The following is a 72089-nucleotide window of genomic DNA, read 5'->3' as shown; positions in this document are numbered from 1 at the left end:
ATAGGTATTCAGAACAATTTCAAATAATCAAGATAGCACTGTCAATGCTCAAGATTCAGTGAATGTATATTTCTTTTCAGAAAATCCACTTTCATGTCGACCAGATTACTGAAAAAATCAATTTTATTACAAAGTATGTCAGCAATGTACAGGGCGGGCAAATAAAAGTGGCCTAGATGAATGGATATGATTGAACATGAATTTGTGAGAGCATTAATGGAGGAAGAAAATTTCTACAAGTACTTTCAGCAGGATAGAGCAACTGCCCATACAGCAGGCCAAACCTTGAAGCACATTTATGCAATCTTCCTGCCTGACAAATCTGGTAGCAGTCTGGTCAAGGCCCTAGTGGCCACCGAGGTCACTGATCTGTCAGTGTGCAATTATTTTGTGTGGGGAACCCTCACAGTGTTCAAGAACTGCAGCAGAAAATTTCGAATGAGACTACAACAATTCCAGCAGTCCAGCTTCCATCTGTCTTCAGCAGCTTGCTGAGCAGGGCCCAAAAGTGCCAAGAGATGATTGGTGGTCACTTTCAACATTTGCTGTAGTCAGGCTAAAACAGTATTTCCTTCCCTCTGGTATGTTTCTTTGTACTCTGGAACTCGTGTTCTCCAGGCCACTTTTATTGCCCCACTCTGTACAAAGACAAGTCTGCTTAAATTTATGAATTTAATTTTCTAACCATTCCAGCAAGCTGAATTCAAGTAACTGATTTCATGGAAATTTATTCATTGACTACTCAACAAAGACTCAGACTGACTGAACTTGACTGTGTCTTACTTACTATTGACTACCACTGACATTGTTCACAGTGTCAAAAAGTTTGTACAAAAAGTTAAAATACAGAACAGTTACATATTCAATAACAACATTAAAGACAAGAACTGTAAGCAATGATTTTACACATCTGATAGTGATATTATTTTGTGGAACTGTTGAGTGTACTTAAAATGGCATTAATATGAGGTTTTATTTTCTGGAGTAGAATTTTAGGCTGACACTTTTCTTCTCATTTTCTAGCAAGCCTACAATACTTTTCTAGAAACATAAATTTTATGTTTGATACGTTTAACTAACATGTGTTTCTAGTAAACATTAATTTTAATACAGAAATATTGTGGCTACAAGTTACAACAAGAATGACACTTCCTGTTCCTGGATGGAACAGTACAAAAAACAAAGGAACGGTAACAACGCATCTTTAACAGACACATGTAATAGAACACAATATTAACTAGTTTTTGAGCCCTGGCTCTTCTTATGAGAGAAAGTACACACATTCAGAAAATTCAGACATGCAACTGCACAGACACCGAAACACACACCAGTGTGGCTGATATGTGGTTGCATGTCTGTGTACTCTGTGTGTGAATGTGTATTCTTTCTGCCAAAAGAAGAGCCAGGGCTTGAAAGCTAGTTAATACTTTGTTATATTATGTGTGTCTTTGCACCCCATATCAGTCTGCTTAAGGCGAGCAGCTGCCTTTCCTTTATTTTATGTATAGTTCTGCAAGTTAGTAATAACGGGTTTTTGAAAGGTTTGCATTCTAAAATTTGAATAATGATGCAACAACATCTTTTTATAGTGATATTCCCTGAATTACAAAATTTAGCATGAAAACAATATGTTCCTTACATAGTAGTGAAAAAGGGCTTTCAAGTGATCTAGGTCAATCTGAAAATCAAGAATTATGGTGGGGTTGGATTTTGGCATGTATTCTTGCATGCACATAAATAAGGATCTGAGAATGTATCTGAGTATTGCAGGTACATTGATACTATATGTTATACTTCAAGAATGCTTCAGTAGTGTAGAATTACACTTAAAATAAGAACTGCGTAAACTTGTTTTTAAGCATGTGCTCATCATCCAATAGACACTTAATTTGTGAAGGGAGAGCATTAAAAAACTTACAGTCACTGAAATGGATCCCCTTCTGTACTATGCTCAGGTTTGTATGCCTATGTGCTACACATTATTGAGTTTAAAAAGGGCCTTTTTTCCTTTTGAAACAAATAAGGGAGAATATTTACCATAATGTAGATGTGAGGATTTCAAGTTCCTTAAAAAGATTTCTGCATGTGGTTCTATGGTGCATTCTGCTCATGATTCTTATGACTTGTTTCTGTGCATATATAGCCAGGGGATGATTTCCTCCAAAGATGTTTCAGTTTGCCACAATGGCATGAATATAACCATAATAAGCTGGTTGTATAGTTGCTATATTTATAGAAGAGCAAATTATATGTAAAGCATAAGTTGCAGAATACAGTCTTTCACAGATGCACAATGTGGCTTGGCTGCTTGAGTTTGGTATCAATCAGGTTTTTGGAAGTATCTGTTGGTCACCCTATATTTCTCCTATTTCTTCATCTTTAGAGGGTCTGTGAAACTGAATAAAGCTTGTTTTACTCTAATTGATAGAAATAACATTTATGTTAAACCAGTTCACAGTACCCGTAAAAAACTGATTAAGTGACACTTCACGTTCCCGGTTTGTATAATGAATTTTAAATAAGTACAATAGTGAAATCACCAGTGATAGTAAATTTACAATATTCTGTACAATGAGATAGATCATAAATAACAATTACAAAAAATAATCGAACCAGAACTGAGCTCTGAGACACTCCACATGAGATGGTACCCCATTCTGATGATGCTGTGACACCTTCTGCACTATCCAGTACAACTTTCTGCTTTCTATCACAAAGGTACATTCCTGCTGCACCACTTATACATAGGTACTTAACTTTTTATAAAAGTATTTGGTGACTGAAACAGTCAAACACTTTTGTTGGTTCACAAAATATTTCAATCATTTTCATTTTTTTATCGATGGGCTCCAAAACATTGGGTGTAAAATGTTTCCATATACAATACTTACGCTATCATCATTAGCCAAGACTCATTTACATTCTGAATAATAAAGATTTAAAAAATACTGCTTTAAAAGAATTTTGATATTTCCCTTGTGTACTATATATGGGCAATGTAAGTAAAAGAAAGAAAAAAAATATTTATGTAAGGAGTGGTATATACTTGCTGCTAATTCCCTTTCCTTGGGGGAGCTCCTTGATGATAAGATTCATGGAATACAGCTTAACAAACAACAGTAATTTTGATTACTTTGTGTTTAAAAATGGAATGTAGAAGAGACAACTATAGAAAAATCAACAAGGACATTTCTCAGAAGCAGTGACTATTTGTAGTAAATAACATGCTGCCCAACAGAGAAGTTACATGTTAGTATTATGATTATACTGTCTGTATTTTGTTAGTCAAAGACTCAATTTTAATATTTCTGTTTTTCCTTTTTAGGGAACTCATGTCCATTCTCTGGAGCTGTGGATGACATCCCAAATGCAAAACCAAACTCTTGAAACAAATTCATTATTTTTCATGATACTTGTATACTTTGTGAATTAAAACTATGTCTGTGAATGAATAATGCTTAAGCTTCTGTAACTTTATCAAAAAAATGTACTATTGGAACTTTTGCTACAGTATTATAATTTTTGAATGAAACATCCTTTGAATCAATTCAATTAAGAACTTAGTTCCTTGGCTGAGATAATGACCTATGAATAATAGAAATTCTCTGGACATCCTGGTATAATTTTGTTAATGTTGTACACCGATCTAAGCCATAGTCATGCTTCTACCCGATTTCTGCTTTAAATGCACATTGTTCAGTGATATTACACATGTTAAATGTATTAAGCAAAATTTATATTATTCTCACATGTATAGGTGATACATTTTCTTTCTGTATATGTTTTGGCTGAGTTCTCAGAAGAGGACATTTTATAAAATTGTTGAGGCTTTCATGGCCATTTGATGATGTGGCTTTTGTCTTGGGATCTTTGCCAATGTTTATTAAATTTTTTCTGATGTTTTGCCAGCACAAGTGGATGGCATTGTCAAAGATTCACCCTTCATTGCTAGTGGAGACCACCCACGGCAATTTAGGGAGAATCTTTGACAGCACTAGCCATTCATACTGGTGATATGTCAGAAAAGGTATTAAAAAATGTCGGACAAAATCAGGAGACAAAAGTTGACAGGCAATACATCAGAGCTATTTTTTTGTTACTGGGCTATATAGACAATTCAAGATAGGTATCTGAATGTGAAAAACATCTAACTGTTCCCAGATGACTGCAGCCGAATGTAAAAGAAGGAAAAAAATCGAATTTGGCATAATTGTGCCATTAATTCATTTGCAGAGTTGGGAAAGTTACTTTTTGAAAGCAACTGGTTTACAGTTAAAGTTACTTCCTAGTAAAAGTAATTTAGTTACAGCTATAGTTACTATACATCAAAAGCAACTGTATCAGTTACTTTTAAAATTATAATTGTAACTCATCTGTGAATTGCCAGCAGCAAGTCATATACTCTTAGCTCACTTATTTGTTACATAGTTTAATTCTTAATTTTTTTGTGTGTTTTTGGGTATTTGCATTGTTTAATTCGCAAATTTCAGGCGTATTATAGTATTTGAGAGTTGTAGCATCACGTTTTAGTAGCTTAATAGTGTAAAATCACGTAGTCTCCTTCTGCCGCCGAGCAGTGTGTCAGTAGTGCGCAAGTAGCAGCATTACTGCATTTATTAGGCAATCTTGTATTTTAATTACCGTTTAAATTTTGTGTCGAATTGTTTGTGCTCTCTGTAGATTAGTTCAGACGTTCTTTGCACAATAGTATTTAGCATGGATAGGGACTGTGACTGCTGTGTTCGGATGCGGGCTGAGTTGGCATTCCTTCACTCCCAGCTTCAGGCAGTGTTGGCTTCGGTCACACAGCTTGAGGCTGTTGCGAATGGGCATCACTGTGGTTTTCTGGACGGGGGTTTGTCGGGGACGGCCAGCTCGTCCCACACATCCCCCGATCGGACTTCGGCTGTGGTTGATCAGGATACTGCCCACATTGAGGCTGACCCCTCACCTGTGGTAGAGTGGGAGGTCGTCTTGAGGTGTGGCAGGGGGTGAAAGACATTCTGGAGGGCTGAACGGAAGGCCTCTCCAGTTTTTCTGACGAACCAGTATCAGGCTCTGTCTCCGGCTGATACTGATCTTCGGCTGGACACGGCTGCTTGTCCTGCTCCAGAGGTTGCCCCTCAATCTGCAAGATCTGGGCGGTCACAGAGGGTGGGCTTACTGATAGTTGGGAGCTCCAATGTCAGGCGCGTAATGGGGTCCCTTAGGGATATGACTGCAAGGGAGGGGAAGAAAACCAATGTGTACTCTGTGTGCATACCACGGGGAGTCATTCCAGATGTAGAAAGGGTCCTTCCAGTTGCCATGAAGGGTACAGGGTGCACCCATCTGCAGGTGGTCGCTCATGTCAGCACCAATGATGTGTGTTGCTATGGATCAGAGGAAATCCTCTCTGGCTTCCGGCACCTATCTGATTTGGTGAAGACTGCCAGTCTCGCTAGCGGGATGAAAGCAGAGCTCACCATCTGCAGCATCGTGGACGGGACTCACTGCGGACCTTTGCTACAGAGCCGAGTGGAGGGTCTGAATCAGAGGCTGAGACGGTTCTGTGACTGTGTGGGCTGCAGATTCCTCGACTTGCGTCGTAGGGTGGTGAGGTTTCAGGTTCCGCTGGATAGGTCAGGAGTCCACTACACCCAACAGCGGCTACATGGGTAGCAGGGGTTGTGTGGCATGGACTGGGCGGCTTTTTAGGTTAGATGACCTCGGGCAAGTACAGAAAGGGCAACAGCCTCAAAGGGTGCGGGGCAAAGTCAGGACATGTGGAGACCAAGCAGCAGTCGGTATGGTAATTGTAAACTGTTGAAGCTGTGTTGGTAAAGTACCGGAACATCAAGCGCTGATAGGAAGCACCGAAGCTGAAATTGTTATAGGTACGGAAAGCTGGCTGAAGCCAGAGATAAAATCTGCCGAAATTTTTACAAAGGCACAGACATTGTTTAGAAAGGACAGATTGCATGCAACCGATGGAGGCATGTTTGTCGCTGTTAGTAGTAGTTTATCCTGTAGTGAAATAGAAGTGGATAGTTCCTGTGAATTATTATGGGTGGAGGTTATACTCAACAACCGAGCTAGGTTAATAATTGGCTCCTTTTGCCGACCTCCCGACTCAGCAGCATTAGTGGCAGAACAACTGAGAGAAAATCTGGAATACATTTCACATAAATTTCCTCAGTGTGTTATAGTCTTAAGTGGAGATTTCAATTTACCAGATATAGACTGGGACACTCAGATGTTTAGGATGGGTTGTAGGGACAGATCATCGAGTGACATTATACTGAGTGCACTATCCGAAAATTACCTCGAGCAATTAAGCAGAGAACCGACTCATGGAGATAACATCTTGGACCTACTGATAACAAACAGACCCAAACTTTTCAACTCTGTAAGTGCAGAATAGGGAATCAGTGATCATAAGGCCGTTGCAGCAGCCCTGAATATGGAAGTAAATAGGATTATAAAAAAAGGGAGGAAGGTTTATCTGTTTAGCAAGAGTAATAGAAGGCAGATTTCAGACTACCTAACAGATCAAAACGAAAATTTCTGTTCCGACACTGACAATGTTGAGTGTTTATGGAAAAAGTTCAAGGCAATCATAAAATGTGTTTTAGACAGGTACGTGCCCAGTAAAACTGTGAGGGATGGGAAAAACCCACCGTGGTTCAACAACAAAGTTAGGAAACTACTGCGAAAGCAAAGAGAGCTTCACTGCAAGTTTAAATGCAGCCAAAACCTCTCAGACAAACAGAAGCTAAACGATGTCAAAGTTAGCGTAAGGAGGGCTATGCATGAAGCGTTCAGTGAATTCGAAAGTAAAATTCTATGTACCGACTTGACAGAAAACCCTAAGAAGTTCTGGTCTTACGTTAAATCAGTAAGTGGATCAAAACAGCATATCCAGACACTCTGGGATGATGATGATGGCATTGAAACAGAGGATGACACGTATAAAGCTGAAATACTAAACACCTTTTTCCAAAGCTGTTTCACAGAGGAAGACCGCACCGCAGTTCCTTCTCTGTCCAAGGAATAGAAAAGCAACTGAAATCACTCAACAGAGGAAAGTCCACTGGACCTGACAGAATAACAATTTGATTCTACACAGAGTACGCGAAAGAACTTGCCTCCCTTTTAACAGCCATGTATCGCAAGTCTCTAGAGGAACGGAAGGTTCCAAATGATTGGAAAAGAGCACAGGTAGTCCCAGTTTTCAAGAAGGGTTGTCGAGCAGATGCGCAAAACTATAGGCCTATATCTCTGACATCAATCTGTTGTAGAATTTTAGAACATGTTTTTTGCTCGCGTATCATGACATTTCTGGAAACCCAGAATCTACTCTATAGGAATCAACATGGATTCCGGAAACAGTGATCATGTGAGACCCAACTCACTTTATTTGTTCATGAGACCCAGAAAATATTAGATACTGGCTCCCAGGTAGATGCCATTTTCCTTGACTTCTGGAAGGCATTTGATACAGTTCCACACTGTCGCCTGATAAACAAAGTAAGAGCCTACAGAATATCAGACCAGCTGTGTGGCTGGATTGAAGAGTATTTAGCAAACAGAACACAGCATGTTGTTCTCAATGGGGAGACGTCTACAGACATTAAAGTAACCTCTGGTGTGCCACAGGGGACTGGTATGGGACCATTGCTTTTTAAAATATACACTCCTGGAAATGGAAAAAAGAACACATTGACACCGGTGTGTCAGACCCACCATACTTGCTCCGGACACTGCGAGAGGGCTGTACAAGCAATGATCACACGCACGGCACAGCGGACACACCAGGAACCGCAGTGTTGGCCGTCGAATGGCGCTAGCTGCGCAGCATTTGTGCACCGCCGCCGTCAGTGTCAGCCAGTTTGCCGTGGCATACGGAGCTCCATCGCAGTCTTTAACACTGGTAGCATGCCGCGACAGCGTGGACGTGAACCGTATGTGCAGTTGACGGACTTTGAGCGAGGGCGTATAGTGGGCATGCGGGAGGCCTGGTGGACGTACCGCCAAATTGCTCAACACGTGGGGCGTGAGGTCTCCACAGTACATCGATGTTGTCGCCAGTGGTCGGCGGAAGGTGCACGTGCCCGTCGACCTGGGACCGGACCGCAGCGACGCACGGATGCACGCCAAGACCGTAGGATCCTACGCAGTGCCGTAGGGGACCGCACCGCCACTTCCCAGCAAATTAGGGACACTGTTGCTCCTGGGGTATCGGCGAGGACCATTCGCAACCGTCTCCATGAAGCTGGGCTACGGTCCCGCACACCGTTAGGCCGTCTTCCGCTCACGCCCCAACATCGTGCAGCCCGCCTCCAGTGGTATCGCGACAGGCGTGAATGGAGGGACGAATGGAGACGTGTCGTCTTCAGCGATGAGAGTCGCTTCTGCCTTGGTGCCAATGATGGTCGTATGCGTGTTTGGCGCCGTGCAGGTGAGCGCCACAATCAGGACTGCATACGACCGAGGCACACAGGGCCAACACCCGGCATCATGGTGTGGGGAGCGATCTCCTACACTGGCCGTACACCACTGGTGATCGTCGAGGGGACACTGAATAGTGCACGGTACATCCAAACTGTCATCGAACCCATCGTTCTACCATTCCTAGACCGGCAAGGGAACTTGCTGTTCCAACAGGACAATGCACGTCCGCATGTATCCCGTGCCACCCAACGTGCTCTAGAAGGTGTAAGTCAACTACCCTGGCCAGCAAGATCTCCGGATCTGTCCCCCATTGAGCATGTTTGGGACTGGATGAAGCGTCGTCTCACGCGGTCTGCACGTCCAGCACGAACGTTGGTCCAACTGAGGCGCCAGGTGGAAATGGCATGGCAAGCCGTTCCACAGGACTACATCCAGCATCTCTACGATCGTCTCCATGGGAGAATAGCAGCCTGCATTGCTGCGAAAGGTGGATATACACTGTACTAGTGCCGACATTGTGCATGCTCTGTTGCCTGTGTCTATGTGCCTGTGGTTCTGTCAGTGTGATCATGTGATGTATCTGACCCCAGGAATGTGTCAATAAAGTTTCCCCTTCCTGGGACAATGAATTCACGGTGTTCTTATTTCAATTTCCAGGAGTGTATATAAATGACATAGTACATAGTGTCGGAAGTTCTATGTGGCTTATCGCGGATGATGCTGTAGTATACACAGAAGTTGCAGCATTAGAAAATTGCCGTGAAATGCAGGAAGACCTGCAGCAGATAGGCACTTGGTGCAGGGAGTGGCAACTGACTCTTAACATAGACAAATATGATGTATTGTGATTACATAGAAAGAAGGATCCTTTATTGTATGATTATATGATAGCGGAACAAACACTGCTAGCAGTTACTTCTGTAAAATATCTGGGAGTATGCGTACGGAATGATTTGAAGTGGAATGATCATATAAAATTAATTGTTGGTAGGGCAGGTGCCAGGTTGAGGGTCATTGGGAGAGTCCTTAGAAAATGTAGTCCATCAACAAAGGAGGTGGCTTACAAAACACTCGTTCGACCTATACTTGAGTATTGCTCATCAGTGTGGGATCTGTACCAGGCCGGGTTGACGGAGGAGATAGAGAAGATCCAAAGAAGAGCAGCGCGTTTCGTCACAGGATTATTTGGTAAGCGTGATAGGGTTACGGAGATGTTTAGCAAACTCAAGTGGCAGACTCTGCAAGAGAGGCGCTCTGCATGCAGTGTAGCTTGCTGTACAGGTTTCGAGAGGGTGCCTTTCTGGATGAGGTATCAAATATATTGCTTCCCCCTACTTATACCTCACAAGGAGATCGCGAATGTAAAATTAGAGAGATTCAAGTGCGCACGGAGGATTTCCGGCAGTCGTTGTTCCCGCGAACCATACGCGACTGGAACAGGAAAGGGAGGTAATGACAGTGGCACGTAAAGTGCCCTCCGCCACACACCATTGGATGGCTTGCAGAGTATAAACGTAGATGTAGATGAAATAATGAACCTCATACTTGTAGAAAGAAAAGAACCATTAATGTCAGTAAATAATTAAATACATTGTCTACTGCCTCTGCATCTAAGTTTAACTGCTTGTTCACTTCCAATAAAAGTCATTTTTCAAATGTCTCATCTCCCAGTTTACCCCACATTGCCCTCAATACAGTACCTTCTACACTGAAACCTCTCTTTACCCATGCGGTAGTTGATATACCTGTATTATATTTAATGAAGAGGTTCTTGATTGTGGAAAACACATTGAGCATCTGTATACCTGTTGCAGAATTTAGTAAAACTTGCTCAAGATCCTGTTGAGCACATTCAATATGTGTATTTTGTCTCTCCTAGCAGCAAAAATCTTGTGGCATGGCTTTCAGCATATGACTCTTGGGTACACGGGCATGTGGTTCATGCATGCAATTGATTTTTAATTTTGGGTGGTAGCATGTAGACAGGATTAGATCACTATTTTCAAAAGGGAGTTCTGACCTCTCCTGCAATCCCAGAAGAACTGCATCAAGCAGAGGTCTGCACAATACCAGCTTAGTGGATAACTTGTTCACCTTTTGTTTCAAAGTGGTCAAAGTAGGGAGAAGGAAACCAATGAAGTGGTGTATTTGCCTTGTAGCAAGTTCAGAACCTGTACCAGTGGATGCATCACTTCACAATATGCTCTCAGGAAAGTAACTTCTTCAGACATTAGTCTTGGCAATGAATAAAAATTCAATAAACATTCAAGCAAGAGTAAAATTTTTCATTGCCACTAACCATCAATTTGCAGATCCATTGGACAGCCTCAGTTACATCTCCTAATTACAAGCATTAACAAATAGACACTACAAATATCTTTGATGTGGTCTACTACTTGTGTTGACCAATTCTGTTTGTTCCAAAGCTTGAAACTTTCTAGAATTTAATATTCTCAAGTGCATGTTCAGATTCTTTCACAGCAACCAAATTTAATGTATTCCTTGCACATCGGTGGTGAGAGGGCAATAGTGTCTCCTCTTCAGCACTTTCAGTTTCACTTACTGATTCTGACATACTGAAGGCATTTATAAATCCTAAATCACCATAATCATCATGTATTATATTATTGACTTGTTATTCATCAGTAATGTTTTGCCTCTGGCACAATATAAAAGCCTTGCAAAAGAATGTGTGGTTGTCTGTTGGGTTGGTACGTACTCTATTTAGTGTGTGATGTTCTAACAATGTGTCACTTATTTCCGTGGCCAGAGAAAAATACATATGCCTTTCTTTCATACATCTACATGGCAACATTGCCATTTTTCTTTTCAGTGTGACTGGATCAAGCCAGTGATCATTTACTCTAAAGAAGCTCCTAAAGGTGCAACAACGTAATGTAGTTAAAAAATCAATGAATAGACCTTGAAAACACAAAGAAGCTAGTGAGAACTGTATTAATCTCCACATTAAGTTATAAATTAGTCTAAGTAAACAAACAAAATAAAAAACTAACACAATCAAAAATATGTGAGATTTATAAGAGTACCTTTCCACCTCTACTACATACATCGATGGTACTTGCCATCATACCTTCCTTCTCAAGTACATCTTGGATATGGTTTTTCACTCTCTCAAATTTATTATTTAATGTTTTGCTTACAGTTCTTCTTGACACAATTGACAGAGACTTGACAAACCTAGACATACAATATCTTTAAATGATGGCTCCTCCACTATTTGGAAAGGGTGAGTGGTATCTGTGATGAAGTTGATTGCTGCTTTGTCAGGTATACTTCAAGTTACATATTGTGAAGCTGATGGGTTGCTTGAAGAGTTATTTGTTGTTTGTTTTGAGGCTGAAACTCTAATGATGCTGGGCGTGGATGGCTGATGGTGTGACTGATCAGAGGGAGAGAGGGAGAAGGTAAAAGATGGTGCCAGTCAGTCAGTCAGTCAGTCCCTCAGCACACCTGATGATGGCAATGTTGTCATTTTCCCAAATATTGTGCCTGTTGGACACAGACATCCAGCAGTTTACTAGGGAACTATTTAGACATGCCTATTGTTTTTGTTGTTGTGACCCTCAGTGTAAAGACTGGTCTGATGTAACTCTCCATGCTAGTCTGTCCTGTTCAAGCCTCGCCATCACTGAATAATTGCCATACTGCAACCTAGAACCCTTTCAAACTCTATGCCTCCCTCTAAAATTTTTACTCACCACACGTCCTTTTATTACCAAATCAGCTGTTCTCTGCTGCCTCAGGACGTGTCTTATCATCTTATCAACTGAGCCCTTCTTTTAGTCAACTTGTGGCATACATTTGTGTTCTCCTCAGTTTGATTCAGTACCTTCTCATTAGTTATTTGACCTAACTACCTAATCTTCAATGTACTTATATAGCAGCAAATTGCCAAAGTTTGTGTATTATTCTTGTCTGAAATGCTTGTCTTTGATTTTCCACTTCTGAACAGGTCTACACTCCAGACAAATACATTCAGAAAAGCCTTACTAACACTTAAATTTGTGCCAGATGTTAACAAATTCCTCTTTTCCAGAAATGCTTTTCTTACTATTGCCATTCTGCATTTTATATCCCCTCTACTTTGGCCAACTTCAGGTATTCTCTTGTCCAAATAGCTGAACTCATATGCTACTTTTAATGTCCCATTTCCTAATCTATTTCCATTGGCATCACCTGATTTAATTGGACTACATTCCATTACATTTTTTATACTATAGTTGATGTTCATCTTATAATCTCTTTTCAAGACACTATCCATTCCATTCTCTTCAACTGTTCTTCCAAGTCCTTTACTGTTTCTGACAGAACTGTAGTGTCATCGGCAAACATAAAATTTTTTATTTCTTTTCCCTGAACTTTAATTACCTTTCCAAGTTCCGCCATATTTTTCTTTTTTACTGTTTTCCTCAATGTACAGATTGAGTTAAACTGTAGAAAATCTACAGTCTGTCTTATTCCTTTCTCAGATACAGCTTCCCTTTCATATCCTTCAACTCTTATAAGTGCAATCCAACATTTATCCAGAACCCAAACTGATTTTCCTCAAGGTCAGTTTATACCAGTTTTTCATTCTTCTGTAAATATTTCATTTCAATAATTTGCAACCATGACATATTAAACTAATGGTTTGATACTATTCACACCTGTCAATGCCTAACCTCTTTGAAACTGGAATTATTACATTCTTCCTAAAGCTGGGGGGTATTTTCTCCAATCTCATATATCTTCCACACCATGTGGTAAAGTTTTGTTATAGCTAGGTCTCCCAAGGATGTCAGTTATTCTGTGGGAATGTCATCTACTCCAGGAGACCTGTTTTCACTTCCATCTTTCAGTTCTCTGTCAAGTTCTTATCACTGTATCATATATTATATCCTATCCTCATCTACCTCCTCTGTTCCATACGTAATATTGACCTCATGTTTGTTTCCCTTATATGTGCCCTCTATACAGGGTGGTCCATTGATTGTGACCGGGCCAAATATCTCATGAAATAAGCGTCAAATGAAAAAACTAAAAGAACGAAACTTGTCTAGCTTGAAGGGGGAAACCAGATGGCGCTATGGTTGGCCTGCTACATGGAGCTGCCATAGGTCAAATGGATATCAACTGCATTTTTTAAAATAGGAACCCCCATTTTTCATTACACATTCGTGTAGTACATAAAGAAATATGAATGTTTTAGTTGGACCACTTTTTTCACTTTGTGATATGTGGCACTGTAATAGTCACAAACATATGGCTCACAATTTTAGACGAATAGTTGGTAACAGGTAGGTTTTTTTAAATTAAAATACAGAATGTAGGTACGTTTGAACATTTTATTTCGGTTGTTCCAATGTGATACATATACCTTTGTTAACTTATCATTTCTGAGAAAGCATGCTGTTACAGCGTGATTACCTGTAAATACCACATTAATGCAATAAATGGTCAAAATGATGTCCGTCAACCTCAATGCATTTGGTAATACGTGTAACGACATCCCTCTCAACAGCAAGTAGTTTGCCTTCTGTAATGTTCGCACATACATTGACAATGCGCTGACGCATGTTGTCAGGCACTGTCAGTGGATCATGATAGCAAATATCCTTCAACTTTCCCCACAGAAAGAAATCTGGGGACGCCAGATCCGGTGAACATGCGGGCCATGGTATGGTGCTTTGATGACCAATCCACTTGTCATGAAATATGTTATTCAATACCGCTTCAACTGCACACAAGCTATGTGCTGGACATCCATCATGTTGGAAGTACATCACCATTCTGTCATGCAGTGAAAAATCTTGTAGTAACATTGGTAGAACATTACGTAGGAAATCAGCATACATTGCATCATTTAGATTGCCATCGATAAAATGGGGGCCAATTATCCTTCCTCCCATAATGCCACACCCTACATAAACCCGATGAGGTCGCTGATGTTCCACTTGTCACAGCCATCGTGGATTTTCCGTTGCCCAATAGTGCATATTATGCTGGTTTGCGTTACCGCTGTTGGTGAATGATGCTTCGTCGCTAAATAGAACGCGTGCAAAAAATCTGTCATCATCCCGTAATTTCTCTTGTGCCCAGTGGCAGAACTGTACACGATGTTCAAAGTTGTCGCCATGCAATTCCTGGTGCATAGAAATATGGTACGGGTGCAATCAATGCTGATGTAGCATGCTCAACACCCACGTTTTTGAGATTCCCCATTCTTGCACAATTTGTCTGCTACTGATGTGCGGATTAGCCGTGACAGCAGCTAAAACACCCTCTTGGGCATCATCTTTTGTTGCAGGTCATGGTTGACGTTTTACATGTGGCTGAACACTTCCTGTTTCCTTAAATAATGTAACTATCCAGCAAATGGTCTGGACACTTGAATGATGTTGTCCAGGATACCGAGCAGCATACATAGCACACACCCATTGGGCATTTTGATCACAATAGCCATTCATCAACACGATATCGACCTTTTCGGCAGTTGGTAGACGGTCCATTTTAACATGGGTAATGTATCACGAAGCAAATACTGTCCGCACTGGCGGAATGTTACGTGATACCACATACTTATATGTTTGTGACTATTACGGTGCCATCTATTACAAAGCGAAAAAAGTGGTCCAACTAAAACATTCATATTTCTTTACATACTACACGAATATGTAATAAAAAATGGGGGTTCCTATTTAAAAAACCACAGTTGATATCCGTTTGGCCCTAGAAGCACCCTCTAGCGGGCCAACCATAGCGCCATCTGGTTTCCCCCTTCAAGCTAGACAAGTTTTGTTGTTTGTAGTTTTTTCGTTTGACGCTTATTTCGTGAGATATTTGGCCCGGTTGCTATCAATGGACCACCCTGTATATTCCTTGCACATTCCACATTTCCCTGCTTTCCTTAGTACTGATCTGCCATTGGAGCCCTTGATATTCATACAGATGCTTCCTATAGGTGGCATCTATTTTTCACCAATTCATGCATGTTTCTACAGTCTCGCATTTTTTCTCTAGCCATACCTGCTTAACTAGTTTGCATTTACTGCCAATCTCATTTTTTTAGGCATCTATGTTCCCTTTTGCCAACTTCATGTGCTGCATTTTTATATTTTCTCTTTTTGTCAGTTAATTTAAATATATCCTGTGTTATCAAAAGATTTCTACTAAGACTTGTCTTTATAGCCGTGTGAACCTGTGCTGCCTTCACTATTTCATCTCTCAAAACCACCAATTCATCTTCTGTTGTATTCAGTCCATTGTTGCTTAGCCCGCCATCGTAGTGCAGTGGTAGTGTTACCACCTACCACACAAGGGGGTCCGAGTTCAATTCCCGGCAGGGGACTGGTGTTGCGTATCCTTCATCATCATTGTCACCAAAGTGGCGTCAACTAAATAGACTTGGAATATGCCGGCTGAACCCCAAAGGGGATATCCCGGCCAATAAATGCCATATGATCATTTCATTTTTCATTGTTGCCTATTGCTCTCAATACCACCAATTCATCTTCTGTTGTATTCAGTCCATTGTTGCTTAGCCCGCCATCGTAGTGCAGTGGTAGTGTTACCACCTACCACACAAGGGGGTCCGAGTTCAATTCCCAGCAGGGGACTGGTGTTGTGTATCCTTCATCATCATTGTCACCAAAGTGGCGTCAACTAAATAGACTTGGAATATGCCGGCTGAACCCCAAAGGGGATATCCCGGCCAATAAATGCCATATGATCATTTCATTTTTCATTGTTGCCTATTGCTCTCCATCAAACTTTCAACAACCTCTGGTTATTTCAGTTTATCCGAGTCACAGCTACATAAGTTCCTACCTTTTTCCAATTGCTTCAGCATTAATCTGCAGTTCATAACCAATAAATTATTGTCAGAGACCACACCTGTTCTTGGAAATATCTTACAGTTTAAAATATGGCTTTGAAATCTCTGTCTTACCAAAATATTATCAATCTGAAACTTTCCAGTGTCTCTTGATCTCTTCCATGTATACAAATTCCTGTCATGTTTCTCAAACCAAGTGTTAGTGGTGATTAAATTATGATCCATACCAGATCTTACCAGGTGGCTTCCTCTTTCATTCTGTTCCCCCAGTCCATACTACTACTGTTTTTCCTTCTCTTCCTTTTCCAGCTATCAAATTCCAGTTGCCCATCATCACCCATCACAATTAAATTTTTGTATCCCTTAACTGTCTGAATAATTACTTTCATCCCATCACTTATTGTTTCAGTCTCTTCATCTGCAGAACTAATTGGCATACAAACTTGAACTACTGTGGAATGTGTATGCTTCATGTCCGTTTTGCTGTGACAATCTGTTCACTTTTCTGTTCATAGTAGCTTACTCAAATTACTATTTTCATATTCATTCTTAGGCCTATTCCTGAATGACTCCTCTTTGATTTTTTATTGGTAACACTGTACTGGTCTGACAAGAAGTCTTGTTCTTCTTGCCACAGCACTTCATTAATTACCACTACATCTAACATCAACCTATCCATTTACCTTTAATTCTCTGACATACCTACCTGATTAATGGGGTTCTGACATGCAGAAGTTCAGTTTTGATTTTCATGATGACTACATTCTCCTGTGTAGTCCCAACCCAGAGACTATTTTACCTCCAAAATATTTTATCGAGGAGGTCACCAAAGAGTAATGTGTGCAGTAGAGCTGCATGCCCTCAGTGGAAAAATAATGGCTGTAGTTTTCCCATCATTTATCCAGTCTGCTGCCTTGCCAACTACTGAAAATGTTTCTGTCCCTCTTCAGAAACTGTGGGTTAGTCTGGCTCCTCCACAGATGCCCCTTCTTTGTGGATGCACCTGTGGAATGGCTTTCTGTACATTTGAGGCATGTAAACAATTCCACCTCGGCAAGGCCTGTTTCATTGGGGGAATGTAGAGTGAAAATTAGAAAACATGTAAGTCTCTTAAATACCTGTTTGTTTTAGTTAGTTATGTTAGTCAGATGTATCTCCAGTCTCCACTTTGGTGTCTGCAGGATATCTGCTATACAAGGAGTATAAACTTCTTGAGTTATATAACATCATCATATTTTGATTTTTTAATCTCATCCACATGTGCATGCATATGTGGCATACCACTCTGAACTACATGATAGAGGGTATAGAGCCCAGGAAGAATGAGGGTATTTAGTCAGAAATATTACATCAAGTAGCAGAGCTCGTTCTCTTTTCCTTTTATCAGATTAATATTTTATTCTGCAACTATTTCACTGAAAGCAAATGCCACATACACCGCCTATTCATGTGTGTAAAACTGTACTACTTAGCTAATACACTCTATAAAACACACACACACACACACACACACACACACACCTTTGTGCACCTACACTATGCTGGCTGGACACACAATGCCATAAAAGCTAGCACAGTAGTCATTATGATAAAGGACCATCACACTGGTTTCCAGGATGTAGTTCAGATGTGACTGAGTCCTGTTCACTTGAAGAAAAGCCAGAATGTGAAACAAATGAGCAGTCATTGGAAGACAGTACTAAAGACATAGTTAATGTAATAGGTTATTGTATAAATTGTAAAACATGCGGAAGTTTACCAGCAATTGTTCTTCCCACAAAACTTTCAAAGACAAATTAAAACAGTATAGTGAACTTGAAGTTCACTGATCATTAAACTTGTAGAATCATTAAATATAGTAAACTCAGACTTATGGCTTATCTACTTATGATCAGAATAGTGCTTGGAATCTGAATCATCCAAAACTTTGCAATCCTACCCATTCACAGAGTAAAACTATGAAAAATACTGTCCTCACAGGTCCAGCAGCAAGAGAAGTTTCTACATTCCCCTTACATTAGTGACCCAACTGATTAACCATTTATTTTAAGTGACTTTTTTCCTTAAACAAGATTTTATTTGCACTAACAATGAACAATACTCAAGGTCAGAGAGAGAGAGGAGAAGAGGAGACGGACAAAGAGGGGTTGGAGAGAAAATGGACAGTGAGAGGGGGGAGGAGTAGAGATGGACAAAGAGAGGAGGAAGAGGAGGAGGTGGACAGAAAGAGGGGAAGGTGGGGAGATGGACAAAGAGAGGTGGGAGAAGAAGATTAGCAAGTATATACAATTCCTATATATAATATTTAGCAAATCATTGCTTGGTTTGCTAGTATAAAAGTAGATGTATGTATGTTCCACATCTCCTAAACCACTGAATCAGTTTAAATCAGACTTGGGACACACATGTCTAACTGTCTAACTGTTTGGAAAGAACCACTAGGGGGGGGGGGGGGGGGGGGAGGAGGAGGGAAAGGTGAAAGAGATGAGTAGCTCACAATGCACAAATAGCTGGACTATATTCATCCTGTATTTGGGAATGAGAGCACATAGTGACTTGGAACCAACTTTACACATTAAGTCAGACATTTATGAAACTTGTTTTCACTGACATCCCCCACTAAATGAAGAAAGAAAAAAAGATTATCACTTTCTACATTTTCACCATTCATTCAGTAAAATTGCCGCATCAGGCATGAGATTTTTAAATTTATTACTCATTTACTACTAAATGTATTTGCAACACATTTTGCAGACAGTATTCACATATACCACTGAATATACTGGCAAAAATATATCATTGTATGACAAATATTTCAGGAGATATGATGTTAGAAACACTGAGATTTGTGAAAAACTTCTGCATCATGCATGAAATTTGAATTTATTACTTCTTTAGTACTTAATCTATTCACAACATTTTTTGCAGGCAGTATCCACTAGATGCACCTGCAAAATAATGTCATTTTACAACACATAGATCAGGATATATCATGTCATGAACATTGGGCTACGTGAAAACTGAACTGCAGGGTGAAAGTCACTAGAGATACAGGTGAAATATGTGTACATATATGTGTCAAATATTTGAAATATATGTGATATGTGTGTATGTGGGCAAAGCCACATGTAAAAGGCTCCACCTGAACCCCTGGATCGATTTTAAGCAAACTTGGTATACATATTACTTACTGTCTGGAAAAAATACTGTGAGAGTAAGAACCAGCAACTTCCTATTGGGGTGGGGGTGATACTATGAGGAGAGAAGGGGAGAGGAGGAGGCGGACAGACATAGAGGAGCAAGGAGGAGATTGGTGTGGATAGGTAGGAGGAGGAGATGGGCAGAGAGAGAGGGATGAAGAGACAATAGAGAGAGGGAAGAGGAGAAGCTTGACAAAGAGAGGGGAGAGTAGAAGATGAACAGAGAAAGGAAAGAGGTGGATATGTGTAGAGAGAAGGCAGTGGAGGAGGAGATGGACAAGAAGAGGGGGAGGAGGAGATGGACAGAGGGAGGTGGAGGAGGCGATGGGCAACGTGAGGGTGGAGGAGGGGATGGAAAGAGACGGATGAAGACAAGATGGACAGAGAGAGGGGGAAGGAGTAGATAGAGTAGGGGAAGATTGCAATAAATTCATACCTGGGAAACACTGGGTACTCATAATACATATTAACAACATTGCACAACCCATTAAGGGGCTCCGGAAAGGCTCAAAATCATGAAAAGTTCAATTTTTACTTTTTTGTGTTTTCTGAATCTGCAGACTATTACCTTTTAATAGATATATAATTCATTCAATTCCGAAGACTGCAACTATTTTTAAATTTTTTTTTTTTGAAATGTGTTCTGCATGGGCGTGACCCACTGTGGCGCTGTTAAACTGCTGTCAAATGGTGTTATTATTAACGTCCGCGTTCATCAGGTACATTTTAGTGATGTGAGATAAAGTATGTGTTGTGGCTAACCTGTGATGGTTCAATATATATCGCTGGTGTGATTGTCGATTGTTTCATGTTTATTTACTCTGTCGTTATCTCGAAAATATTCGTAATTAATTCTGTTTCTTGAGTCTCTGTTTTGTTGAAGAATAATAATGAGTAAAAGTAAAGTTATTAGAAATCCTCTGAAGACTTTTAAGAAAAGGAGAAATGTTGGAAAGCCAAAGGTATGTGTTATTACTGTAAACAATAAAGACGATAACCAAGTGAATGAACCTAACCTCTCAAGTACACCTGCCCATAGCAGTCAAAGTGGGAAAGAAAATACTTCACAGAAGAAGCTTGGTTCAATGAGTGAAAACTATGAATGTTTTATGGGCGAATCGGATGTGAATGAAATATTTGATATGTCGGTTCTCAAAGGAATTTTTTCAAACTGTGTAAGATGTATTCATTGTAGTGAAGTTGGTCTGGAACTCTCCATAATAAAGCACGTAGGACTCGCTAGTGAAATACAACTGAAATGTGATAAGTGTTCATACATGACCACCTTTTGGAACAGTGTTGCAGTAACTGCAACTGAAGAAAATGGTAGCAAAATCTACGAACACAACATTAGATTTGTTTATTCCTTGGCCGGCCGAAGTGGCCGTGCGGTTAAAGGCGCTGCAGTCTGGAACCGCAAGACCGCTACGGTCGCAGGTTCGAATCCTGCCTCGGGCATGGATGTTTGTGATGTCCTTAGGTTAGTTAGGTTTAAGTAGTTCTAAGTTCTAGGGGACTAATAACCTCAGCAGTTGAGTCCCATAGTGCTCAGAGCCATTTGAACCATTTTTTTTTTATTCCTTGCGTTCAGTTGGTAAGGGTGCTACTGCAGGTGCAATTTTCTGTGGCATCATGAATCTTCCAAATCCCCCAACCAAGTTTACGACCTATAATAAATTAATAGGGTCTAAAGTAGAAGATGTCTGTATAGAATCTATGAAGAACGCTGTGGAAGAGGCAGTAATGGAAAATAATGGTAACAGAGATTTGACTGCAGCGTTCGATGGTACCTGGCATAAACGGGGACACACATCTCTTCATGGTGTAGTATCTGCCACCAGTATGTATACAGGGAAAGTTTTAGATGTATCAGTAATATCAAAGTATTGTAGATGTCCACAAAAATATAAAGGTACACATGAAAATAATTGCAAAGCTAACTATAGTGGCAGTAGTGGAGGAATGGAAGTGGCTGGTGTTGCCAGTATATTCCAGCGTTCTGAGGCGTGTGATAAAGTGCGATATGTTAATTACCTTGGTGACGGTGATTCTAAAAGTTTCAAACATGTTCAAGGACTGAAGCCCTATGGTGATGATGTTGTAGTGCAGAAATTTGAGTGTATTGGACACGTACAGAAGCGAATGGGAACAAGACTTCGGCGACTGAAAGCTTCGTACAAAAAACAAAAACTCAGTGATGGTAAAGGGTTGGATGGGAAGGGAAGGTTAACTGACAGTGTAATTGAACTATTATGGAATGGCTATTAGGCAAAATACACAAAGTGTCGACGAAATGAAGAAGGCTGTTTGGGCTCTTTTTTTTCATACTTCATCAACCGATGAAAATCCCCAACATAGCTTGTGTCCCAAAGAAGAAGACAGTTGGTGTAAATATAACAAAGAATTGCTAACTGGTGAAGTGTACACTCATAAGCATAGTCTGCCTCATGCAATAATGGAGGTGATAAAACCTATTTTCAGAGACTTAGCAGCACCTGAAATGTTGAAAAAGTGTATTCATGGAAAAACTCAAAACCCCAATGAAAGTGTAAATAGTGATAAGGTCGAGAATCCCCAAGACTGTATTTGTTGGAATAGAAACACTTCATTTTGGTGTGTATGATGCTGTTGCGACTTTCAATGATGGCAACATTGTAAGGTGCAAGGTATTTAGAAATATGGGAATGAAGATAGGTTCTAACATGGTACGAGCGATGCTTGCTTTAGACAAGGAACGCCTTCGGGCTGCAGACAGGGCTGTAAAGAGTCTAGAAATACAAGCAAGAGTAAACAGGAGGAGGAACAAGAGGAAGCTGGAGGAGGAGTTTGCAGAGGATGAAGATAATCCATCCTATGGACCTGGAATGCACTAAAAAGTTAATCCAATCTTTGTCGCTCGATTCCCAAAACTTTTATTTTCTCATACTAATTACATGTTTTCTAAGGATCTTCCAAACATATTTGTTTCAAACATTCAGTAAATGTTACACAGTACCTTCTGCATAATTTAACACAGCCTTTTTCCAAAAAACTGTATATTTTTGAATATATAAATAAAAAATTGCAAAAAAATGTTGTGAATTTTCATTACAATTGAAAAAAAATCATCTTTAATAACTGAACTAAAATTTTGTAAAATCCCTGTTTTAAGTTGTAGCCCATATTCCAATAAGTAATCTGTAAAAAGTTCAACTTCCTACCTCAAATACTTTGTGAGGAAAGATGTAATTTATAAGCGTTATTTTAACATTGCAAGTATAGGGCGTTCCGGAGCCCCTTAACTCCCATTTTACAAGTTATGCAGGTGACACCACAATCTTATTCCATGGTAGAGACTAGAGGGAGCTAGAATATTATGGTATTAGTGGGGTAACAGAAGTTACAAAATACTTCAAACGATAAGAGTCTAAGTTTACATTACATGTTAGCAAATCTCAATTACTGGCATTTAGAACAGGCAGCTCTCATGACATCAATATAAATAATGTATGCAGTGGCACAAACAGGGGAGTGGAGGGGGGGGGTGAAGGGAGTGAAGGCCGTTGCTCCTAGTGACAGTGACAGTCCATTTAGTTTTTTACCCAAAGCTCGTGTGCTCGTGGTAGCATTCTCGTTTCCTGAGCACGGGGTCCCCATTACGATTCCCAGTGGGGTCAGGGATTTTTACTTGCCCTGAGATGACTGGGTGTTGTTGTGTCATCTTCATCATCATCATTCATCGCCATTACATTCGGAGGAAGGCTACGGCAATGGCAAACCTTGCCTAGCACGGCGATGTGAGTCTCCCGCATTGTTCCCCTATGCTCTGTCAAGAAGCATGGGACTTCATTTCCATTTTCCAATAAATTCATACCTAGGCAACACTGCGATATAAACAAAGATGATGTGACTTACCAAACGAAAGTGCTGGCAGGTCGATAGACACACAAACATACACACAAAATTCAAGCTATCGCAACCAACGGTTGCTTCCTCAGGAAAGAGGGAAGGAGAGGGAAAGATGAAAGGATGTGGGTTTTAAAGGAGTCATTCCAATCCCGGGAGCGGAAAGACTTACCTTGGGGGAAAAAAGGACAGGTATACACTCGCACACACACACTCATCCATCCGCACATACACAGACACAAGCAGACATTTGTAAAGGCAAAGAGTTCGGGCAGAGATGTCAGTCGAGGTGGAAGTACAGAGGCAAAGATGTTGAAATTCATACCTTGGCAACACTGTGAAAGATGGTGTGACTTACCAAATGAAAGTGCTGGCAGGTCGATAGACACACCAACATACACACAAAATTCAAGCTTTCGCAACCAACGGTTGCTTCGTCAGGAAAGAGGGAAGGAGAGGGGGAAAAAAAAATTTCAAGTTGCCGCTGCTCATACCTCACCTGTCTTTCAACATCTTTGCCTCTGTACTTCCGCCTCGACTGACATCTCTGCCCGAACTCTTTGCCTTTACAAATGTCTGCTTGTGTCTGTTTATGTGCGGATGCATGTGTGTGTGTGTGTGCGAGTGTATACCAGTCCTTTTTTCCCCCAAGGTAAGTCTTTCCGCTCCCGGGATTGGAATGACTCCTTACCCTCTCCCTTAAAACCCACATCCTTTCATCTGTCCCTCTCCTTCCCTCTTTCCTGACGAAGCAACCGTTGGTTGCGAAAGCTTGAATTTTGTGTGTATGTTTGTGTTTGTTTGTGTGTCCATTTACCTGCCAGCACTTTCGTTTGGGAAGTCACATCATCTTTGTTTTTAGATATATTTTTCCCACGTGGAATGTTTCCCTCTATTTTTTATATATATATATATATATATATATATATATATATATATATATATATATATATATATATATATATATATATATACCAGCGCTTTCCCGTTTGGTAAGTCATGGAATCTCTGTTTTTAATATATATTTATTAAAAACAGAGATTCCATACTTACCAAACGGGAAAGCGCTGGTAGATAGGCACAATAAAAAACACACACACAAAATTTCGAGCTTTCGCAACCCTCGGTTGCTTCGTGAGGAAAGAGGGAAGGAGAGGGAAAGATGAAAGGATGTGGGTTTTAAGGGAGAGGGTAAGGAGTCATTCCAATCCCGGGAGTGGAAAGACTTACCTTAGGGGGAAAAAAGGACAGGTATACACTCGCACACACACACATATCCATCTATATATATATATATATAAAATCACTAAAATGAGCTGGAAACATTGATAGAATGATGTAATAATCTACATCTACATTATGCAAGCCACTTTACCTTGTATGTTGGAGGGTACTTCAAGTACACTGCCACTTCCCCCATTTCCTGTTCCAGACACAAATGTTTTGCAGGAAGAACAACTGCTGGAAAGCCTCCACATAGGCATGAATCACTCTAATTTTATCCTCATGGTCTTTTTGTGAAATATACAGGAGATTAAGCAATATATTGGTCGAATCTTTTAGCAATTTATGCTCTCAGAAGTTTCACAACAGACTATACTGTGATGCAGAATGCCTCTCTTACAGCGTTTGCCACCCGAGTTGGCTGAGAATCTTTGTGGCGCTTTCACACTTACTAAATGAACCTGTAACAAAATGCGCTGGTGTTATTTTGATCTTCTCTCTTTCATCTATTAATCCAATCTGGTACAGATCCCAGACTGACAATCAATAAGCAAATAGTCAAATGAGCATTTTGTAAGCAACCCCCTTTGCTGATGGACTACCAAGGGCTTACCCAGGATCTGAACTGGGGGGAGACAGGTCATACTAGTCTCAGGAAACAAGGACTTGAGGCAACATACAGCACTTCTTATTAAATAAAACAGTAAACCAGTGAAAAACTGCTTTTAATAAACATTTTAAATACAAGAATGCACTTGTACAAACCGAGAAAACATGCAGCATTTCTTATTAAATAAAACAGTAAACTAGTGAAAAACTGCGAATATCTTCGGGGGGGGGGGGGGGGGGCGGCAGCTGCCGCCACCCCTCCACCCCCTGCCCCTCGCTGGGTATGCCCATGTGGACTACACTTCCAGGGGAGTCTTTCAAACAATTTCTGTCCAAGATCTGGCTTACCTAAAGGTAATTTTATGTGGTTGTTATACTTTAAATCTCTCTGTAACAACACTCCTCAATATTTTATGACAGTAACTGCTTTCAGTGATTGTTCTGGAATCATGTAATCATACAATAATGGGTCTTTCTGTCTATGTATATGCAATACATTACATCTTTTTATGTTATGATATAAAACATACATAAAGTGAGTTATAAAATGAAATAGAATAATGACAAATTTTGTAAGAGGTCATAACTGAAATTACAGAAAAGGAAATTAATTATTTCGCTCAGTCGTTCCTTTATTACAGTAGACTGTTATATGCTAGTGTGCTGCCATTAGGTGAACACTTGCCGCTATTGTAAAGGGAAGAAGTTAAATGGAACATGAAGCCAGCGTTAGAGCACCAGGATGGTAGTTAATTAGCCCACAACCAGAGTCAGTCAGGTGGCAGTCAGTGATCTCGAGCTAAGTGGACTTCTACTACTTCTGCCTCACTGCTGCCTGTCAGACGGGCCAGCAACCAGGAAGAACCACAGCTCGACCTGCTACCAGTTATGACAGACTGTCATTGTCTTAATTCCATATAATTCAGCGAGATGCACTAATGTTGTGCCTCCCCCAAAGTTGGTAAGCTGTAGCCGCATTTTAACTCGTTCTAACCAGGCCGCCACAGTTTGGCCAGCTGAGCAGCAAATGGTACACAGTGTGAGTCAATCAGAGCTATTGTCATAATTCTTACACTGCAGAACCAGGAACAAGGGATCTGTGCCCATCTGCTCAGCTCGGGTAGCCAACACTGTGCCAGGTGTCCAACCCCGCTTTGTAGTGTTGATCCAGACTTACCATGTAGCTGGGACACCATTACCTTCTGCTACGCTGGTTGACCTAGCCAGCCTGATCAGCTGCAGAAAACTGTCAGTGCTGCTTGCCTGCTACTGTCAGCAGAGTGTGTGTATACCAGGGATGCCAGCTCAGTGCACTATCTCCAAAGCAGCATGTGCCCACACCAGTCTGTGCTATCTTGCCTCCTTGTACTATGCCAGAGTATTATGTGAAGACATAAACACCCTTGAATGACTTGATTGATTGATTACAAACTTTCTGTGTTCATGCCTATCCACAGCCACTTCAGATCAGTTACATGTTGGAGTCCAAGCTGTATAAATTAGTAAAGAAGTAATAAAGAAGAGACTCCCTAGGATCTTCTGCTGCTGGACACGTCCATCCCATCTTCGGCAGAGTACCACATGGCCTCACTTCAGCCAGTTCCGTAACAAAACTTTTCAAAGGTGGAAGGGAAGTGGATGGATGGGAGAGAGACTGTTGAAGATGTGACAGGAACAGCAAGATGTGTAAATAGTAACCTGAACTTTAATTTTCACTCACAGAATTCCATTCATCCTTTGGTTTGAACTTTTCATGCTTTTCCATAATGTTGGTGTTAGGTACTGTTGTATTCAGTAAAGGATTGAGAGCTGAGCCATCAACTCCAGCAATATGCACCCAGTGCATTTTACCTGGCAACTCCCCTCCATGCACAGAGTCACATCCTGTAGTACATTGTGTTTGACATTAGAAAGGGTGTCACACCAGCCAATGCAGGGTGTGTGTGGAAAACCTTGGGTACCCTGAAAATTTCGGTACTTTCATAAGAATTAACCAGAAGAAGGATAAGGAATTTGGCTGTTAATATGAACTGTATAGAGTAAATGTTTTATGATGAGTAAGGACTATAGGAACAACATGCATATTAGTAATTAAAGTTAGCCATCACATAGCATTTAAGGTCATGACTACACACAGATTGGCCATGGGAAGGCAGTTAGAATTCAGTGGGCATCTGGTTGAGAGAATTGTTGAAATAACGAAAACATGAGTTTGCGATTCTTCAGCTTTATTGCTAAAGACTACTTGATACATCAGTGCCTAGAGAGACCACTGGCAGACTAAGTGGACATGATCTCCAAGAGGGTAGGATAGGTATGTCTCCTTGGTTCAAGAGCTGGCTGGCAAGAGAGGCTGAGCTCTTTACTCCATAGCACTCCGCAGTATGCACCTGGCCCTCTCGTGACCCTCTCCAGTAGTAGGGCTGTGCTGACTTTGATCCCTTTGACCTACACATTGGGGTTGCCCGTATGGAGGACAGTGACATCATCACTCTTATCAGTGATGTCATTATCCTTATCAGTGTGAAGCCATGCCCCTTCCCCCCCCCCCCCCTCCCTCCCTATCTCCAGTCAATCATAATGCTGTATTAAAAATCCAAGATGGCAGAAATTGACCAACTGCGTTATTCAAACATTTAAAATCCCTCCCCTCCCATGTCTTCAACAAAACACTCACTGTAGTATTTCTTATATCCAGCCAATCACAGTGTGAGAAATGGTAGGAGCAGCCCATTTGTGTTACTGGAAAATTAAAAAAGAATGCTCTTCTTCCCTTATCTTCAACCAATCTCAGTACTGTACTCCTTATCTCTAGCCAAGTGTAGCACAATATTAAACATCCAAGATGATGAAAACAAACCAGTCAATCAGAACATAGTGTAAAATGGTGTTAAGTTACATTATTTATGCACAGACCAAGTGTATGCTCTATACCCCCTCCTGCACTTCTTTCCAACAAGTCAGAACATAGTGTAAAATTGGTGTCATACTACATTACTAACATTCACACCAGTTGTATGCTTTATACTCTCCTCCTCATTTTTCCCATCCAGTCATATATCTGTAATGTAGTACCACCAGCGTCTTATACTGGAACAAAAATTTTTCACACAGTTCTTTCACATTTTATATTGTGGAACTATATGAACTTTTTGCACATTGTACATTATCCTCCACACTTTTTACAGTATCATCTCCTGCAAAAAGTAATTTATTGCAGTCTGAGTAGATATGAAACAACTCCAGTAGACAATGAAGATTCACTGCTGTATCTGCAAAAATGAAATCGAAACAGCATTCAATAGCATTTTGTGGGCAAACTATCTACATTATTAATATCTTTGCTGTAGCAATTGATCAGCTTCTTATACTGGAACAGAAACCGTTCTGTGTCATAAATACACTTGAAACTATCGTACACCTCAAGAACAAGAAAGTGTTCGGAACTGGTATACCACTCTCATTGAATCGAAGTATTATCCGTTCATTGACTTCTGGCAAAATCTTTTAGATCACCAATGATGTAAAATGTGAGAGCTAACACTCTTGATAATAAGACAACAGCCTTGTTTTATAGATCTAATACTAACATCTTCCATTACATGATTCTTTGTGAATGGGAACTGTCATTTTCATATACGCAAACAGGTATGTATCAGTAATTTTAAAATCGACAATGGCTGTGATATTCTCTCTTTGATGATATACAGTATTATGTACATTCTGCTGCTGTTGAAGAAGTCGAGTTAAGTGGAACTGATGGTCGAGATTCTTGATGGTAGAGATATCTTTCAGTCTTTCTGGTGAATCAGGACTGTTGCCCCAGTTTGTGCTCAGTAATGGATAGCAGCACTCTTTTTCCAACATTGACAGCCTTCCAGTATGTCCTGGGCTCCCCATACTCTTCAAGATCTATAACATGGAATATCTTCTTTTATGTACACTACTGGCCATTAAAATTGCTACACCAAGAAGAAATGAAGATGATACACGGGTATTCATTGGACAAATATATTATACTAGAACTGACATGTGATTACATTTTCACGCAATTTGGATGCATAGATCCTGAGAAATCAGTACCCAGAACAACCACCTCTGGCCGTAATAACGGCCTTGATACACCTGGGCATTGAGTCAGACAGAGCTTGGATGGCGTGTACAGGTACAGCTGCCCATGCAGCTTCAAAATGATACCACAGTTCTCCAAGAGTAGTGACTGGCGTATTCTGATGAGCCAGTTGCTCGACCACCATTGACCAGACGTTTTCAGTTGGTGAGAGATCTGGAGAAGGTGCTGACCAGGGCAGCAGTCGAAGATTTTCTGTATCCAGAAAGGCCCATACAGGACCTGCAACATGCGGTCGTGCATTATCCTGCTGAAATGTAGGGATTCGCAGGGATCGAGTGAAGGGTAGAGCCACAGGTCGTAACACATCTGAAATGTAACGTCCACTGTTCAAAGTGCCGTCAATGTGAACAAGAGATGACCGAGATGTGTAACCAATGGCACCCCACACCATCACGCCGGGTGATATGCTAGTATGGCGATGGCGAATACACGCTTCCAATGTGCATTCATCGTGATGTCGCCAAACACGGATGCGGCCATCATGATGCTGTAAACAGAACCTGGATTCACCTGAAAAAATGACGTTTTGCCATTCGTGCACCCAGGTTCGCCGTTGAGTACACCATCGCAGGAGCTCCTGTTTGTGATGCAGCTTTAAGGGTAACTGCAGCCATGGTTTCCGAGCTGATAGTCCATGCTGCTGCAAACATCGTCAAACTGTTCGTGCAGATGGTTGTTGTCTTGCAATTGTCCCCATCTGTTGACTCAGGGATCGAGACGTGGCTGCATGATCCGTTACAGCCATGCGGATAAGATGCCTGTCATCTCGACTGCTAGTGATACGAGGCTGTTGGGATCCAGCACGGCATTCCGTATTACCCTCCTGAACCCACTGATTCCATATTCTGCTAACAGTCATTGGATCTCGACCAACGCGAGCAGCAGTGTCGCGATACGATAAACCGCAATCGCGATAGGCTACAATCCGACCTTTATCAAAGTCAGAAACGTGATGGTACGCATTTCTCCTCCTTACACGAGGCATCACAACAACGTTTCACCAGGCAACGCTGATCAGCTGCTGTTTGTGTATGAGAAATCGGTTGGAAACTTTCCTCATGTCAGCACGTTGTAGGTGTCGTCACCGGCGCCAACCTCGTGTGAATGCTCTGAAAAGCTAATCATTTACATATCACAGCATTTTCTTCTTGTCGGTTAAATTTCGCGTCTGTAGCACGTCATCTTCGTGGTGTAGCAATTTTAATGGTCAGTAGTGTATTAGTACAAGTAATTGACCAGCACAAAAGTGCTCCTGTCAGAGCACCAAGAAGGGTTATATGCTCCTGTTTTAAAAGATTATGACTGAAAAGTTGAGTACCAAGTGCCTCATTCTAACTGTGTGGATTTGTAAAGTTCATAATTATTTAGTGAGCATAAGTTTTGAAATACTCCATGTAGTTTTCACAAATGGACAGTTATAACATCTGGGCTAAGAGAGCGTGGTCAAACAGCAGAAATCCTTTCTCCTGCTGTTTCGCTGCCAACTGCAGCCAACATTTCCGAGGTGAGCCAACGACTGACTGCTAGGCTGTGGAGGTTCCGTTTATATAGAGCACATAGAGGGCGCCACCATTCGTCATGTGCTGTAGAAAGTGGAACTACCTCTCACTAACATCATTACGCTGGATCAAAGGTAATCGATTGTCACATTGTTGGCACAAAGTCGACCACTATATCTTATCTAACTTTAAACCTTTTTCTTTTCTGTTAAAATTATTGTGGTGTGTATATAAATCTCTGTGGCTTCTCTGTACATACATGCATAATAATGCCATGTCTTAGGTAGCACGCTTATTTCACTAAATTTTATTTCGTGATCACCAACTTCAGAAACATGTTCTGCTACAGCCAACTTGTCGGTGTATCCCATACAACAGTTCCTTTTGTGTTCAGTTCAGCGAGTATTAACACATCTTTTCGTTGTTCCAGTATAAAGCTTCCCACAAGTACACGGAATTTTATTAACCCCAGGGTTTGCAAAAGGGCTTCATGCATCTTTCGCCAATCTTAAACATTCACAGATCCTCTTGGTGGGTCTAAAGATTGTTTCAACTGGAAACTTGGCCAGAACCTTCCAAATATAGTCAGTAATATTGTGGAAAAATGGAACGAAAACTTTTTCAGCTGACAGTTGTCGTTGTTGCATGTTTTTGGACACTTGTCTCCTGGGATGTCGTGCTCGATATAGCTCATTATCATTGCGCCCATTCTTCGTAAAAGCTGTACGCAAATCATTTATTTTCTCTAGCAAATAAAATGGCTCCGAGATTTTATTAGCCGTCTCCACCAATGTTTTAATAACATCTCTCTTCTGCGTAGGACGACGGTTCGAATCCTTATGGAGGTAACGATCGGTATGTGTATCTTTCCTGTGTACCTGATGACCTAAAGTCCCATCTTCCCGTTTAGGTACTGATACATCCAAAAAGTTGACTGTCCATTACCCTCTGCCTCCATAATAAATTATATCTTTGGATTAATACTATTTCAGTGTATCAAGAAACCATTCAGTTCCTCTTCACTGTGATTCCCTATCACGAAAGTGTCATTCACTTAGCACTTCAGAGGACTTCTACTGGTTGACTGCAGCGCCTGCTGATCACAGCTGGACTTAGAGGGTTTCCCATTGCCACTCCTTCAATCTGTATATGGAAGTCATTATTATACTGAAAATAAGCCGTGGATAGCCAGGCAGATACTACATCAGTGAGAAACATATCAGTTATGTAAGAAAGAGCTTAATTAATTGGAACCACGGTGAACAGGGATCACATCAAAACTGATAATAATGCCACTTGGATTTGACAGTAAACTCCTTCAATTTTTCGATTAAATGCGTAGAATTTTTAATGTGATGATCAGTTTTTCTAATGTACATTTGTAAAAGGGAGGCGAGATGTCTAGCCAACTCTTGAGTAGGGATCCAATAGCATTCTCTGTTGGTCTCATGCTTATGAATCTTAGGTAGCCCATATAATCTAGGAGGGTAAGATTCTGTTTTGCAAAGGTATTTTTTTATCCTCTGTAGGAACGGAAGACTTTTTTTTGTTATTTTCGAAGGATTGGTAGCTGTTAACACTTTCGTTGCAGGATCCTTTTTCAATTTTTTATAAATGGTAGGATCCAAGAAGTCACTGATCTTCCTGTGTAAGTCCTCGCTATTCAACACAACAGTAGGATTAACGTTATCAGCAGTAATCACGATAATATTCTTGTCCTCATTAATCTCCAGTAACGCCTTGTTTCTCCTTGAGGCAAATTACTAGTAGGTGGCTTAGCTTTACGTAGGTATCCTGGCTGTTTCCATCCTAACCTCATCAGCAAAATGTGATCAAACAGACGAATCCTCGCCTCGATATTAGCTACAACAGCCTCCATGGGAACCTTCAATGGAGTAATTGCAAAATTTCCTCCTTTCGAGACAACAAAAATTTCGTTCTTAGATGATTCTTTTCTGGACAAAGTAATAATCATACGGGAATTGTCTGTAACCAGTGTTTCCTCTGAGCCCTTCAGTAAATTATCAAATATCTTCTTCTACCTAGTAAAAAGCACTTCTGCACTAAGTTCCACAGATTTAAATGTTAGGCCATCCACCTTATTCCTATCACAAAAGTGCATTGTATTACTAATAAATAAATGGAGATTTAGCAAGTGACTGCTAGTTACTGCCTGTCCTCGATATGTTTGATGAATCCGCTCCTGTAGCATCGCCAGTTCCATACATAAATATGTACAGTTAGCTTGCGTTGAATGAAACAATCCTCTCACCTTCAGAAACTTCGTAACTGTCCAGTGTCATGACAACGTTACAAAAAAGTGAGTGTGTAAAGCTGCTGTAGCCGGCCGGTGTGGCCGTGCGGTTAAAGGCGCTTCAGTCTGGAACCGCGTGACCGCTACGGTCGCAGGTTCGAATCCTGCCTCGGGCATGGATGTGTGTGATGTCCTTAGGTTAGTTAGGTTTAATTAGTTCTAAGTTCTAGGCGACTGATGACCTCAGAAGTTAAGTCGCATAGTGCTCAGAGCCATTTGAACCATTTTTTTTAAAGCTGCTGAATTTTCTTCTTAAATAGACTCTTCAGTCATCATACCATAACCAACATATCCTTCCCATAGAGGTGTCTAATCATAACGTATAGGCATTCACGGCCGACATCCTCATTAATTAAAACTTCCAGGCTACGAGGTGGTGGTCGAACAGTAGACATTCTTCCTCCTGACGTTTTGTTGCCAACTGTGGCCAACATCTTCCGAGGTTAGTGAACGAATGGCTGCTTGGCTGTGGATGTCCCGTTTATATGGAGCACATAGAGGACCACTCGTTACATGTTGTCAACAGTGAAACTATCTGACTAACGCCATTACACTTGATCACAGGTAATCGACTGTCACATCATTGGTACAAAGTCTACCGATATATCTTATATAATTTCAAGACTTCTCCTTTTCTGTTAAAGTTATTTTTGTGTTTATAAATCTCTATGGCTTCTCTGTACATACGTGCATGATAATGCCATATCTTAGCTAGCACACCCGTTTCACTAAATTTTATTTAATGATCACTGACTTCAAAAACATGTTACACTACAGGCGATTTGGTGGTGTGTCCCAGACGACAGTTCGTTTTGTGTTCAATCAGATGGGTAATAAAACATCTTTTTGTTGTTCCAGTATAAACCTTCTCACAAATACACGGAATTTGATACCCCAAGGGATTGCAAAAAGTTGTTGTACATCTACTGCCGATCTTAAACATTCGCTGATCGTCTTGGTGGGTCTAAAGATTGTTTCAACTCGAAACTTGGCCAGAACTTTCCCAATATGGTCCGTAGATAAATGTAAGAAAAACTTTCCCAGCTGACAGTTGTTGTTGTTGCATGTTTTCGTACACTTTTCTTCTGGTACAGAGCGCTCGAGCTATCTCATTATCAGCATATCCATTTTTTTTCTAAAAGCTGTTGACAAATGATTTAGTTCCTCTTGCAAATAAACTGGCTCACAGATTTTATTTGCCGTATCCACCAATGCTTTAATAAGACCTCTCTTCCGTCTGGCGTGATGGTTCGAATCCTTTTGGAGGTAATGATCGGTATATTTATCTTTCCTATACATCTTATGACCTAAAGTCCCGTCTTCCCGTTTAGTTATTGAAACTTCCAAAAACTTAACTGTCCATTACTCTCAGTCTCCGTAGTAAATTGTATTTTCGTATTAATACTGTTTAAATGCATCAAGAAACCATTCAATTCCTCTTCACCATGATTCCATATTACGAAAGTATCATTCATATACCACTAAAGAGGACTTCAATTGGCTGACTGCAGCGCCTGCTATTCAAAAAATTGCATAAAAATATTAGCAGCAGCTAGACTTAGCGCGTTTCCCATCGCCACTCTTTCAATTTGTTTATAGAACTCATTATTATACTGAAAATAAGTCGAGGATAGGCAATGTCAACACAAAGATACAACATCAGTGGGAAACATATGCGCTATGTAAGAAAGAGTTTCGTTAACTGGAGCAATGGTGAACAGGCATACTACATCAAAACTGACAAGGAGACCACTTGGGCTGATAGTAATCGCCTTCAGTTTTTGGTTGCGTAGAATTTTTAATGTGACGATCAGTTTTTCTGATATGTTTGTAACCAGGAACCGAGATGACTAGCCAACTCTTGAGTAAGGATCCAATAGCATTCACTGTTGGTCTCACTGGGACATTAGGCTTATGAACCTTAGCAGCACATATAATCTAGGAAGGTAAGCTTTCGTTATGCAAAGATATTTTTTATCCTCTGTATAAACAGAAGACTTTTTATTAAACTACTTACTATTGAGAGTAATGAACAATTTAATTTTTGGATGTGTCAGTAATTAAATGGGCAGATGGAACTTTAGGTCATCAGGTATATAGGAAAGATACACATGCTCATCATTACCTCTATAAGGATTTGAACCATCATCCCAGGCAGAAGAGAGGTGTTATTAACGCATTGTTGGTCATGGCTAATAAAATCTGTGAGCCAGTTTATTTGCAAGGGGAACTAAATCATTTGCAAACAGCTTTTAAGAAAAATGGATACGCTGATAATGAGATGGATCGAGCATTCCATTCCAGAAGAAAGGTGTCCGAAAACATGCAACAGCAACAACTGTCACCTGGAAAAGTTTTCGTTTCATTTATCCACACTGTTACAGACCATACTGGGAAAATTCTGGCCAAATTTCGAGTTAAAACAATCTTTAGACCCACCAAGAAGATCAGTGAATGTTTAAGATCGGCAAAAGACGCACGACACCCTTTTGCAACCGCTGAGGTTAATAAAATTCTGTGTCGTAGTGGGAAGATTTATACTGGAACAACAAAAAGGCGTGTTAAATACCCGCCGAACTGAACACAAAAGGAACCGTCGTCTGGGACACACTGTCAAGTTGGCTGTAGCGGAACATGTCTTTGAAGATGGTGATCATTAAATAAAATTTAGTGAAACGAACGTGCTAGCTAAGACATGGCATTACTATGCATTATGCTCAGAGAAGCCATAGAGATTTATATAAACACCACAATAATTTTAAAAGGAAAGGAGAAGGCTTAAAGTTAGATAAGATATAATAGTCGACTTTGTACTAACGATGTGACACTCGATTACCTCTGATCGAGAGTAATGACATTTGTCAGTGATAGTTTCACTGTCGACAGCCCTCTATGTGCTCTACATAAACGGGACCTCCACAGCCTAGCAGCTATGCCAGGGCGAGGGCCATGTCGCGAAGTATTGCCGCAACGCGACCGCGGCAGTAACGTTCTGCCGACTTGCGTCCGGTGTGGCGTCCCGCACGTCGCCAGCTGGCGCGGTTGCCCGGCTTTCTCAAGCCGCAACCTTGCCGAAGGCGGCGAGGTGGCTGCGGCCACACCGGTGCAGCGGAAGAAGAGAAGACGACGTCTAGAACGACGTAGGGCGCACACAGCCCGGCGCAGCTGAGGGACAGCGCAGAAGCAGCTCCACCTACCAGGAGCGGGGACGACCGCCCGGAGACGGGCAGTCGGGATGCAGCTCGCGCCCCCGAGTAGAACTATGTCCTCGAACTCGGCACCGACGTAAAGGAGGCCACTGCAGCCCTCAAAGCCGCCATGGCGGCAGAGAGGGCTGCCTTCGCAGCCGTCGTGGCTGCAGAGAAGAAAGAGGCCTCGAGGCAACTGCGTGCAGTCTTCGCCCGAGGCCTCGGTGCAGCAGAACCTGTGAACACTCCTGCGACCTCGCAGAAAGACGTTCGCGTTTCTGTCCCAGTGTCTGCCCCAGCAGCACCGCAGGTGAAAGGTGCGAAGAAGACAACCGCCGACATTGCGGTATCGGCGGCGACGCCGACCGCCGCGGGGGCGGCCCCCGCAAGGTACAGAGAACCAAAGCGTCAGCCCTCATCCCGAATGCGCGAGCGAACGGCCTGCATTACTCCGAAGCTGAAGTGGCGCGGATCACCGATCGAGCGGAGCTGCTCGAGGCTCAGCTGCGGAAGAACTCCGACATGCAGTAGAGGAGGACGCCGAACGGCGGCCGGCCGCCACCGTTCTGCACCAGCCTGATGAAGCTGTGCCAAGTCACTGACGACACGGCGCAGAGGGGGTGTAATTGCAACGCATGCGTTGCCGCACTGAATTCCTTTGTTACAGGGACGAAGCCACTGCAGCAGGCCCAGGAGAATCCACACGAGCCCAGCCACAGCACTGGGACTGACCTAGCTTTAACGAACACGCAGCAACATAGGTAATGATGCACGATACCTCACACTAACTTTACTTCACCTTGCATGCTCTGTCGCAGCTAGCAAGCCGTTACTGCCCTTACTACCCATCCTACTGTCGCAGAGGTTTTTTCCATTGGTCCTTGCCTTGGCACTTTTTTTCCTCTGCCCTTACAACAGCTACCCTTCAATCGCTTTCGACCACTTCTATCTGCTGATGGACCATGTAAATGAGTAATCTTACCCAGACGCATGGATAACATCACAGCTCGCATCCTGTGACTCCTGATTCAAAAACTAACATGTTGTACGGAGGTGACAGTAGAACTTTTGGTTTGGGCGTGGAGGGGCCCAATCCTTAGGCCTAGCAGCTAATCATTGGCTCACCTCGAAAGATGTTGGCCGCAGTTGGCAACGAAACATCAGGAGGAAAAATTTCTACTGTTCGACCATGCCCTCTTAGCCCGGTAGTTTTAATTAATGAATACACTGGCCATGAAAGCCTACACACTATGACTGTACAGTTAACGTTTTACCAAAGTACAGTTACTAAGAGGACATTTAAAGTATGCAGTTCAAAGATTCTTCTTATTTAAATACACTGAAGTGCCAAAGAAACTGGTATAAGCATGTGTTTTGAAATACAGAGATATGTAAACACACTGCACAATGCTCTTTAGTTTGCTTCTTGTAATAACTTAACTTTATTGCTTTTTGCTCTTTTGTGAAGTTTCTTCTCAATGTTTCGAGAAAAGTGCAAGTTAAGTAAAATTATGTTTATTGCATTTACATATTCGCTAGTCACTTCTGCTCCTGTCCAGCTTTCCTACAACGATAGCTGCAGCACCCGTCTACAGTCCACCTGTTCTTGCCGTTGAGTATGAAGTATTACACAACAGATGCAATGACACGGCAAGAGGGTAAAGAGTGACAGCGGTGGGTGAAAAAGGAAACAGCAATAGCATGCAGCAGCAGTCGCTGACTGAAGTCTCAACAGCAGAACGGATGGCTGTTGACGTGCCCTGTCACTAGTATAAAGTCTAGTTTACACGACGACGCTAGGTTGCAGGCAACTGCACTACCAGCCACTGCGCATGCGCACCACACATTGGCGTAACTCGTCGGTGAAGCTAAACAGTTTCGGCGTGTTCCAACTTTGGCGACAGCAGTTGCATGAGTTTTGAGGTTATGTTTGTTTGTAGAGTGTAGACAAACTGAAATATGTAGTGGGGAACGGAGAATAACGTTCGCTTTTGGATATCTATGCTTTGCATAGGTGTTTGTGGGATTTCAGTGATGCTGATTACAAAAATAAGCGAGATATTGCTGCTCCTGAGACCTCAAGTGCGATCAGAACATAGATAGTTTGACAGTATCTGAGCTGCAGGTCAAATGTATTGAATTAGGAGCACATATACAACTCAATTAAGAAAAACACAAGCAAATGTAATTATAGCTGTAGAAATGCTCTTGTCTACAAGACTAAAATCCCGTTGTTCAAGTAGGACAACGCTTTTTTTTAAAAGGAATATTGTTGACAGGAGGGAAGGCTACAGAAATCAAGAAGCTACATTCTGTATTCAATATTCATCTATTTAATACGTCGCAGCAGTGCTCCCCATTCACATATGTTTGAATTTTGAAATATTGCCGCTGTACAGATCTATTTTCAAGAGAGTAGTTTACAAACCATTCTCTTCTTAATGCGGCCTGCTTCGAATAATTACTGCAGTTAATGTTAATAATTATTACTGTTAATAATTATTACTGTTAATAATTACTGGTGTTAATGACAAAGCGTCACCACTAACTAAAGCCGCATCTTATAGCATGCCCACGGTTCTCGATTGTAATGTATGCAATGTGATATGTAATTTCAGTTTTGGCGACAGTGCTTCATGCATTACAATATCTTTATTCCTTATCGCATAATTAACTCTATTTAGAAGAAACGTAAACAGTTCTGGTGACATTCTAAGGTATTTAAAAGAGCTTCTTGGATCTTCCATTACAAATTATTTCAGCAAGGATGCTGAGCAACCGAGCTGATATCTTTTCTTCATACAGTCACGAATCGAAGCACGTTTTTTATTTTTTTTCCCCTTATGCAGCAATTCCACGCAACAAGCTTTAACTCCATCACAACTCATGCGACGTGCAGCTGCCAAAACTTTCATTTCAGACACGACTCAGAAACCACAAAACGACGAAACTGAAGTGTATACTGGTTTCGCCGTGTCTACAGTCAAATATAAAACAATTTGCGCGCAACTCATTCTACGCAACGAGTGGCGCAACCCAATGTCGTCGTGTAAACAAGGCTTAACAAACCGTGTAATGGAAAAGTCATCCCTACTCGTCCCTGCTTAGTGTGGTTAATTACAGACTCTCTACATAGGTTAACGACAAGACAGTCAGGTTAGGATGGTCTAGTGTTGTTTATGTTCTCTGGAATCGCCATAAAAGGTCGACTGGCGATAAAACAGTAGGTTGTCACCTTATTTCTGCACGAAGTTCGCTAAGTAGCTTTAGAAAATATAGCAACTTTTAGTACAAATGTTTATGATACAGGTAAAATTGTGGGGCGGCGGGTGGAATTGTTGTTATTGTAAATGTTTTGTTTTTCCCGGGCGATTAGCAACATATGTGGGGCGGTGGGTGGAATTATTGTTAGTAAAATGTTCCTATTATTTATTTATTTAATGCTGTTGTTTGCCGTTCTCAACACTGGCTCTCTAACTACAATATTGGCAGAAAGTGATTAGCAAAACGTGAAGCCTGTAATTAGAATGGCTAGTGCCCACTTCATCTGAGAAATACATTTATAGCTACAGCGTATAGTTCTGAGGAATTAGGAGATTGTCTGGGATTCATAATCAAAAACCATTTTCTCTAAAATGTTCACTATATTCTGAAAGTCACAGACCAAAAGAGAATCCACACAATCCAACTACCAGAGCAGTTTAGAGTCTAATGCGCTGATGCAACTATAACTGTTCAAATTAAATGTTTAAGTGAATGCTCGCCATAATTTGATGATAATGTTCATCAAACGCCACGCTAAATAATGGTAGAATGTCTGTCCCGCGGCGGCACGTGAAAATACATACGCAAACTGAAGATAATTCATTAAAGTCATCCCAGAATTAACACTTCACTCGAAAACGATTTCATGGTTACGCGTATCCTGAGTAACTTATTACGGCATCCGAGGCTGTTTATAGCAATGACACCGACGCGACGCGACTCCCGGCACAGGTGGTGCGTTAATCAGCGTCTGGAGAGAACTGGGGCCTTTTTTCTCACGCAGTGTTCTTACATATAAAGCTGCGGTGCGGACGGCTAAGGGAACCTCTGTTCAAATCCGCTCTCCCAACTAGCCGCTGGGCTAGTAATGCACCACTTTAAGTTATCGAATAAATCATTGCTTCCTTTGCTGATGGCCGATGAAGCTCTCAATTTAAATGTGCAATCAGCACACAGGTAAGTAATCATAATAAAAATCGGACGTGGCTAACTCAAATATTTTGGGTGAGAGAATTAATTTAATTACACTACACGCAGTAGACGAGCTCTGAACTTGCCCTTTGGAGATACGCTATCGCTATAGTTTTATAGTTCAGTTGAAACTTCTCACATCTTTATGATTACAGCGGATCTCCCTTCTACTTAAATTTAAACATCCTAGCTTTATTTATTCGCCTACTTAATCTGTCTTGCTTCCTTAATTTTTAAGACAAAAACCAGAAAATCATGAATTTCAACTAAAATTTTAATTTGTGAGATCCAGAATACTGTTTCTACTAAATTATTATGAAAAAGGAATCTAAATATAAATTTTTAAGTTTCTAGCTCTTTTCTGTTGCGCCAATAATTTTTACAGAAAAACGTCCACATTTCGAAAATGGTTAAAGTTATTGAACTGATATTCAACACATATTGATTTAGTATTACTCCTGACATGCTAGAAACGTTTCAGGTTATTTACTTGATTTTTAAAGTATTGCGCAACATTTATGACGTCAGAGCTAGTTACAGTGGACTAGGCTGGCACACAATGGAAAGACTGATGTGAATTTTATACGGCGTGAGTAGGCTCCTATCCTACAAAATCTGCCAAGTCTTGCTGGGAACAAAAACAAACGCTTGCATACACAGCTGTGTCTAGGTACGTCTGATTGGCAGATAACACAGTAAAAGCGTAACCATAGTCTAGTAAACAACAATGGTGTATTTCGATAGAGTACATGGAACAAGGAGGCTCTGGAACATGTCCAATTAATGTGTGTAGGCCTATTAAAATTGTAACAATTGCTAGCGTAAGAATTTATGGGCATGTTACCAGTATCCTGGTCTGCTCAACAACAAGTTTTCTTTGTCGTGAGACATTGCAGGGGAAGCGCCGCTCGATGGGCGAATGAAGTGGCTGTTGAATGTAACGATTTGTAGGAGTTTAAGGACAAGTGTTTAAAAGAGTATTGGTTGCCTGAGATTCGAACGGCACAGCTCATAGAGTTCTGGAGTGATAACAAGTATCAATCAGATTGCAGCACAATGAAATGATTCTACGAATAGTGGTGGAAACTGTGACATAACAGCTTAAATTTGACAACAATTTATTAAAATTTTTCGTTTAACCTGTAATCATAAAAATTGATAATTGTGAAATCGATGTTTTCAAACTACGTTAAATGTCATTGATTAACTGTTTAAAAGAAAATTAGGTAATAAATATTGGTGAAGAAACCAAAAGCATAATAATGTATGTTTATTACGATTATAATGACGGTAATATTCAGAGGTTATGTAAAATGGAGTAAAACTTTTGAGAAACCTAATAAGAAAGTCGTGGATCCATTTTGAGCTTTGAATACGCGCTGTGTTGATAACCTTGGAGCTAACTGGTAAGAAAGTACGGCTGGTTGGTTGGTTTGGTGTAAGGGAACAAACAATGAGGTCATCACTGCCATTGGATTAGGGAAGGATGGGGAATTAAGATGGCCGCGCCCTTTCGAAGGAACCATCCCAGCATTTGCCTAAAGCGATTTAGGGAAATCACGGAAAACCTAAATCAGGATGGCTGGACGCGGGTTTGAACCGTCGTCCTCGAGAATGCGAGTCGAGTGGGCTAACCACTGGGCTATCTCGCTCGGTAGAAAGGACGGCATGAGGCAATAAGGTGACAGTCAGAGGCAGAGTAGCCTGTTGTGCATATGTATCTGCATTATATTTGGCGCTGTTAACATTTTTCGAGTGCTAAAACGGAGCATATTCGAGTGAAAGTTGATGTGGCAGCGGCATTTGTGATGTACAATTGTGTTCACAAATTGCAAGTTTTGGAAAGCAACATCATCCAGCATTTATCAGTGATGGGATTTGGAGCCAACGCAACATCAAGAAGAATAGTTACTCCAAGCCCCATGGTAATAATGAATTAATTCGATCCTACTCAGTCATTATTCTGCAATTTTCAACTACAGCACCACAAAGACATGACAAACAAGACAAGAACTTTTCTTAGATGTAAGTGTGTAGAACCGTACTGAATATTACCCAGTTGTATCTTCATATGCCGTTATCAAATAGTCAGATATTTAAAAATTCTCTCATGATATCATTAACCTACAGACGTAAATAGTCCTTTAGACAGTTTTTAAATAATTTAGTGAAAATGTAAACAGTTAAAAGACGGTATAAAATTTCGAGAGTGACAACAATGGAAACTTCTCGTAACTGCTACTATATTTAATGTTGTTAGAAAAGACAATTTAAAATGTCTGTTCTAGTCTCAAATTTACTTCATGCATTGTTAACTTCCTTGCTGTTTTAGACTTTGAAATTAATTTCACTGATTTTCCAGCTATTTAATTTTCACTAATTCGTAATTTAACGATAGTAGTTATTGAGCTACATCATAATACCACAGCTTGCATTCATCCTGATTCGAAGTAGAACCCAAAATTAAAATGCACTGAAGTAAATTCGTTTCAGTAACAGTTAAAGAGTTTCTGGAAGAATCAAGTTAAATTGATCCTTCAGAGCTTGTGATCGCAAATGTTAGTAAAAATCAGTATTTTTACAGAGGGACTGTCATATTATATCAGTCTACAACACATTTGCTGCTGTGATGAGGAAAAATCTACGAGGTAGGCCGTGAAGTGCTTAATCAGAGAAATATACTTTGTTGTGTTCATAAATTATTGCAAATCGAGCACCGTTACCCACATTGCACTTTGGAGAGAGGACCAAGTTAAAAATTAGCAGCCTAAAAATTAACAATATATTCCGGTAGGTTGCACACAGCAACAAGTAATCACATATATTTAGAGTAATCAGAATAGTAGCAGTTATAAAGCGCATACTATATGCCAATGGTCAACTAAAAGCATTTGTTTTCTGGAAAGAGACAGGGTGATGGTATCTTATACGGTTTTTTGTTGACTACGTGGAGCAGTGGCTGTGTCGTGCACTGCTCTGCAGTGTAAAATGACGAGATAACAGTCTGTTATACATATCGCCGAAGTCGTCGAAACATTGGTTTTCCAGTAACTTAAAATAGAATTCTGTAACATATTAATTATTTTTGAAAGAAAAACACATCTATTATATTAGCTAATAATTGATATTTTGGTAGTTAAAAAGAATTACTTTCACCTCTACGAAAACATAAAAAAATTCGATTACACGAGATCCATGTACTATAAAATTTTTTAAGAATCAGTCATATGTGGAATCAGCATGTTCAAAACGTGTTAAGTAACTGAGTGCAGGCGTGGCAATCGAACTGTTTTGCTGTGGGTATAGATCAAATATTGCCGTTTTGTATTCAGCGAGAATTGGTGGGTGTGCCATGAGACAATTACAAAAATTACATGCGTTTCCTAGAAAGAGTAGAACACTTGCACACCAAATACAGCAGATGGCCAAATGTACAGAGTCCAAAGGACACTGTTAGGCCAGCGCAACTAATGTACAAGGGGGGTTGAGACTCTGAGCCGTATTTGAGATAACACATGTAGCAGGCAGAATAATGATAATGTGGAATATAGCAATGAGCCTATGACACATTATCTGTCAAACTAAATAGTGCCTTGCTGTGGGCAGAGGCAACAAGTTCCGAGGCCCCAACTTTAAGGCGAAAACTGATAGGAAATGGTCAGTGAGAGAGAGTGGAAATTATTTTTATTTTATTTTTTATTTTATTTGATATTTTCTTTTAGTCTGTTATCTATATAAAAGACAGACTGGATGCTGCACATAAATTGCCATGAATATAGCACATAATATTTTAACATAATTTCAAATACGTTAGTAGTAACTAACCATAATGGAAATAATGTGCAGACAACAAAAGACACTAGAGATCTCGGTTGCACTGAGGCTGGTTTGGTAGGGAGAGTATGCTTTCTGACTTGGTGTGCTGAGAGATGGACGGTGTGCTCTAGTGATCTTCGTAGGAGAGGGAGGGACTTGCCTGAAGTGCAGTATGGGGATGACAGGAAGTGAGACCATAAAAGCAGAAGTTCCTGCGACCATGTCTTTTTGATGCATTTGTTATAGCTGATAATAGTGCGTCTGTTTGAAGATAAACCGACTGTAACAGAAATAGTGATGGGTATCAATTGACTGATCTGGTCAGTATGGGAATTTTGATGGCAGAACAACATATTAAGAAATGTAAGATGGTAGATACTTCCAAAACACTAGAACTCGAACAAGCAATGGAATTAGAAAGTGCAAGAGAGCCTTTGGAGGACAGCAGCGTTATTTATAAATTCATATTCGGTGGAGATTCCGAATACTAACTGCCTTAAGGCTGAGTAATGATTTGGCTAAGATAGTAGTCTCACAGGCCGAGTGGGCAGAAACTCAGCACATGTGCGACCTGTCGCTTCATAACATGATGCATTGAGAGTTCAAATGTCTGCCTATAGGAAGAGTACAGGAAGTGTGTTTGATAGGAATGCAAGAGTTTGATAGGAGAGTCATAATCAAGGATATGTTACACGAAAAAGAACCAGCACACATACCAGCTGATGTAAGCCCAATGGTAAAATAGTAGATACAAAACGAATGTTCTGGCTCACTAGCTCAATCTTAGAAAAAATAAAAAATTTCTCATTAACACTCACAATTTTTTATTTTTTTAAAAATTGACCTAATCAGCCAGAACATACATTTTGTATCTACTATACTTTTACCTAATAATTAATAATTATAATATAATAATAATAATAATAATATAATTATAATAAAATTACTTATTTTACATACATTCCCCATAGGTGAATGTAATAAAATAAATATATGAATTAGTTAACAAAGGTAAATAATATTAAGAATTTTATATTGTGAACATAAGTAAATAACTTAAATTGTATAAGTTAACAAAGGTAAATTATATTGAAAATTAAATGGACAACAAAAAATGGACAACATTAAGAAAATAAATAAATAAAATGAATTAGTTAGCAAAGGTAAATTATTTTTAAAAAATCAAGTGTGAATATAAGTAAATAAATAAAAATATATTGTTCAACAAATAACATTTTTAAAAAATATTTTTAATATAAACTAGAAAATTGTTTTTGTAAAACTATTAACAATTTTTTCTATATAAATGGAAACTACTTCAATCAATCAATAAATAAATTAAACAATGAAATAAATAAAATAAAATACGATAGAATTAAATTAAAAGATGAAAGTATTAATTTGAAAGATGACAGAATAAAAATAAAAGGTGAAATGATTAAATCAAAAATGTTTAAATTCAAAGTTTGATGGAAACAGTTGATAAATATTTTTTAAAACATAATTGTTTGTTAAACTAAATAGTAAATTAATACTTTATATTAATACTTTATAAAAATATTTTATGTTTATTTATTCAACTATTATGGGAAATATCAAAACGTAACAATTTAACATAAAATTTATAATTTTTAAATCTTAAAATTTTTTCAACTAATTATACGTCTGGGTATTTGGTTTTTTGTAGTTCTTGTTCATATATATTCCATTTTAATCATTTTATTAATATGTAATTGGATTAGAATAAATAACATCTCCAATTTCCAATATTTCTGTGACCAATTAGCTGTATAACCTTTTTCAAAAAGACCTTTTAGTTTACTAACTCTTACTTTTAGCTGTAACATTATTTAAAATGTTACTTATTTTTAAATTTTTAGTATTTATTTTATTGTTTAATTTTTATTGTAGAATGTTTTGTATTATTATGTTTATCAATTACGTCGTTAATTATATTTAACCGTTTATAATTTCCTTCTAAAGCAAATTGTTTCTACATTTTTCGTTTAAGTGTTCTGTTAAATCATTCAACAACAGATGCTTTTAATTCTGAAAAAGTAGACTAATGAAAAATATTATATTTCTTTATTATTTCTGAGGATTCTTTATTATAAAATTCTTTAGCATTATCTGTTTGTAAACTGATTGGTTTTTTAATCATAAATATGTTTTTAAATTCATCAACCGCATTTTTAGACGTTATAATCTTGATAGGAACCGCAAATGCATATTTTGAAAATACATCAATTTTTGTTAATAAATATTTGTAACCTTTATTTATGGTTGAAATTGCTTTTAAATTTCCGGAATCCATTTCAAATAAATCAGCTTGCCATAAATATCTATATTAAAAGAAGTAACATTTCTTCTTTCTAAATGCTTTCTAATTGGTATATGTAATTTATTAATTATATTTTCACGAATGTTATTATTATTATTATTATTATTTCTTTCTTTTCTCAGATGTTACGTCTGGTCAAAAATGGAAAGTGATGCAGACCTTGATCAAGCGTGACTTCATTTTAACTGTATGGTATATGTTATATTGCATTTAGGAACATTCGGGTAATTGAACATGTATCAATAATTACGGATTTCTGTAGTTGTATATATAAGTTTGGGTGTAGCTGTAATGCATTGATGTACTGGATGATATTGTGTGGTATGACTCCTGTAGTTGATAGTATAATTGGTATAATATCAACTTTATCCTGATGCCACATGTCCTTGACTTCCTCAGCCAGTTTGATGTATTTTTCAATTTTTTCTCCTGTTTTCTTTTGTATATTTATTGTATTGGGAATGGATATTTCGATTAGTTGTGTTAATTTCATCTTTTTATTGTGTGAGTATGATGTCAGGTTTGTTATGTGGTGTTGTTTTATCTGTTATAATGTTTCTGTTCCAGTATAATTTGTATTCATCATTATCCAGTACATTTTGTGGTGCATACTTATATGTGGGAACGTGTTGTTTTATAAGTTTATGTTGTAAGGCAAGCTGTTGATGTATTATTTTTGCGACATTGTCATGTCTTCTGGGGTATTCTGTATTTGCTAGTATTGTACATCCACTTGTGATGTGATCTACTGTCTCTATTTGTTGTTTGCAAAGTCTGCATTTATCTGTTGAGGTATTGGGATCTTTAATAATATGCTTGCTGTAATATCTGGTGTTTATTGTTTGATCCTGTATTGCAATCATGAATCCTTCCGTCTCACTGTACATATTGCCTTTTCTTAGCCATATGTTGGATGCGTCTTGATCGATGTGTGGCTGTGTTAGATGATACGGGTGCTTGCCATGTAGTGTATTCTTTTTCCAATTTACTTTCCTCGTATCTGTTGATGTTATGTGATCCAAACGGTTGTAGAAGTGGTTATGAAATTGCAGTGGTGTAGCCGATGTGTTTATATGAGTGATTGCTTTGTGTATTTTGCTAGTTTTTGCTCATTCTAGAAAGAATTTTCTTAAATTGCCTATCTGTCCATAATGTAGGTTTTTTATATCGATAAATCCCCTCCCTCTTCCTTTCTGCTTAATGTGAATCTTTCTGTTGCTGAATGTATGTGATGTATTCTATATTTGTGGCATTGTGATCGTGTAAGTGTATTGAGTGCTTCTAGGTATGTGTTACTCCATTTCACTACTCCAAATGAGTAGGTCAATATTGGTAAGGCATAAGTATTTATAGCTTTTGTCTTGTTTCTTGCTGTCAATTCTGTTTTCAGTATTTTTGTTAGTATTTGTCTATATTTTTCTTTCAGTTCTTTTTTAATATTTGTATTATCTATTGCTATTTTTTGTCTGTATCCTAGATATTTATAGGCATCTGTTTTTTACATCGCTTCTCTGCAGTCGCTGTGGTTATCTAATATGTAACCTTCTTGTTTATTGCGTTTTCCCTTGACAATGCTATTCATGTTACATTTGGCTGTTCCAAAAGCCATATTTATATCATTGCTGAATACTTCTGTAATTGGTTGAGTTGTTGATTTGTTGCTGCCAGTAGTTTTAGATCATCCATGTATAGCAAATGTGTGGTATTTTGTGGGTGTGTTCCAGTAATATTGTATCCATAATTTGTATTATTTAGCATGTTGGATAGTGGGTTCAGAGCAAGGCAGAACCAGAAACGACTTACTGAGTCTCCTTCGTATATTCCACGCTTAATCTGTATTGGCTGTGATGTGATATTATTTGAATTTGTTTGGATATTAAGTGTGGTTTTCCAATTTTTCATTACTATATTTAGGAACTGTATCAATTTAGGATCTACTTTGTATATTTCCAATATTTGTAGTAACCATGAGTGGGGTATACTATCAAAAGCTTTTTGATAATCAATGTATGCATAGTGTAGCGACCTTTGTTTAGTTTTAGCTTGATATGTCACCTCTGCAACTATTATCAGTTGCTCTTTACATCCTCGTGCTCCTTTGCAACAGCCCTTTTTGTTCTTCATTTATAATTTTGTTCTGTGTTGTATGTGTCATTAATTTCTGTGTAATGACTGAAGTTAATATTTTGTATATTGTTGGTAGCCATGTTATGGGGCGATATTTAGCTGGGTTTGCTGTGTCTGGTTGATCTTTAGGTTTCAGATAAGTTATTCCATGTGTAATTGTATCAGGGAATGTGTATGGGTCTGCAATGTAACTGTTAAATAATTTAGTTAGATGTGAATGTGTTGAGGTGAACTTCTTTAGCCAGAAATTTGCTATTTTATCTTTTCCAGGGGCTTTCCAATTGTGAGTGGAATTAATTGCTTGGGTGACTTCATGTTGCAAATTATCACTTCAGGCATTTGTGGTATCACCTTGTATGTCTCTGATTCTGCTTGTATCCACCGTGCATTCCTGTTATGTTGTACCGGGTTTGACCATATGTTGCTCCAGAAGTGTTCCATGTCTGTTATGTTTGGTGGATTGTCTATTTTAATGTGTGTGTTATCTATTGTCTGGTAAAATTTCTTTTGGTTTGTGTTGAATGTTTCGTTTTGTTTCCTTCTATTTTCCCTTTTTGTGTATCTTCTAAGTCGTTTGGCCAATGCTTGTAATTTCTGCTTCTTTTCATCTTATTATTATTATTATTATTATTATTATTATTATTCATTTTATTGTTTTAAATTGTAAGACATTTCCAGGGGCAGATGTGGACTCTGACCACAATCTATTGGTTATGAAATGCAGATTAAAATTGAAGAAACTGCAAAAAGGTGGGAATTTAAGGAGATGGGACCTGGATAAACTGAAAGAACCCAAGGTTGTACAGAGTTTCAGGGAGAGCATAAGGGAACAATTGACAGCAGTGGGGGAAAGAAGTACAGTAGAAGAAGAATGGGTAGCTCTGAGGGATGAAGTAGTGAAGGCAGCAGAGTATCAAGTAGGTAATAAGACGAGGGCTAGTAGGAATCCTTGGGTAACAGAAGAGATATTGAATTTAATTGATGAAAGGAGAAAATATAAAAATGCAGTAAATGAAGCAGGCAAAAAGGAATACAAAAGTCTCAAAAATGTAATTCACAGGAAGTGCAAAATGGCTAAGTAGGGATGGCTAGAGGACAAATATAAGGATGTAGAGGCTTATCTCACTAGCAGTAAGACAGATACTGCCTACAGGAAAATTAAAGAGACCTTTGGAGAGAAGAAAACCACTTGTATGAATATCAAGAGCTCAGATGGCAACCCAGTTCTAAGCAAAGAAGGGAAGGCAGAAAGGTGGAAGGAGTATATAGAGGGTTTATACAAGGGCGATGTACTTGAGGACAATATCATGGAAATGGAAGAGGATGTAGATGAAGATGAAATGGGAGATACGATAATGCGTGAAGAGTTTGACAGAGCACTGAAAGACCTGAGCCGAAACAAGGCCCCAGGAGTAGACAACATTCCATTAGAACTACTCACAGTCTTGGGAGATCCAGTCCTGCCAAAACTCTACCATTTGGTGAGCTAGATGTATGAGACAGGCGAATTACCCTTAGACATCAAGAAGAATATAATAATTCCAACCCCAAAGAAAGCAGGTGTTGAAAGAAGTGAAAATTATCAGTTTCATAAGCCACAGCTGCAAAATACTAACACGAATTCTTTACAGACGAATGGAAAAACTGGTAGAAGCCGACCTCGGGGAAGATCAGTTTGGATTCCGTGGAAATGTTGGAACACGTGAGGCAATACTGACCTTACAACTTATCTTAGAAGAAAGATTAAGGAAAGGCAAACCTACGTTTCTAGCATTTGTAGACTTAGAGAAAGCTTTTGACAATGTTGACTGGAACACTCTCTTTCAAATTCTAAGGGTGGCAGGGGTAAAATACAGGGAGCAAAAGGCTATTTACAATTTGTACAGAAACCAGATGGCAATTATAAGAGTCGAGGGGCATGAAAGGGAAGCAGCGGTTTGGAAAGGTGTGAGACAGGGTAGTAGCCTCTCCCCGATGTTATTCAATATGTATATTGAGCAAGCAATAAAGGAAACAAAAGAAAAATTTGGATTAGTTATTAAAATCAATGGAGAAGAAATAAAAACTTTGAGGTTCGCTGATGACATTGTAATTCTGTCAGAGACAGCAAAGGACTTGGAAGAGCAGTTGAACGGAATGGACAGTGCATTGAAAGGAGGGTATAAGATGAACATCAACAAAAGCAAAACGAGGATAATGGAATGTAGTCGAATTAAGTCAGGTGATGCTGAGGGAATTAGTTTAGGAAATTAGACACAAAGTAGTAAAGGAGTTTTGCTATTTGGGGAGCAAAATAACTCATGATGATCGAAGTAGAGAAGATATAAAATGTAGACTGGCAATGGCAAGGAAGGCATTTCTGAGAAGAGAAATTTGTTAACATCCAGTATAGATTTAAGTGTCAGGAAGTCGTTTCTGAAAGTATTTGTATGGAGTATAGCCATGTATTGAAGTGAAACATGGACGATAAATAGTTTGGACAAGAGGAGAATAGAAGCTTTCAAAATGTGGTGCTACAGAAGAATGCTGAAGATTAGATGGGTAGATCACATAACTAATGAGGAGGTATTGAATAGAATTGGGGAGAAGAGGAGTTTGTGGCACAACTTGACGAGAAGAAGGGACCAGTTGGTAGGACATGTTCTGAGGTATCAAGGGATCACAAATTTAGCATTGGAGGGCAGTGTGGAGGGTAAAAATCGTAGAGGGCGACCAAGAGATGAATACACTAAGCAGATTCAGAAGGCTATAGGTTGCGGTAGGTATTGGGAGATGAAGAAACTTGCACAGGTTAGTGTAGCATGGAAAGATGCATCAAACCAGTCTCAGGACTGAAGACCACAACAACAACTTTTATTATTATTATTATTATTGATATTTAAACATTCACCATCTACAAAATTTGGTTAACAAATTTACTTTTTTTAGATTTACATATTGTACAAAGACTTACAATTCTTTGTCTTACATTTTTAGTTGTTACTCACTGTGGAATATGTGTTTCAGTAAACTTTTTTCATTTTCAACAATAAATATGATAGTCATGTGAAGTATGATTTTCCATTTATACATTCAAAAAATTTAATAAAGTTAAAATTAATCTAATTTTTCCAATACTTCCTCATATTTACCTACTTTTTTGTCTAAGCTATTTTAATTTCTGATTCTAATGATTTAACATAACTTACTACTCAATCAAATTTATTTAATGTATTAATAAGATTTCTTTTCATATCGTTTATTTCTTAATATAATGTGTCATAATACCATCTATAATAGCATTTCTTAGCTTTAAATCTAAAAGAATCTTGTCATAATGTTCTTTATTAACATAGTTATTAAGTTGTGTTAAAATGCTTGTGTATTCTGTTTTTCTAACATATTCTTTTTCTAAGAATTGTTTGTTAACTACATCGTTTGCATCAATTGGGTCGTTTACATTAACAAGTCTTCTACTATTAAAAGGAATATATCCTTTAGTTACTTTTAAAAAAAAGCATTAAATTCTTTTTGAAATTGTTTAATTGCATTAGTCATCTTTGGATCTATTGATGATTGTAGTTGCTTAATACTATTTTCATTTTTTTTCAATTTTTTCACACTGTTTAATAGTATATTCAATTATTCAATTTTTTCTAAATTGAATGTTATGTGTTATGTACTTTGTTGTCTTGTTTAATTAAATGTATCTTATTTCCAACAATGTCCACTATCATCAAAATTATAAGTATCACAAAGCAATTACAAAACGAATAAACATAAATGACCACATGTTACTTCATCAAAATTTTGTATTCCTTCTGTACTGTAATATAATTCATCTTTTCCTAAATAATTAACTTATTGTTTTAGTATGTTACCACAAATGAATCAATAAGAATTTTTTTATTTTCAAAATAACAAATCAATTGTGTACCAGTATTATATTTTGTATCTAAATTAACTATACCACATTGAATTTTAAATGGTTTATTTATCAATTCATTAATCATGAATACAGTGTTTAATTTTCAATTGTTTAATTAATTTTCTACATCAAAATTAGGATACTTATTAATTATTTTTTTAAATCTGTTTCTTTATTCTATTACCTGCTATCTTTTCCATTTCTAAGTTAAGTCCTTTTTGTTCTTCTAATTCTTATCATTTTTCTTTTTATTTAATATTGCATTTGCAATTGCTGCAGTCCCTCCAGCTAATGAACCAATTTGTTGCTGAATATGGTAATGCAGCTAATAATAAGGGTAAAAATCCACCTTCATATTGTGTTAATGTTTTACCTTCTTTCTTTTTTGTTAAATATTCACAGATTTGTTTTACAACAGGAATATCTAATGTAATTATTAAATTTCGACCTACCTTTTTTTCTTTTTTGAACATGTGTTAAAATGAATCAATTGCATTTAATTGTTCATTATTTTACTTTAATTTCATTGATTTTGGGTTTGTTTTGCCACTAGGTAGCAAAGTATATTCAATAGTAAAGTTATTCATTAAATAGTTAAAAATTTATTAAAGATTTTTTATATATTTTAAAATGTATAAATATTTTTATAAAGTTTAAAAAACTATAAATATTTTTATAAAGTTTAAAAAAGTATACAGATTTTTTTAAAGTCAAAAATGAATAATGACTTTTATATAATTTAAAAATTGCTAAAGGTTTTTATAATCCGCAACCATTTTCATCAATATTAACATTATTTTCCATCCCCAATTTTCTTTTTCCATAAATTATTCCTCTAATTACTGTTGCTGCTACTTTTTCACCAAATGAAGCATCATGTACATACATTCTTCCTTTGCAATTAACTGTAGTTCTTTATCAGCTTTATGTCTTTTTTGTAATTCTTTATTATGTCTATGAGCAATTCCATGTTTTTTACAAGCTTCATCTAAAGGATTTATACCTTTATCACCTTTATTTAATCTTTCTTCTAATGTTGTTCTGGGCCACAAATTCTATAACCTAGGTGATGCATCTCAAATGGTAGTTTGTAAATTATAGTATTTACTATTCCTTTTTCATATTTATCACTTTTCGAAAATGTATATGGAAGATTATTTGAAAATCTAATTAAATATGGAATAGCTTTTCACTATCAATAATAAAATCACTAAATTTATTTATTAACATTTGTGCAATACTAAGTTTTTCATTATGACAATTCTTATTTCCAGCTATTTCTTCGTCATGAATAACTGCTAATCTATCAATTAATTGTCTAAAATCATTCATCCAATATTCAATTCCTTTGTTTGTATATATTTTTTATTAAACCTCCACCTTTCCGTTCTGGAGAATTATTATTTGAAGAATCATTTATATTTATTTTTAAATTTGGAAAATAGACATCCACAATTTCTTTTATTAAGTAATTATGTTTTTTACCTCTACTTGATCCTATTTTATTTGCATTCTTATCAGTATATAATGCTTCTGAATTAAATAACATACAGCATGAACCATTTTATTTAAATCTTCCATAGTTATTTGTTTTTCGGTTAAAAGTTTCTTTAATCCATCTGTACATTAATATGTTTTATCACCAATTTTTAAACAATAACCATTAAATTCTGCAGGTAAATTACCTACATATAGTTAAATATACCAACAACTTTTATAACAAATGCTTTATCTTTGCTACGACTAATTTATTTTAACATTCTGTCACTAACATTTATGTTTTTAGTTTCATTTATATTTTAATTTTATTACATTTTTTAATTTTTTTCTTTTTCATATATATTTTATATATAATTATTTTCTGATTCATTTTAACAATAATCATATTTTCCAGAAATATCATCACCAGGCCAATCTGTTAATGGTTTAATTGGTGATAAATCTCCAAAATCTTGTATAATATGACGATGTGGAATCATTTGTTTGTGTAATTCTCTATTTTCTTCAATGGCTTTTAGAACATTATCAACTGAACCTTCAATACTGTGTTTCACTATTTTAATAACATCAATAACCAGTTGATATTCCTTTTTATATTTTTCATATTCTGTTCTTTGTTGCTTTTTCCAAATTTTAAATTTTTCTTTTAATTCTTCATCTTTTTCCTATTTTCTCTAACATGTTTAGCAACTTTTCTATCATTCTTTGCAAACATATATTAAAGGAGATAAAACGTTATTTCTGTTTACGTTTTATGTTTTATCTTTTTTGTTTCACGTTTGTGTTAACGTTTTACATTTACATTTTATGTTTTATGTTTATGTTTATGTTTACATTTTAATATTTATGTTTATGTTTTATGTTTACGTTTTGGTGTTTATATTTAATATTTATGTTTTTAAGAAATGTTGAATATTATATCTATTTTAACTTCATTTAATTTTCTACACATATCTATTGTTAAAAAAACCAAAGTCATTCCAACATTTACTACATAATTCTTTAAAATTATTAAAATTTAAATCGCCACATACAAATTCATGATATATCGATTTAAATTTGCTTCATCTTGTCTAAATATATTTAATAAATTTATATTATCTCGAACTAACTGTTTTGGTATTTTTGAATAAGATTGCGCTAAATAAAAGCAATATTTTTATGTCTGCCTCTAGTAAAATAATCTCTAACAATATCCTGATTTTCTAAATAAAACATCAAAAATAATAACTGAATTTTCTCTACATTTTTCTGAAGGTATAAATTGTTCACAATTTTTTATAAAACTAACAGCATTTTCATTTATTTTATTTCAATTTTTTTAACATTGTTTTATAAATTGTTGATACTTTTATTGTTATAAACATTTCGAATAAATATATAAATGTTTCCAATTTAACCAACCTGGAGCTAAAATATAATTATCAATCATTAATGTTGTCTTTACACAACCACTTGATCAATTTTTCCACATGTTGTAGAATTTGGTAATAGATTAACGTGTTTGTTTTCTGGGATTGTAGCCTTAGGTTCCCAATATATTTTGTCCATTTATTTAACAATTTATTTAATTATTTATGGTTTTCATTTATTTATATTTTTCATTTATTTACATTTTTACATTTACTTATATTTTCCTGTTTTTAATCATTTTTATATTTATTAAAAATTTTTTTATTTATATTTTTAATTTATTAAATTCTTACATTTATTTATATTTTTACTTTTTAATAATATTTATTTATTTTTTCAATAATAAATGGGCCACCTTTTTCAACTTGGTTATAAATCTAATATTCTTAAAGAAAGATTAACTGATGGAATATGTGATAATTATACTAATGTTTTATTAGTTGGTTTTTATTGAACTCTCTTAACACCAAATACAAAAACTAAAAATAATACGCATTATTGTGATGGTGAAAGAATAGAAATTCTAGTAGGACAATATAATTTTAAAAATTTAAAGCAATGTATAAATTAAAGAAAACTGAGGTACATATTAAACCAGATGAAGTTTTAGATAGAAATGTAATTGAAAGTGATGTAAATTATACATGGATTTACAAGATAATATTGGAAATTTACTTGGTCTTAAATAACAAGTTGTTCTACCTAATGAAAAAACTGTAGCTAAAGATGTTCCTAAAATAATTCCTTTTGAATTAAAAGTAAAAATTTTAATCTTGCTGATGGAATGTATATAAAACATAATGATCATTTTCATAAAGAAACTAATATTATTGTTTAATTTTAACTTAATGCAGAATTTGGTGGACCAATAATTTATGAACCAAGACATGTTGTAAATGTTCCTATTTTTAAGATTTAGAAATTACTATAACTGATGAAAATGATCATTTAATAGACTTTAATGGTGCTAGTGTAACAGTTGATTTAGAAATACCTTAATACATTTTTTCCTTAATAAATAAGTAAGTGCTAAAACTATGATTAATAAATTATTGCAAAACAATCATAAATTAATAATTGATATAACAATAATGAATAAAATTGATAGTGTTAGTATTGTTCATTTCCTGTTAATGAAAAACAAAAAATTATTTAAAATTTCCTAAAAAGGTATAGAAATTGAAATAAATATTGGTGATTGTTGGTTACATCCAAATCATGTACAATTATATATGAATTTTATTATTATTGGAAATGATGGTACAGATTATCAAACTTATGATGGAAAATCAAACAAAAAATTAATTGATAATTATGTAACTAAATTGTTTGATTTTATAACAATAAAAAAAGAAATAATATATTATCTAGAATTGAACATTCTTTTATTTCTTCGTCTATTTTATTTCATGTAACTTCTGAAACGTCCCCTTTGAACAATAGTACACTACTGTGCTTAAACTGACGCACAATATTTTTAGCGTAACGCAATCTGACTTTCAATAATCTCTACAAGAGAATGGCCCTGACTAACATTAAACTATACCTTTCACAAATCACTTACCTCACAAAAATCTTCGCTACTCAAGCTACTGCAATACAGCGAGCGCCACTACTGCCAGCTAAAAAAGAGATTCAAACTATGGAAGGTACTAACTACTGATAGGGATAGTTAGCAAATGAAAGATATTAATAGAGAACAAACACTGTATTTACCTTAATAGTCATAATATATATAGCAGTTCATTATTTTTATTTCGAGTCAAAAACATTACAACAATATTTACAATATACACAATATAACAAATCAGGTCAAATCATAAAAGAACAAACTAAACGGTATTAGCCCAAAATTGTGCAACGGCAGCAGCATTGTCTGAAACATCAACAAGCTCTTGTGTGGAACATGATACAGGACATCTAGGACAGTTAATTAAATGTTTGGTTGTCTGTTCTTCTCCGCAGTCACACAAGGTGGAAGATTCCTTCATAAAGCCCCATTTAAACAGATTGTCCTTAGTTCGTCCGACGCCACTCCTGAGCCGATTTAGAGACTTCCACACTGTCCAGACTTGATTTCCACCAGGAGGAAGGGTCTCAGAAGGAGTCATCCAATCATTACTGTCAGATTTTGCTGTCCACTGAGATAGTCTGGCTGCTCCAGTCCGACCGGTGAGGGGTGTAGTAGTTCTCATGAAGCTCCTCCTAGATTTGAGTCTACTAATTGGTGGCTGGTATCCATGTAGCAGGTGATCGGTGTTATGATCTATAGCAGTTCATGACAAATTACAAAACTCCGCCATCTCTCTCCCCACATCCACCACTGCTGGCGGCTCACCTCCAACTGCGCAACGCTACGCGCTGTTCACAGCCAGCTGCCTAACACTACAATGGCGAGTATTACAACAATGCAAAGCAGCCACAGACTGCACACAGCACAGCCAGTGATTTTCATACAGAGGTGGCGTTACCAATAAAAAAACCTAAACAGCCTACTTACATAGCCCCCATGCTACCCACAAAAAATTTTACAAATTTTTTTGGGCACTGGCCAATACATATTTGTTAAAATTTTTCATAATCGTAATTACAGTAACAAAGAAATCAAATGCACACACTTACTGATACAATGTTGGTCAAAAGTTAAAATTTTCTCACAGTCCATAAAGACAGTCCTGATCATTCATCACAGTAATTACAGTTGCTTTTCACAAAGTCTCATTAGTAAAAGAAATTGCACACAGAAGTAGTGGATTTCCATGCAGTCTTGAAGAAGTAGTGTTGTCCTTCCCACGGAAAGACAGTGCTGACTCTTGACATGCTGACAGGTAATGGGCCACAACAGAGCAAACCCACAGCAGAGTCATTCGACGTTTTAAAGAAGATTGGTAGGTAGGTCATCACAGAGCAGACCCACTGCAGTCCTGGTAGAGATTACGGTATTGGTGGGCCACCAGAGGCGCAGACCCACTACAGTCCTTGTAGAGATTATGGTACTGGTGGGTCATCAAAGATGCAGACCCACTGTAGTCCTTGTAGAGATGGCCAGCAGCCATGTGTTGCAAATGTGCAGGTGCACAATCACCATCGAAGAGTCTTGCGGACAATATAGCAAGTCCATAAACCACCACTTGTGCACTCACAAAGTTTTTTTGTCCTTAGAACCAGCAATGCTGTTATCCAGTCCCTTGCTGAATTATTAACACACGTGCAAACACTAACAGTCCCTACTTCTCACATATTGTCCATATACTATAACCAACAGATATGTGGGCAGTGAAATGATACTTAATTTGAAGAACTGGTGTCAATTACAATATTATAACATAAGAATACAATTACAAAGGTACAAAACACATCAGTAAAGAACATAACAATACAAATAACATTTGTAGTACAGGTTTTACAATAGAATAGAAATAAACATATACATCAGTGTTGCAAAAATAATGACATAAGTACATACATAAAGATCAGAATAAATTTTGAAACATCAACTTCACACATGAGCATTAAAACAGAATGGAATAAATAATGTCTAAACATCTTTACAACGAAAATAACATATTATCAATGCCAATTATATTTGAGGATAACAGTATTCCTCATCATAGTGAATAGTGTTAGAAAAAAAATTCTATGAAACTACACAGAGACAGGAAGAAAACAAATACACAAGGGTACACAAACACATAGGGGGATAACACAATGGAAAGGACAGGGTTCGTTTTCAGTGTAACTTTTGGTACTGCAGTATTTTGCGAACAAAACCTTTTTTGTTCTTGGAGATCTCCCTTCGTTCATCATTATTCCCAAAAAGTCCTATCTGTACCTCTTTTCTGTATTCTAACCATATTTCTTTCAAAATAAATATGGCTCATTGTACAATACTCATTTAGGCCCAAATCTTTTTTTATATACCTTGTCAATGCATTGCTTCCAATTCATCATAGTTAGTTTCTCATATAGTCTACCCCCTCTTAAGCTAACTTGAATCTACTGAGGTCAGATGCTAAACTAAGGGACGAGGCAATGCACTAGCAGAAAACAATTAACACAAACATCAATGACAAAAAATTTAAATAGGCAAAGCAATTGCAATATTACAACTAATATAAGGCACTGAGCAGCAAACAAGAAAAATAAATCTGGCTTAGCAGAGTAACACAAATTAAAATTCAGTAGCACTATGCCTGGCAAACAGCATAACTTATACCTAAACATAACAAAGTTCAAGCAGAAAAAGTATTACACTGAAAATGGCCATGTCTAATACCTATGTCACATCTTAACACTAGAGTGATGCATCACAATTTATTCTGCAAAAGAAATTAACAAGTACTTGAAAAGAAAACTATGATTGCAGTTCCTGTGAAGGTAAATGTCTTTTTTTGCTCCCTCATTTTTTTTTGAAAAAATTATTATTTACTCGATCTGTAGACAGAAAATATTTATATTAGTACATCTATAAAATTTTATTTTAACCAATGCTGCAGTGCAGCTAGAAACTAGATATTAAACAAAATGAGTAAATATGTACAAAGGAAGGCATGAAACATCATTCATTAGCCATAGGGCATTTCATAAGGTAGTACAGAAAATCTCTCAACTCTCGTAGAAAGATGCTTGTCATAATCAGGTGTGCAGATGTAAAAATATTTCTCGTCATTTCATTAGGCATTTCTGTACATATCATAAATTAAGAGCTCCACAGTGTCAACATATGTTTTCAAGTTCGACCGTGTCGTTTTTGCGATGGTCTCTACAAAGGAACGTCAATAGTGAGGATAATGGCCTCTCTTTTTTTTTTCTACCTGTGCCGCTGGAAGGCACACGCTAATGGCTTTTTTTCTCGGGCGGCTGTCGCCAATCTGGGTGCCCACGACGTATTACGTGCAGGTGGTCACTTAACTTTCTTACGGAAATATTTACATCAGCTGTTTCCGCTACAGTGGCAGTCTTATATAAAAATATTTCACAGGTCAAGAATTAGCGTTGCAAATCTGTAGAAACAAAATCCTATAAATATAAGTGTCCAAAGAAAATATTCGTCAGCATTGTGATACAGTCACACATTTACACACGTTTCATAACCTTGAAGTACGATTCTTGGTTTCCAACAACCTTTTCCACAAGTCAGAGTCCCTAATCACTTTTCATTACTCCTTACCTTATTACACATATACGTATTCGTCGACACTTCAATATTTCATCATAACATACGTAGCATAATCAGATTCCTCATATAGCATCATCTCATTGATAATAAACATACCTCAACAACATAATACACATCGTCGCCGTAATAATAACATCATAAAACCTCAGTCAAATCTCAAAAACGTCGTAGCTTTCTGCAATAATGTCAAAACCTAAAAAAATTCTCTGCTCATTTCAATAGTGTCATCTACCTCGAACGTACTTTAAAATCATGCTCCCTTACCAAATACATCATTCAAAGCTCTTATAGTATCACAATGGTTCCAAAAAAATATGAACAGTTCACAAAGTACAGACAAAATACAATTTCATAAGTGTGAAGTTACCCAATTGTGAAATTGCGTAAACATCTGTCACTGATGTGGTAAAAAAATTTGTCTCTCTCAGTTAAATGATCAGATAGCTGTGTATTTTGTGTTGGAGAAATATGGTACCGATGTGTAAAGTTGTGTAAGCAAATACCATATTAGCTAGGGCTCCTTGTGCGTGCCAAACACATGGTACACAAAGTAGGCGTGTACCCCCCTGAGGATTAATGTAATTATACCCTCAGGTGTTATGGATTATTGCAATGGAATGAAATGTATCACGGAAAAACTTTGTATCATTGTACTTCAAATATCTTTAAAAATAAATGTTTTAAGTACAAAATTAATCACTCAGATACATGTCCTATAGCGCTAAATGTGCGTCTTGCTGTAAGATAATTCTGTGGAAGTGTCGTAATTATCGTCCTCCGAAAGCTAAGTTCTGCAGAAGTCAATGTACTTACCTAATGATACACCAAATTTCAAGTAAACCAAAATGTTGCATTAAAATCTCATTAGCAGTACCAGTATATGTTCTAAGCAAGTAAGTCTTATAGTCGTTACGTAATCGTGCAACTAACAAGCAAGAATGTACAAATACAACAGTGTGTCGCCTGTTCACAATAACAATGCATTCGTAATTTCTGTTTAAATAAGTTCTCTTGGTTCTTGACTGGATATTTAACAACATTGTTGCATGTTAACAGTTTCTTAAGTCTTACAAAGCATACTAGTAATGTAAAGTGAAAAGTTATATGGCAAAGACAAAGTTAAAAAGCAGATTATTTTTCAATAAACGGTTCTACATGTGAAATGTGGTGTAAACCTTTAATCTTCCTAGTACGCAGAGCTCCAGCTTCAACGGAATCATCGTGTGGTATATGTCGGTAAAGAATACTGGAATCTCTCTCAAGGTTAGCATCTATGTTATTTTTCTCGGAGCCAGCAGGTGCACGCGGCTCCCTGCTGTGCGAGTCATTGTCTGTTCCCTTGTTGGCGCGCGTCGTTACTGGGATTTGGAGACCTAATCTCTACAAATTCACGTTGTCGAAAATGCCCTGCTCTGTTTGAATCCCGCCAGTTCTGATGAAATTCAGGTCTGTCGTTATGATTATCTCGTCTGTCGTCATGTCGGTAGATTTCATAATTTCTTTCTTGTCGGTCATGTGGTGGAGAATTTCTTCCTGAATCGTAACTGCGCGCTGAACTGTTGCGTCTGAAGTTATTCTGTCTCCCTTGATAATAATTATTTTGGTTCCCATATTGTCTGTTTCTTTGGTAGTCTCTGTGATAGTCATTACTATGGAAATGCGATCTTTCTCTGTAATTATTTTTACTCTGCCAACGGTTGTCATACGGGTGGTGTCTGTTTTGGTCACGATTTGCGTTGTAAGAATAGCCTTGTCGTGTCCAGTTATTATTTCTGTCGTCACGGAATTGTGACGGATGTGACCTGTAGTGATTGTTTTCCTGTTTTCGCATCCCGCGACTGTCTGTGTCAATTTCTAGTTCTTGTAACAGTCCCTGAAAAGCCTCAATGTCTTCCTTGCAACGTCCTGCTAAAATAATATGTCGTAAATGTTCAGGCAGTTTGATTAAGCAAATGCGGATGAGTTCTGAGGGGCTGTATGGGTTTGAAAGATACTGATTCTTGTGCAACATGTCTTCAAAATATTTCACAAGACTGGAGAATTCAGATTGTTCGAAATGTTTCATCATTATGATGCCATGTTTTACTCGGTCTTGTGTGGCTTGAGACCAATATGCTGAGAGGAAGGCATGGTAAAATTCTCCTTCACTGTGGCAATCGTGAATGACCGATCGCATTCTTACAGCTGGTTCATTCTCTAAGTAGCCACACATAAATTCTAATCTGTGTTCTAACGACCAGTTGGGAGGAAAACAATGAGAGAATTGATGGAGCCATGCTTGTGGATGAATGTCGTTGGCAGAATTCTTAAATGTTTTAAATTTAAGTGTAGTAATGGACAGCTTATAGTCAAAATCATCATGTCGGCGAGTCGCATAGCGGTCATTGTTACGTCGTGTCGGCGGTTCCATCTCAAAATTCGGTGTGCCTTGCCAATTTCTTTCATAATTTCCGAAGTGTCTTGTGTTATTATTTTGTGGTTGTTCCGTATTTCTATGTCCCTCTTCCCATATTGGAGCGCGAGTGTCCTCTGAAATATGTAATTCTTGTATTACTTGTGCCAAATGATCTTGTACTTCCTGGATTTCTCTTTTGTACTGTGTATTGATTTGATTTTGTTTGAATTTTCTAATTTGTTCATACTCTTCTGTGTCAGTGAAGGCTACAGGTCTTGTGTCATTCAGATCATCATCTACCTTTGTAGATAAGTTAGTGATCTGATCCGAAAGTTCGGCTACTTTCTCCGATAGTGAACACATTTCCTCAGCGTGTTTTTCTGAACCAAGTTTCAGAGTGCCCATTTCTGTTGAAATCGTATCTACTGTGTCCTTTAAGTTTTCCTGAGTTTTTGCAAGTTGAGTAACCGAATCGGTAGATGCAGCTGAGTCAATTTTAGCCCACAAGGTCTCATGATGTTCATGAACAATGGTTTGCAGTTCTTTTATGGCTGCTTCGTGATTCTGTAATGCATTTTCATGCCGCGAAAAAATAGGTTGAAAATGCTCACAAATTTGTGTTTTTACGTCATTACAGACTTTTTGACATTTCGATTCAGTGTTATGTAACTCAGTAGTTAAATCTTCACGTGTTTGTTCAAGTGTGGTGTGAAGATTTTGTTCCATTGCGTCTAACTGTTGCTGTGTTTGTCTCTGGTATTGTTCCATTGAATCTAACTGTTGCTGTGTTTGTCTCTGGTATTGTTCCATTGTGTCTAACTTTTGAAGATTTTGTTCCACTGTGTCTAACTTTTTAAGATTTTGTTCCACTGTGTCTAACTTTTTAAGATTATGTCCCATTTGTCTCTGATTTTGTTCCATTTGTTGCATTAATTGCAATAATAATGTATTAGTGTCTGGAATCTGTTTCTCTATGCTTTTTGGCAGTGCATTTTCACCGGCAACATTCACATTTTGACAAGCAGAAAATGTGTCTTGACTCATTTGAGAAAACGGTGATGACCCAGAACCTGAATCTACAGTATTTGCGAAATTGTGTCCTGCCATTTCGGATTCCTGAGGCGAGCTGTTGCCGACCGACCGATCGATAATGCTTCCCTGCTCACTAATTGTTTCACTGTCTACGCCATTGTTTGCCACCCGCTCCATTTCCCTATACAAAATTACCAAATTATTACTTTGAACATCAGTTAATTCATTACTCGGTGGCGCTAACACACTGCTTTCGTTTTCACTGTCATTTCGCAGTTTACTTTGGAGCCTAGTATTACGTTTTTCACACGCCATTATTGTCACAGTATTTCACACGACAACACAGAAAAACACAATTTGAAGAGCAAAAATAAGAGAACACATTAACATAACACTGAAAATAATATCTAGTTAATTGCAGCTGCGAAATACTTGGTGCAAATCTACATGCATGCCACAACTGTTTTACTGTACAACAATGAAAAACTACAACTACAAAGGAGATTTTCTCTACAATTACGCGCTAGCAATAAACAAAAGCTACACTAATTACACAAACTACAAGAAAAAAATCAGAAGATTCCAGTGAGGTATCCTGGCAGGGTCGCCATATGAAACGTCCCCTTTGAACAATAGTACACTACTGTGCTTAAACTGACGCACAATATTTTTAGTGCAACACAATCTGACTTTCAATAATCTCTACAAGAGAATGGCCCTATACCTTTCACAAATCACTTACCTCACAAAAATCTTCGCTACTCATGCTACTGCAATATAGCAAGCGCCACTACTGCCAGCTAAATAAAAGATTCAAACTATGGAAGGCACTAACTACTGATAGGGATAGTTAGCAAATGAAAGATATTAATAGAGAACAAACACTGTATTTACCTTAATAGTCATAATATATATAGCAGTTCATGACAAATTACAAAACCCCGCCATCTCTCTCCCCACATCCACCACTGCTGGCGGCTCACCTCCAACTGCGCAGCGCTACGCGCTGTTCACAGCCAGCTGCCTAACACTACAATGGCGAATATTACAACAATGCAAAGCAGCCACAGACTGCACACAGCACAGCCAGTGATTTTCATACAGAGGTGGCGTTACCAATAAAAAAACCTAAACAGCCTACTTACACTTCATCTGTTACTGATAAAACAAGTTTAGAAGGACATATTATTAATACAGGAAAGATAAATAGTAAAGCAAATGAAGTACTTCATCTATTATCATTACATGGTGGATTGTTTAATGATTATAAAGAAATTATGTTTGAAGGAAACTTAACTATTGTTTTTACACATAGTTCAAGTTCTGGAAACACAATTTTATGTTGGTCAGATTATAACGATGCTGGTTTTGAAACAAAAGATACATTACCTAAAGAACGTAAAATTATTATAAAATCTAAGGTAATTCGTTTACCAATCGTTAAAAATGTACCAAATTATGAAACTGAATCATGTGAAAATTTTTAAAAAACCTAAAATTCTTATTTTTTATGAACTTCAAACAGAAGAAACAGCTGGGGTATCTAATAAAAATCGTTTTGAAGTAGATATTACAGTTTATTATATTTCTTTAGACTTTGATATGCCATGTTTTATTTTTGTTGTATTTCAAACAAATCGTTAAAATAATCAGTTAGTTGATTCATCATTAGTTGATCGTGTTAAATTACAGAATAAATATTTAAACAATAGTAAAAATTAAGTATTTCCTTAAGAAATGTGGAATATGAATCCACCAAATGACTTTCTTAAAGCATATGATGCACTTTTAGATTTTAAGTGAATTACTTTATTAAAATCAGATATTGATATTTGTCCCTTTAATTTTATAAATAATTATGCAATTTATGTAATTAATATGGCACATAGAAAAAATGTTATAACTACAAAAAAACAAATATGAAACTATATGCAATTTTTAATGATAAAATTCCAAATGATACAGTTGCTTATGTAATTATGTATGGTAAAAAGAATCTTACATATGATGCACAACATAGATTACTTACAGAAAATATTTTAATTAATAATTATTAATATTAGCTTTTTTATTTAAATGAATGAAAACTTAAAAAAATTTATTAAATTGTGAACTTCATGTTTATATACATTTCTAAAACATTTTAAGAAAGATTAAAAAAAGTGATTTTTTAAATATAATTCACCTTTGTTAACTAATGGATTTTAATAATCTTATTTACACTAATAGTTAAATTTTGTCAAAAATTACCTTCTTTTGTTAACTAATGCATTTTATTTATTTATTTTCTTAATGTTGTACTTTTTTTATTGTCCATTTCTTTTTGTCCATTTTTGGTTGCCCATTTTGTTTTTAATAATGTACCTTTGTTAACTAATACATTTTAATTAATTTACTTATGTTCATAATATAAAATTTTTAACATAATTTAGCTTTGTTAACTAATTCATTTTATTTATTTTATTATGTTCATCTATGGGAGATGTATCTAAAATAAGAAATTTTTATTGTAATTATTATTAAATTATTATTTATTATAATATTAAAATATTATATTATATTAATATATTATATTATTATGTTATTATAATATTATGTTATTATTATTAATTATTAGGTAAAGTGATAGTAGACACAAAATGTATGTTCTGTCTGACTTGGTCAGTTTATAAAAAAATAAAAAATGGTGAGTGTTAATGAGCAATTTTTTATTTTTTATAAGATTGAGCTAGTGAGCCAGAACATACATTTTGTATCTACTCTTATGGGTTGCACTGTGAGTTAGAAATAGACAATGGTTCTGAAATTTCCATCTTCTCACAAAAAGTAGAGGGAAGAAGTAGCTTAGAAGCTCAATATCTAGAAGAGGAGAATGGAGAGCAAGGGGTTGATTAATTTCGGTACAGAGGATTCTGAGAGATAGTAGGATAGAGAATCGAATGTTTACAGGACAGAAACAGATTCACGATGATAAAAGGGAAAAACTGGATGCTCTAAACATGTTATCAGATCCCCAGAAGGGAACACTGAAGGAGCTATTACTAAGGAATGATGAGATATTTTCTGACTCTCCTGGGGTACTGAAGGCCTTTGAATGTCACTTAAAAATGAAACCACATAAAAGGTTTGTGGCTAAGGTATACATTGTGCCTTTTTCACAAAGAGAAGCAGTATAGACCGAAATAAATGGAACTACTTGTGATCCCAAAAAAAGATTGGAGTGTTCGTCTGGTGTTTGACGCTAGGGAATCAAATGATACAGTCGAAAGTGAAACCGAGAGGCCCTCATGTGTAGATGAGTTGCTACTGCTGTTTTATTGGTCGAAATTTTTGTCGTGTGTGGATATGAAGTGCAGTTACTGGAATCTTAGGTTAGCACCCGAGTCCAGAAAGAACACAGCATTCATTGATGGAGGCTTGTGTTACCAGATCTGTGTCATGCTATTCAGGGTGAACATTTCGGTTTGTATGTTTGTGAGGGCAATGTATGAAATCTTGGGTCTAGAGTTGATTAACCAGCTGGCAGTGTACATGATGATGTACTGTTAGAAACCCTCATCTGGGAAGAACACTGTAACTTGTTAGAAAGAGTATTGGTGGCATTGCAGGAAGGAGGGGTGAAGCTATAGTTGAGCAAAACAAAGTTGGTTAAAAATGAGGTCAAAGTCTTGGAGCATGTAATTAATGTGAATGGCACAGCATCTGAAGTTGGAAAGCTCAGAGTCATATCGGAATTTCCTGGTGCAAAAACTAAATAGCAGTTGAGGGCTATGTTTAGTTTCTTTGGCTTCTATAGACGAACTGTTTCTACCCAGGCTTTTAACAATCCAGTTCTGAAACAATTATCCAAAAAGAATGCACTATGTATCTGCGCAGAGGACTGTGAACTGGCTTTCCTAGAGCTTAAATCGGAATGACGTCAGAGTAAAATTTTTCTGGAGTCAGGCTACATGGCAGTTGAATAACCACCGGAGCAAATGGACCTTGATCAATGATAAAGGGCAGTGTTGCTGCAGCTCTGCACTCGTCTAGTGAGAAAGCCACCGTCTCGCCACGTGAATACACCAGCCAATAGTGTCCTTCACATCCGGCATAAATACCAACACACCCCAACTGCTCATCACCTTCATTCGTAGTCGACAGATTATACTGCCAGGGTGTAATCTGCGGTTTCGAAGCACCTCTTGCTGTTGCTGTTGCCGTCTGTCTGTCTGTCCGTCTGTCTGCCTGCCTGCCTGCCTGCTTGTTCGTCTGCCTGCCTGTTTCGTCTGGCTGCTTGCCTGCCGGCCACTGTCGGCCGTCCTCCATTGCCACCGCTCGGTGCTAGCCGCCGTCTGCCGTCCACCGTCGATCTGTCGGCCGCCGCAGCCCAGTGCTGGCCGCCGCCTGCCACTGTTGTTTTACGTCAGTCCATCTGCCTGTCTGCCTGCCTGCCTGTCTGTTGGCCGCCACCCGCAGCTCCCTTACTGCTGTCCGGAGCTCACCGCCTCCATCCGGGGCTGGCTGCTGCTGCTGCCGTCGTCACTGCTGCTGCCCAGTGCTCCCCGTCGCCTGGAGTCTGTCTGTCGCCATCCGTCCATGATGAGGCTTCACACCTCCAATGTAATTTACATCTCCCCCCCCCCCCCTACTTCCACTGTCATTTCCTGGAGTGCCGGCCCTGGCCTCACTCCTTTTATACCTTGCCTCCCCTCTTCCCAGTTACCCATTGCTCTATCTCCTCCCCTGCTATTTAGCTCACATCTACACCCTTCTCCCAGCTCCCAGGCCTGCCCGCATCCTCATGTACGCCTCTGCTGCTGCCTCTGCTGCCATCCCTCAGGTGGTTAGCTTTCCCTCTCTCACCCAACCATTACTTCATCGTCTGCTGCCCCCACGTGCATCACGACACGCCGTGCCTCATTGCCACCGCTGAACTAGCCACATCTCCCAACACGTCAACCGCACCTATGGGATCTGCCACCCGCCACCTCCATCTCCTCCCTGTCCTTTTCCCCTTCTCCCAGCCTACACTCTCTAAAAAACTCCAGAATTGCATCATTGCCAACTCTGCTCCCACCACTTCCCATAAAAGGTCACCACCTCATTCTCCTCCCTCCATTGTCTCGATAGACTCCACCCTTCCTTGGGCCCATACCCTCACCATGGAGATACTAAAGTATCTACCTGGTGTTCCCATCTCGCAACTGATTCCCCACAGGAACTTATGCCTCATCAAGTCCCCCTTCCCCTCCTTTCATACTGACTTCCTCTGTAAACTCTTGCTCATTATGTTTGGCCCCCTCGCGTTCCTGACACCCTTCCTCTCCTCATCAGCCCCAGCCTCCCCGTCACCTCCTCCCCACCTACACTGCTGTGATCATCAAGCTCATCCCTGTGATCACGGAGGATGAGCTGCTGGCAGAACTGAACTCACACCGGGACCTGGAAATCTGCTCTGCCCGCCATATCCACAATGCCTCTGGTCCCACCTATCACATGCGGGTCTTTTTGGAGTCCACCCCATCTATCGACCACCTCCTCACCCAGGGTGCGCTGATTTTCCATCGCCACCACCCTACTGTATCCTCCAAATCCCCTGCCTCATGTATAATGATCACCTAAGGCCTAACCACAGAAACCCACCACCTGTCTCCACTGCAAGGCCTCCCATTTTCTCAAAATCTGCCCCAGCCTCGCCACCCCACCTTCCTGTAACACCTCCAATGGCCTCCATCCCACCTACACCCACAAGTGTAAAGCTAAACCCCCTCCTGCCACTCCCGAGCTTACTGTCCCTGTCCATCCCATCGATATCCCCTGTCTTCCCTAACAACTCCTTCCGTCCATCGATCTCCCCACTCTTCCCTTGCAATTCCTTCCGTCCATCCCCCACGGGTGAAGACATCATCTGGTTCCTCACCATAGTCCTCCAAAACATTCACTCTTTCCAATGCCCGCACACCCCCCAACAGATCTCCCTCCCCGCCTGCTCCATCTTTCATCTCATCACCTTCGCCACTTACTCCACAACCAAGCCCACTTCACCTTCACCCACCTCAACACCTCAGTTTAAGCCTCTTCCTTCCCCTCTCTTCACCCCGTCTCTCTTTCCATCATGGCTCTGGTTGAGTGTCGCATCCTATTCCAGAACATCCACTCCTTCCACACCAACAAATACCTACTCATGAACACCCTCTCCCACCACCGGGTCGACACCTTCCTCCTGAAGGAAACCTTTCTCCAGGTCCACCATGCTATCCACACCTTGCCCTATATCCTCCACAGAACTGATGCTCCTGGTCCTCGAGCGCAGGGTACAGTCACCATCGGCCCCCTTAAGCACATCCCCATCTGGCCACAACCCCTAATCAATGACCCCAAAGAATAAGTTATCCTCAGCATCTTCTTGCCCTCGCTCACCATTACGTGCACCACCATATATGTCTGCTCCACTGCTCCTCTTCCCTACGACTTCACCTCCCACATTGAACACACTTTCTCCACCTATGTGATTTCCACCAACATCAACATCCATAGCCTCTTTCCTGCTGCCCATCAGCAGTGGCATAAGTTCCTCCTCACGATCCAAGGTGACCTCATTCCCCTTCCCCAGCACACCTGTCCCGAAAGCAACACCACCTTCAATGTTGACATTGCCTGTGCCAGCCACCTTGGGCATATCGCTGTTGACATCCTTGACGCCATAGGTAGCCACCACCTCTCCATCCTTCTCACCATAACGTCTGCTCACCACCCCCCTCTGGCTCTCCGACCTGCACCCCTTCCGAAGGTAGTCCATGAACAATGTCGCACCAACTCGGATGCCACCACGGGCACAGAGGATAGTGCGACCGCAGGGACTTATCCCTTGCACGCTCCCCGTGAGATCCACATTCCCAACATGTCCACACCACTACATTCATAGTGCGCCTAATAGATGTTTGCCCATCATACTCATTACTCGTGGCAGATTAATCTACCAACTCCCGTACGAGTTCGGGCATAGCGTGTGCGTTCGCACAAGAAGGTCAATGGCCGGGAAACCATATTTTTTAACTATGACGGTAGTATCTGTTCCCGAAACAACAGTTACCGTGGATGACCATGCAGCTTTGCTAGAAATGAAATGATAATTAAATGGACACCCTAGCTGCAAACAGGCGTTGATGTACTTCACTGGGGACATGTTGAAAATGTGTGCCCCGACCGGGACTCGAACCCGGGATCACCTGCTTACGTGGTAGACACTCTATCCATCTGAGCCACTGCGGGCACAGAGGAAGTGCGACTGCAGGGACTTATCCCTTTCACGCTCCCCATGAGATAGCTAGCAGCCATCTGTTGCGACTGTGCAGGTGCACAATCACCATCGAAGAGTCTTGCAGAGAATATAGCAAGTCCATAAACCACCACTTGTGCACTCACAAAGTTTCTGGAACTGTCCTTAGAACCAGCAACGCTGTTATCCAGTCCCTTGCTGAATTATTAACACATGTGCAAACACTAACAGTCCCTACTTCTCACATATTGTCCATATACTATGACCAAGAGAATCATGTGCAGTGAAATGGAACGTACAAGTTAATAATATGATGAACTGGTGTCAACTACAATTTTATAACATAAGAATACAATTACAAAGGTATAACAATACAGATAACATTTGTAGTAATACAGGCTTTACAAAAGAATAGAAATATATTCATATACATCAGTGTTACAGGAATTATTACATAAGTAGATACATAAAAGATCAGAATAACTTTTGAAACATCAACTTCACACATGAGTATTAAAACAAAACAGAATAAATAATGTCTAAACATCTTTACAAAGAAAATAA

The sequence above is a fragment of the Schistocerca nitens genome, chromosome 3 (genome assembly GCF_023898315.1).
Source record: "Schistocerca nitens isolate TAMUIC-IGC-003100 chromosome 3, iqSchNite1.1, whole genome shotgun sequence".
In the NCBI taxonomy this organism is placed as follows: Eukaryota; Metazoa; Arthropoda; class Insecta; order Orthoptera; family Acrididae; genus Schistocerca; species Schistocerca nitens.
The sequence above is the reverse complement of the archived record's forward strand: the minus strand, read 5'-3'. Positions refer to the sequence as shown.